General features: G+C 43.3%; 3 protein-coding genes and 2 long non-coding RNA genes across 24 annotated transcripts; 4 read left to right on the forward strand and 1 right to left on the reverse strand.

Moving 5' to 3' along the window:
- Window positions 1–11352: 11352 nt before the first annotated feature.
- On the reverse strand, window positions 11353–24382 carry LOC127312430 (uncharacterized). 2 transcript variants are annotated; one of them, XM_071822974.1, is made up of 5 exons: window positions 24151–24382; window positions 22965–23353; window positions 22376–22487; window positions 11728–11852; window positions 11353–11507 (listed from the first exon to the last, which is right to left on the reverse strand). In XM_071822974.1, exons 2-5 carry the CDS (start codon window positions 23014–23016, stop codon window positions 11353–11355), a joined length of 444 nt encoding a protein of 147 aa, XP_071679075.1. In that variant the 5' UTR covers window positions 23017–23353; window positions 24151–24382. The 2 variants fall into 2 exon arrangements, with proteins under 2 accessions (XP_071679075.1, XP_071679076.1); XM_071822975.1 differs by having other exon boundaries at window positions 11370–11507; window positions 11728–11781.
- On the forward strand, window positions 11388–14746 carry LOC127312429 (protein FAR1-RELATED SEQUENCE 5-like). The gene is made up of 2 exons (XM_051342959.2): window positions 11388–11527; window positions 12447–14746. The coding sequence occupies exon 2, from the start codon at window positions 12455–12457 to the stop codon at window positions 14522–14524; it is 2070 nt and encodes a 689-aa protein (XP_051198919.1). The 5' UTR covers window positions 11388–11527; window positions 12447–12454; the 3' UTR covers window positions 14525–14746.
- On the forward strand, window positions 18347–21713 carry LOC127315211 (uncharacterized). Its single transcript, XM_071823243.1, has 12 exons — window positions 18347–18455; window positions 18603–18680; window positions 18757–19386; window positions 19475–19624; window positions 19703–19792; window positions 19869–20018; window positions 20104–20223; window positions 20765–20962; window positions 21035–21175; window positions 21246–21376; window positions 21469–21544; window positions 21624–21713. The coding sequence occupies exons 1-12, from the start codon at window positions 18423–18425 to the stop codon at window positions 21711–21713; spliced, it is 1887 nt and encodes a 628-aa protein (XP_071679344.1). The 5' UTR covers window positions 18347–18422.
- A 10609-nt stretch (window positions 24383–34991) lies between the features above and the next one.
- Window positions 34992–39706, forward strand: LOC139833399 (uncharacterized). Of its 8 annotated transcripts, none has more exons than XR_011749080.1 (10): window positions 34992–35512; window positions 35619–35661; window positions 35887–36037; window positions 36226–36287; window positions 36575–36902; window positions 37065–37141; window positions 37324–37400; window positions 37795–37910; window positions 38013–38132; window positions 38620–39706. It is a non-coding gene; the product is annotated as an uncharacterized lncRNA (long non-coding RNA). The 8 variants fall into 8 exon arrangements; XR_011749082.1 differs by having other exon boundaries at window positions 37069–37141; XR_011749084.1 differs by having other exon boundaries at window positions 35619–35643.
- An 11-nt stretch (window positions 39707–39717) lies between these two features.
- On the forward strand, window positions 39718–50620 carry LOC127312427 (uncharacterized). Of its 12 annotated transcripts, XR_007858331.2 has the most exons (10): window positions 39959–40891; window positions 41677–41843; window positions 43305–44692; window positions 44780–44802; window positions 44940–45033; window positions 45124–45287; window positions 45381–45606; window positions 46983–47041; window positions 47684–49739; window positions 50336–50620. It is a non-coding gene; the product is annotated as an uncharacterized lncRNA (long non-coding RNA). The 12 variants fall into 12 exon arrangements; XR_007858340.2 differs by adding an exon at window positions 39718–39843 and having other exon boundaries at window positions 40686–40891; window positions 43305–45033; XR_011749088.1 differs by adding an exon at window positions 45764–45874 and having other exon boundaries at window positions 43305–45033.
- Window positions 50621–71739: the final 21119 nt, after the last annotated feature.

Here is a 71739-nt window from a genome sequence, read left to right on the forward strand (position 1 = left end):
TGAATGGTGCGACAGTCATCATTGGTGATCCCTCGATAGAGCTCCAGCAATTCCTTGGGATTGTCCTCGATCCTCCTTGCTGTACCTACAGGGACAATACCTAGTGCAGCACAAAAATTTTCCAACTTCATAGTAATAGGTTTACCATAGATCTTGAACGAAACTGTCGGATGAAAATGCTTATTGTTGAACTTGAAGCTCTCCACAAAGATTTTAGTGAGCGTGTAGTATTGCTCACTCTCATCTCCCACATAGGTGGTTAAGCCTGCCTTACCGACAAGGGTCAAGAAATCATCCAACAAACCTGCATTTCTCAAAAAGTCATAACATGGGAAGGATGAAGCATTAGGGACTCCATTGTCCTCCTCGGGTGCGAAGCTTGGTGCGATGAGATCCTCATTGCAGGATTGCCTGAATCGGGTGGATGACCTCGAGGGCCTCCCCGTGCTTGTTGTCTCCCCTTGGAACACTTCTCCAAAATTAAAGTTGTCCATCCCCCTTTTCTGAAATTTTCCAACAAACAATATAAAATCTGATTTGGTGACATATAATTGAGGGAAACTACCATAGGAACTTGCTAGAGTACTAATCATGCATCAAAACTAGTTTCTACCACTTACAACAAGCATGCAAGCTCACTAAACATGTTACCTACAGCAGCAAAATATACAAGATATACTCCACCAAACAAAATTCTACTTGGATAGTCAGAGGAGTCACATACCGAAGAGCAAATGTGCCAAATTTCAGACAGAAATCTGGGCTGAGCAAAGAGATCGAGAAATCTGGAGCTCTTGAGCAAAAACGCGAGTGAGAGGAACCTGGTGCGAGTTTTTTCGGGAGAGAGAAGAATGTGGGAGGAAGAGATGCTGAAGTGGGGCAAAGGGGGACCCACACGCCAGGGTGGCGCGCCCCCCTTGCAGGCCGCGCCGGCCTGTGGGGTGCCACCCTGGGGTGCCCCACTGGTCATCCCCAGGTGCTCCCAGGTGCCTCGTCGAAAAATAGGACCAACGGTATAATTTTTTTGAATTTTTGAAAACTTTGAAAAATGCACATTTCTGGGTATTAAGTTTATTATTACTGGCGAGGAAAATTTTTGAAATCTCTAATTAACTAAGGAACTTTGCAAAATAAAAGTGCTACAGCAACTAGAGCAAATGGAGGAAGAAAGAGATGTTGTTTACCTCCTCTATGCATATAAAAAGTATTTGTTAACAAGGTTGATCAAGTCTTGCCACCAAATAAATTTTACATAGCATAAGAAGAAATAAACCTCAAATCAATCATGTTACCTTGAATTGTATTGATATGGATCCAATCACAAGAGTTTGATATTCTTCTTTAGGCTCATATATAGGACAATCGATAGTTCCAACTTTGATAGTTCTCACATTAGAAATAGTATTAACTCCACATGCTTTCTCAATCCTCTTGGGAAAATAAACAGTATGCTCCTTGTCATCAATATTGAAAGTAACTTTTCCTTTATTGCAATCAATAACAGCCCCTGCGGTGTTAAGAAAAGGTCTCCCAAGAATAATAGACATATTATCATCTGCCGGCATTTCCAACACAACCCACTCACTTAAGATCAAGCAGTTATTAGTAACTTGAACAGGAACATCCTCACATATACCAACAGGAATAGCAGTAGATTTATCAGCCATTTGCAAAGATATATCAGTAGGTATCAACTTATCTAAGTAAAGTCTCTTATAAAGAGAAAAAGGCATAACACTAACACCGGCTCCCAAGTCACATATAGCAGTTTTAACATAATTATTCTTAATAGAACAAGGAATAGTAGGTATACCTGGGTCGCCCAACTTCTTTGGAACTTTGCCATTGAAAGAGTAATTAGCAAGCATAGTGGAAATTTCCTCATTAGGAATTTTCCTTTTGTTAGACACAATATCTTTCATATATTTTGAATAAGGAGGCAATTTAATAGCATCAGTCAAAGGGATTTGCAAGAATAAAGGTTTCATTCAATCACAAAATTTATTATAGTGTTCTTCTTCCTTTGATTTTAGTTTCTTAGCAGGAAAAGGCATTTGCTTTTGAACCCAAGGTTCTCTTTCATTACCATGTTTCTTAGCAATAAAATCTTCTTTAGTGTACTTTTTATTTTTAGCATGCTTTTCAGGTTCTTCTTCAACATCTTCTTTATCAGAAGCATCATTCTTATCATTATCTTTATCATGTTCATTACCACTTTCAGTTTCAGCATCAGAAATAGAAATACTATTAGGATCATTAACAGGTTCAGAGGATTCTACAACATTCTTATGTTTCTTTTTATTTTTCTTAGATGGAGCACTAGTTTTAGTTCGTTGAGAATCTTGTTCAACTCTTTTGGGATGCCCCTCAGGATATAGAGGATCCTGGGTAGAAACACCACCTCTAGTTGTTACTTCATAAGCATGTTTTTCTTTAGAATTATTTCCCAACAAGTCATTTTGCACTTTAGTGAGTTGATCAATTTGAGTTTGAACCATATGAAAATGTTTAACAAGCATCTTAACATCATTGGAGGTTCTCTCTACAATACCATGCAATTCACTAATAGCTCGAGAATTTTCCATTAAATGATTCTGTACTCTCATATTAAAATTTTCTTGCTTAACAATATAATTATCAAACTCATCTAAGCATTGTGCAGGAGGTTTTGAATATGGAATATCTTCCCTAGTAAAGCGTTGAAGGGAGTTTACCTCAATCATGGATGAAGGGGGAATTATATCACATATATCTTCTATGGGAGGTAGATTCTTCACATCTTCAGATTTAATACCTTTCTCCTTGAGAGACTTCTTGGCTTCCCTCATATCTTCATCATTTAATTTAATCATACCCCTCTTCTTCAATATTGGTGTCGGGGTTGGTTCAGGTGTAGACCAGTCATCATGATTCCGGCCTATTTTAGCCAATAATTCTTCAGCGTCGTCTGGAGTTCTTTTCCTGAAAACACAACCAGCACAACTATCCAGGTATGCCCTAGACTCAATGGTTAGTCAACTATAGAATATATCAAGTAAATCATGCTTTTCCAAATCATGATCAGGCCGAGCTCTAATAAGAGAGCAAAATCTCGCCCAAGCCTCAGGCAATTTCTCTCCATCTTCCTGGTCAAAATTATAAATTCTCTGCAAAGCAATATATTGAGCACTAGCAGGAAAGTATTTACGGAAGAAAACATCAAGCAATTCTTTTGGACTTTTAATAGAATCAGGTGGCAAACTATTATACCAAGTTTTAGCGTCATCCTTTAATGAGAATGGAAAGATTTTAGCAACAAAGTAAGTACGCTTCTTAACATCATCAGAAAACAAGCTACTTAGAGTAGATAACTCAATCATGTGTTCAACAGCACTTTCTTTTTCAGTACCACAAAAGGGTGTTTTCTCAACAATAGCTATATGAGATAAATCAAGAGAAAAATCATAATCTTTATCCTTAATATTTATAGGAGATGTGGCAAATTTAGGATCAGGAGACAGTTTATATCTAACAGCATGTTCTGCAAGCAACTTTTTAATTTTTCTTGCATCAGTAGTAGCATTGCATTTTTCAATAAAATCATCATCAAGCTCCACATAATCTTCATCAGGATCATCACTAGAATAATCAAGTTCAGGTGAATTAACAGGTGTAGTAGCATTAAGAGTTTCAGTATTTTCAATTTGTCTAGACCTAGCAATCGTAGCATCTAGAAAGGATCCCAATGAACCACTATCATCAAGCACAGCAGAAGCATCATCAATATTATAACAGTTTTCAGATTCAGCAGAAGTACCAGCATGTGAAGCATGTGGCGGTGAAACAAGTTTATCAATCACAGATGGTGAATCAAGAGCAGCAGAGGTGCTCAGAGTTGTACCTTTTCTTGTAGTGGATGGTAATATGGCGACCTTAGTATCGCGAGGTTTACCCATGATGGAGAATTTGCAGCGAACAATATCAATCCAAGTGAACTTCCAAATAAAGCTATGCTCCCCGGCAACGGCGCCAGAAAACAGTCTTGATAACCCACAAGTATAGGGGATCGCAGCAGTCTTCGCGGGTAGTAAAACCCAATTTATTGATTCGACACAAGGGGAGACAAAGAATACTTGAAAGCCTTAACAACGGAGTTGTCAATTCAGCTGCACCTGGAAACAGACTTGCTCGCAATAGTTTATCAGTAGTAACAGTTTTATTGCAGTAGCAGTAGTGAAATAACAGCAGCAGAGTAACAGAGACAGCAGTAGTGATTATAGTAAACAGCAGGATTAAAATACTGTAGGCACGGGGACGGATGAACGGGCATTGCATGGATGAGAGAAACTCATGTAACAATCAAAGCAGGGGCATTTGCAGATAATAATAAAACGGTATCCAAGTACTAATCAGTCAATAGGCATGTGTTCCATATATAGTCGTACGTGCTCGCAATGAGAAACTTGCACAACATCTTTTGTCCTACCAGCCGGTGGCAGCCGGGCCTCAAGGGAATCTACTGGATATTAAGGTACTCCTTTTAATAGAGTACCGGAGCAAAGCATTAACACTCCGTGAACACATGTGATCCTCACATCACTACCATCCCCTCCGGTTGTCCCGATTTCTGTCACTTCGGGGCCATTGGTTCCGGACAGCGACATGTGTATACAACTTGCAGGTAAGATCAAAAACAACGAATATCTTCATGAATCAATAACATGTTCAGATCTGAGATCATGGCACTCGGGCCCTAGTGACAAGCATTAAGCATAACAAGTTGCAAAAATATCATAAAAGTAACATCTACGGATACTAGGCACTATGCCCTAACAATCTTATGACTATTACATGACCAATCTCATCCAATCCCTACCATCCCCTTCAGCCTACAGCGGGGGAATTACTCACACATGGATGGGGGAAACATGGCTGGTCGATGGAGAGGCGTCGGTGGTGATGGTGGCGATGATCTCCTCCAATTCCCCGTCCCGGCGGAGTGCCAGAACAGAGACTTCTGGCTCCCGAGACGGAGTTTCGCGATGTGGCGGCGTTCTGGAGGGTTTCTAGCGACTTCGACTTCTCTCCGTGCGTTTTTAGGTCGAGGCCGATAAGTAGTCCGAAGGAGGGCGTCAGAGGCCGGCCGAGGGGGCCACACGCTAGGGCCGCGCGCCCCCCTCCTGGGCCGCGCCGCCCTAGGGTGTGGGGCCCTCGGGCCTCCACCTGACTTGCCCTTCTGGCTCCGTGAGTCTTCTGGAAAAATAGGACCTTTCGTATAAATTCCGAGGATTTTCCTGAAAGTTGGATTTCTGCACAAAAACGAGACACCAGAACAGTTCTGCTGAAAACAGCGTTAGTCCGCGTTAGTTGCATCCAAAATACACAAATTAGAGGCAAAACAATAGCAAAAGTGTTCGGGAAAGTAGATACGTTTTGGACGTATCATAGCTTCATGTTCTTTTCACTCATGTGTTCTGTGTCATGTGTGCATTTGTGGACCGAGTCACTGAGGTAAGCTTCTTATCCGGTGTAGATTCTTTTTATTGTTTTTTAACAGACGAAAGACATTTGCGTGCTCCGTGATAAACTATTGGGACAGTGTTAGAGCATCTCCACTGGCGCGCCGCATAGCGGCTCCGATAGCGATTTGGGTGCCAGTAGCGAAAATATGCTCACACCGACGCGCCCCAAATGGCGCTGGCGCTTTCCCGAGCCCAATAGAAGCACCGGCAACCCCGTGCCAGCCCCTTGGCCAAGGGCACGAATCGGGCGCGCCGGCGCCTCGCGAGGCGGAAAATTTTGGGCGTGGGAGCCGCCTGTCAGTGACGCCAGGGCGCCGGGGATATTTTACCGCCGCGACACCGGGTCGAAAACTCTCCCGCCACGACGCCGCGCGGAAGGTTTCCCCCCTCGCCGGTAGTCTATATTATCCCTCCTCCCCCGCCTCATTGGTGCAAAAATCCTAGAAAGTAGCACAATGTTCGATTCTTGGGACGAGGCGGCGCTAGAGGCGGCCGTAGAAGTCGTGGAGGCGGACCCGCAGCTTGCGGAGTACGAGGCGTGGGAGGAGGCGGCGCTAGCGGTGACCGTAGATGCCTATGTCGCGGACGAGCGGCAGGGCCAGGAGGCAGAGCGACGGGACCACGAGGAGGCGCGGCGGGAGACGGAGCGGCAGGGCCAGGAGGCGGAGCGGCGGCAGCGGGAGGAGGCGGAGCGGCTGGAGCGCGAGGTGGCGGAGTGGCTGGAGCGCGAGGAGGCGCGGCGGCGGGAGGCGGCGAGCCAGCGTCGGTGGGAGGCGGCGAGCCAGCGCCGGTGGGAGGCGCGCCAGCAGCAGGGGTGGGAGGAGCTTGCGCTACGGCGGTTGATGCGGGAGGAAACACAGCGTCAGGATGAAGTCTACGAGCGGCGGCGTTCGGCGGAGATGCAGCTCAGACTACAGAGGTAGGAGTTGGATCACCGTCGGCGGAGGGAGGAGCTGGAGAAGCAGCTGCGTAGGAGGCGGTGGCTGCGGATAGAGCCGCCTACTTGACGTTCGTGGCTGAAAGAGCATTGGGGGATCGTCGACAGAGGAGCAGCGAAGAGTTCAGGGGAGAGAGCTCGGAGAGAGCTGCGGCCGATTGTCCACCTCCACAGAGCCGGGTGGCCAGTAGGTAGTAGGCTAGAGATAAGCAGGTTTCGCATGTCACCCGGAGTCGAGGAGTGAATAATGTTTTACTCGAATTTGCCCGAAAATATTATTCATTCCTCGATCCTGAATGATATTAAAAACATTCTCTCCTAACACTACAAATAAAAATATTTAGTTTATGTAAAAAAACTTTCATCGGGGCCGCCGGTTTGAAGACGCCGGTGTGGGAACAGGTTCCCTAAATAGATGATTTAGTGCCGGCGTCCCCCATACGGAAGTGCCGGCGCATCTGTCGGCGACTATTTTAGGGACGCCGGTGGAGATGCTCTTACGACCAACATTCATCACTCTTAACAAAATGCTGAGGCAGTTTAAATCCAGCGGTATGAATAGTAAACGAAATTGTCTCGCACCGTTTTCTCCTCGAGTCAGTCCTCGACACGCTTTCTCTGTAGAGATAGTGCGTGCTCGTTTGAACTTTGACGACAACTTTGCATGCCACTTTGGCAGCAAAGCACCGGGGTGCGTGCGTGTCCGGACCAAAACAACTGAAAATCCATTCATCCAGCCAGTCACGAGCAGAACGTACCAGGGGCGAACTGCCAGGAGCCGCTTGGATCAGAGGAACGCATGTACCACGGCAAGAGTTCTCGCATGACCCTCGGCAAGGTTGAGCGCGTGCTTGTGTGCAACGGATCGGAGGTAGCGCATAGTCCATCATAGTGCGGAGCCAACCTACGGTGCATCCCCATAGTCATGTCCCATCTACGTGCATCAGACTGCACCACTCTTCATATGGAATACTAGTTTCCGATGCCTCCATGTTCTAATGGAGTGCACACCTACTCGATCATTCCTTTGATCACTCAATGTTTTCACTCTCGACATTCGCCACTTCCCTCAATTTGTGATCATGGTAAGAATCTTCACTCGTAACTTGTTTTGTTAGTCTATTAGAGCATCTCTAGTGGATGGTCTAAATTTGGTGGTCTAAATGTTCATATAGACGATTGTCTAAAACGATACCTTTTTAGACGTTCCCGATTTTACAGCGGCTAGTCTATCTGCAGGATGTGTATATTCTCTCTCATATATTTTAATAGTATCTTATAACTACCATTCACAACTATATTTTCATCAAATGGCATATTTCCAATTCGGTAGCAGCAAAGAGTAGAAAAAAAATTCAGTACGCGGAGCATGACCAGCAAAACAAACGGCAGCAACACAATCTAGTATAAGCACGACTGACGCAAAAGATGAGTTTGTCTTCTCCACCAGCCGTCATGCTCCATCTTCTGAGAAACCACCGTCGATCTGCTCAGCCACCTGCCGCCTCCAGTCCCTCGCCCCTCCTAGCCACCCGGCGCCGTCCCTTCTCCCCCCCCACCGTGAATCTCCCAGGAGCCCTCCTCTGCCCACCGGCCCTCAGCCATCGGCCGCCGCCGTTTCTCTCCCCAACCGGCCCTCCTCTCCGCCTTTGCCCTCTCCCGCAACTTGTAGCATGCCGGCGGCCGGAATCGACATCGGCTAGCCGGATTCGACCCGATTGGGACGAAAATTTGTCCATACCTAGCGACGACAGCCGACAGGCAGGCGCACGACATCGAGTTTCCGGGAGTTGCGTGGACAGACTCCGGATGGAGGCGGGAGAGGGCGCGGAGGCGAGCAGTTGGTCGCTTTTGCTGATAGACGATCGTGGCTCGGTCGTCCAGATGTGGACGACGGGTAGCAGGATGGGGTGGTCGTCTAAATTTAGACGCTCCTTTAGACGAGCCGCTGGGAACCATTTTTTCACTCAGCATCGTCTAAATTCGTTTGGACGATCGTATAGACGAGCCACTAGGGATGCTCTTACACAAGGAGATAGGGTATATATATGCGGTTTGTCATCAAGTTTAGTATGCATAGGTAGGCCAGCCCATCATTCAAACCATTATTAATTCACCAAATTTTTAAAGGATCTCTCTAGAGCTTGGTTGTCTCTATTTATAGGAGAAACCATTGTTTTGTTGGGTCGATGTACCACCATGGTAATTACACATTGCACCTAGCTATGGTACTACACAAACCTGGTAACAAACTGCAAATATATACTCTTCCGCCTGTGTGTAGTAGGCCGACAGAACATACACTCCAGTAAAGCAAACTTCTCGCCACAACAACAAATTTTTTTTGTGCCGGATGATGAGAATTGACGGCAAAGGTTTCTTTGCCGTGCGACGGCGCACGGCAAATGTCGCTCTTTACCGTGTGTTAAACATGTTTTATCTATAAAAAAACTTCATCTGGGTGGTCTGAGATTCGAACCTAGGATGCAAAGTCGGGAAAGCGTGCAACCTTGCCACTAGGCTAAGTGTTCATTTGTTGATAACTATACCACGCCAGTCTAGAAGAAATCCAGTTTTTACATCTTTACCGTGCGCTTACACTAGGCAAAGGCTTACTTTGCCATGCGTTTGTTAAAAACACTAGGCAAAGACTTGCTTTGCCGTGCGTTTGTTAAAAACAATAGGCAAAGGCGTGCACGGCGACGTAGATGGCCTTTGTCGTGCGCTGTGTTGATCCTTTGCCATGCAACTTTCTTTGCCGTGTGCTCTCTTCCGTCGTTGCCGTGCATCATATCTTTGCCGTGCGCTCGTGTGTGTGTTTGCCGTGGCCAAAATCTTTGCCGTGCGTTTTTCTACGTGTGCACGGCAAAGAAATCTTTGTCATGCGGAGACACACGGCAAAGATACACTGCTAGGCAACGGCAGTTTTTCCCGAAGAACGAAAACATCGAGTGATGTGAGCTATGCGGCGGTGTGAACTACTGTAGAAATGAGAGGCAGCGGGAGCTCCTATTGTCGACTCTGAGTTTTGATTCGCGGCGCCCATAGAAGGGTCCGGCCCGTCTGTTGGGAGTGGATGCATATAGAATGGCAGCTAGCCGTGCTGCTTTACTCGCATGGCTTGCAGGTCTAAGCTAACTGTCGATGCAACAACGTACGGCCGCAGCTTTTGCAGCTTGCTCTCGCAGGAATGCACGTGGCAACTCGACGGACCGTAACCAATCGAGCTGAAAATTGTCGGAGTAGTGTGTAACGACTGTTTCAAGGTGGAGGCTTGCTCCAGTACAACCCCTCCCCAAACTCAACAAAACCGAACCGGTATTATTTAGGCCCATATCCAAGCCCAAATCCAGAACTCAGTATTCCCACGTATAGGCATACAGTCGTCGCAAGACAGTCCGGCGGGCACCGCAAGACAGTCCGGCGCCGCAAGACAGTCCGGCGCGAACACCACAAGACAGTCCGGCGCCGCAAGACAGTCCAACGCAAGCACCGCAAGATAGTCCGGTTAGTCTCGTTCCCAACGCGACGAACAGTCCGGCCGAATTGCACCAGACTGTCCGGGACGGACTATCCGGCAGTTCGTCGCGCCGTCACGCCGCCGTCTAGCCTGCACGCCGCCCCAACCATACCGGTACGGACCTAAGAGACATTGCCGAGACTCGTGTCGTCCAGCTTCGCCTCACAGTGTCTCGTGGCTGCCTATCACCACCTTGTTGCTCCTCCCGCCCGGCGGCCACGACCGCCACCGTGCTGATGAATCGCCACCAATAATCCACGTACATATATAATTATATACATACGTATGCAGCATACAATTTAGTTGGATCATACGGGTTTTGTACAGGGCTACGTATACCCGTTTAGTATTAAACGAAGGGGTATCAAGCGATCTCAGCCGTCCTTGTATTTAAGTTTGCTTTGAGTTTAGGGGAGGGGTTGTACCGGAGCAAACGCCTTCAAGGTGAATGAATACATGACCGATGCTGCAATTGGATGGAGATGCCATTAGACAATGGGAGGGCGGGTGGGAGTATAAAAAACTCTAAGGTCGCCCTTAGTACTATGGTCGAGCCACGACGAGTGCAAAAATGTTTCTTGTTCTTTTTTCTCGCCTTGGTAGGCATGTTGGGGCATGGCCGTTTGTTTTTACAGCTAGCAAGAGAGTAACCGCCATGGGAAAATCTTACAAGCGGCCGCCACCAAATGATACGAGTGTGAGCACCGAATGTCATGAGCTGAAGACGAATGCAAACTGCATACGGCGACCAATAGACCAGGTCGGGAGTAACTCCACGGACCAATGTGTGGCATACCTACTTTCCCTTTGCAGAGAAGAAGATGCAAACATGGAAGAGCAGGTTCGGCCATACAAGGTGCAAGAGCGCTGGATCTCGTTGGAATTTGTGGATTTGAAAATCAGTTATACAAAATAAGTAGACGTGTACTTCGAATTTGGAAGAAATTCATGTGAAAGCCCATGAAAATTGGAAGCGGGTAAAGAGAAGAACATATCCTTAATGTGGAATCCAACACATGGTCCATAAGCATATTGGGTGTTTTCGTTTCTTGTATACCGAGAGTTTTTACGGTACCCCATACTGCAGGCTGCAGTATTTGATAAGGGTATAATAGACAATTCCATCTGTTTTAATTAGTGGGGTAAAAAAAACTTGAAACGAATCTGATGGACAAGTTCCAGGTCGTGTATCTCCTCACACGATAGCTCATTAGCGTTTCTCCTCACGCCATCTCCTCACGCCACCGGTGCCGCCATCTCCTCACGCCACCGGTGCCGCTGCCAGCCAGGTCACCCGCTCGTCGACCTTGCCGCAGCGTCGGCGCCGCCGCGTCTTGCCGCCACCACCAGCCATCGCCGCTGTGGTCAACCCTGTCCGCTGCCCGCCAGCCAGGTCACCCGCCGCAGCCTCTCCGGGTCCTGATCCGGGAAACCTCAGCGTGTCGACCTTGCCGCAGCATCGCCGCTGTGTTCAACCCAGTCCGCCGCCCGCCAGCCAGGTCACCCGCTCGTCGCGCGCTTATCGAACAGGCCGCAGCCTCTCCTGGTCCTGATCCGGGAAATCTCAGCGTAAGTAAATATAAACTCTGAGATGAAGTTAGATTATATCAACAAGCTTTGTAGTTAAGATTACAAAATTCGATAATAGTATTTATTTCTTTTCGTGTTGCATGGGTGCTGTTAGCAGATTTATAAACTGAATCTATAGGTTGATTGAGTCGCTGTGCAGATCCATCATGAATCATAGCAGTTAAGAATCGTAAACTAACCTGCATGTTGAATGCAACCATCTGAGCACCATGACTCCAGTCTCCAGGCATTTACTGGATCATAGTTAGAAGAATTAATCCTTGTACCATTGGGATAAATCCTCAGTATATTTTTCTCAGTAAACCTAAATCAGAGTAATGCAGTCAGATAAATATTTATCACAAGTTCAAGGAGCAATGCAAAATTTTAGTTGCAAGCTAAATTAGATCTTTAACTGTCCTAGGTCCAGCATCAGCTTCTGTTTTGGTAAGAATATGGACTGACAAAAAGCAGACAATAAATTGATGAAAGTAATGTTCAGACCCAGAAAAATTGTATCGGAATGGCACAAATAGGAACATAAACTATTTTCAAATATTCAACCAGGGTATGTGACATCAAATTCACTTGAGATTAGTATGGTGTGACCAACTGAAACTGTGAGAAACAATTGGTATTTTCCATAAGTAGCCGCAATGTTTTAGGAACATTTAATTCATGAAATCCTGTAAGAGTAGCAGCATGACTGGTCTAGCATTACATTTTTGTTGCCAACAGTTTATTATCGCATTAAAAACTATAAAGCATGCAGAGGCAGGGGTCTTTCTCCCCATTTCGAAAAAAAAACTATAAAGCATAACTTCAAGCACTGAATGGTACTGATTACATATTCATACTGAAACATGTGTTAGTTTTACTATCAGACTTGTAATAATATGGCTTTGATTCATAACTGCAGTTTACGTCATGGAGGGCATGGAGGACAATGAAGAGCACGATATGGTGGTTAATGAAACTTTTAGTAGCGAGGAAGAAGGTTACAAGTACTACAATGCATATGCTAAGTCCAAGGGGTTTGGTGTTAGAAAAGAAGAGCTGACTAAGAAGCCAGGCACGAACATAGCTTTCCGGCGTCTTTATGTGTGCTCCAAAGAAGGATATCGGGCAAGGAAGCACTTTGAAAAAACTAAACGAAAACGAACACCTCGGCCACTTTCGCGTTGTGGATGCGGTGCTCGGATGGAGATCGAGATGTCTATGGAAAGTGGAGAATGGTTTGTAAAAGATTTCGTGGTTGAACATAACCATCCACTCGCCATTGGTGATCAGACAACTTTCATAAGGTCTCATCGTGGGTTGAATGACGCTCAAAAGGCTGATGCCATTGAGTATGGGATTGGTGGCCTTCGAACACACGAGATTATGGAAGTAATGGAGAAGCAGCATGGTGGCCCCGAGAAGGTAGGCTTTGTACCTCGGGATCTCTATAATTTTTTTGCCAAGTACAAGAAGGAAAGGATTGAAGGTCGTGATGCTGAATTTATGCTCAATTATATGGCTGCAAGACAAGAGAAAGATCCAGAATTCTTTTACAAGCACAGCACTGATAGTGAAGGGCACCTGGAAAACATATTTTGGGCAGACGCACAGTGTCGGATGGATTACGATGCCTTTGGTGGTGTCGTGGTCTTTGATAGCACATACCGTGTGAACAAATACAATCTTCCGTTTGTCCCCTTCATTGGTGTGAACCACCATCGTAGCACGACTGTGTTTGGATTTGGTATTGTGTCAGATGAGAAAACGAAATCTTATGTGTGGTTGCTTGAAGCATTTTTGGAGTCGGCGCAGCAGAACCATCCTAGGTCAGTAATCACCGATGGTGACCATGCTATGGCAAGGGCAATCTCGAAAGTATTTCCTAATGCAGATCACAGGTTGTGTAGCTGGCACATCGAGCAAAACATGATAAGCCATCTCCGCAAAACAAAGCTCAGCGATTTTAGAAAATTTGTTTATTACTACAGGAATGTCGACGAGTTCGAGAGTCGTTGGGCAGATTTTCTGGAGGAGTATGAAATCTCAGAAAAAGATGCATGGATTAATAGGATGTACGAGCTACGGAAGAAGTGGTCTAGAGCCTATACCAAAGATAGATATTTTCTTGGGATGCAGAGTAATCAGCGTAGTGAAAGTCTAAACTCTAGGATTCATAAGAATTTGGATAGGCGAATGTCACTTGCTGATTTGTTAGAGCATACAGATCACTGTTTATGGCGTATACGCAAGAATGAGGCCGAATTGGATGCTAGAGCTTCACAGACAGTACCTTTTACAGAATTAGATGCTGAACCACTTTTGAGAAGTTCTGCAAACATTTATACTCCAGTGATGTTCAAGAAGGTGAAGCAGCAGATAGATCAATTGCCAAAATGGGGGGTAGCAAAGGTGACCAAGCAGGATGCTGTAGTAGTTTATGCTGTTGCTCTCAAAGAGAGAAGGGATGTCATTTATGATGTGAAGCTTACCATGGCCGGCCCAATGCTCCAGGGAGTTAATTGTCGCTGCCTGAAGATGGAGACAGAGGAGATCCCCTGCACACACATATTCTCTGTTCTGAAGTTCCTTGGCTTGATCAGCGTTCCTAGTTGTTGTATTTCGAGAAGATGGACAATGCTAGCCAAGCCGGCATTTGAGTCAGAGAGGAAAGCTAATATGCACGATTGGTCTGAGCGGATGGATCGTTACCACAACCTCCGCAACAGGTCTAATCTCTTTCTATTTAATGCTGCAAGCAGCCCGGAGAAATCACAGAAGGTTCTTGATTTTCTAGAGAGTCTTACGCCAGATGTCGGCGAGGACAACAGCGAAAATAAGGCGGCATCATTTGGTCCTTTGCCTGCATACTTTTCAGGGGCAGACCAAACCTTCACGGGAAAAGTGCTGGATCCAAAAAAAATTATTCCTAAAGGTGGTCCATCGAAGAACAATAAGAGGTGGAAGCCGATGCATGAGACGTGGAAAACAAATAAATGATGCTACTTCGACAAGACACGAGTATTGTTGTCATATTTGTTGATATAGTTCAGACTTACTTTTAATATTTCGTTGGATTTGGTGATATAGTTCAGACTTATTTTTAATATTTCGCTGGATTTGGTGATATAGTTCAGACTTATTTTTAATATTTCGTTGGAACAAATGTCCAGGTTTTGATAAGTGTCCAGGTTTTGATTAATTAGCTTACGGTTTTTTGAACTTGTGTGGACGACCTGAATCTCATGGTGGTCTTTCTATTCCAATGAAGTTATATTGTGGCATGCGTCATGTTATTTACAGTAATAAGTAAGCCTTGTAGCACGTGTTTGGGTATGGCAAAAGAAACATAAATAAGTACAACATATTTCCATTGAGCCTGCAAAGAATGCTTTGAGAAAAAAAAGTATGAAGCGATTAACTAAAAAGTAAAATTATTCATCGTGGCCGAGAGAGGTGTACATGGGACCGGATGGCCGAGAGAGGTGTACGTGGAACCGGATGTCCGAGAGGGGTGTACGTGGGACCGGATGTCCGAGAGAGGTGTACGTGGGATTGGATGTCCGAGAGAGGTGTACATGGGACCGAATGCCCGAGAGAGGTGGACGTGGGACCGGATGTCCGAGAGGGGTGTACGTGGGACCGGATGGCCGAGAGAGGTGTACGTGGGACCGGATGTCCGAGAGAGGTGTACATGGGACCGGATGGCCCGAGAGAGGGTGTACGTGGGACCGGATGGCCGAGAGGGGTGTACATGGGACCGGATGTCCGAGAGAGGTGTACATGGGACCGGATGGCCGAGAGAGGTGTACGTGGAACCGAATGGCGGAGAGGGGTGAACGTGGGACCGGATGTCCGAGAGAGGTGTACGTGGGATTGGATGTCCGAGAGAGGTGTACATGGGACCGAATGCTCGAGAGAGGTGTTCGTGGGACCGGATGTCCGAGAGGGGTGTACGTGGGACCGGATGGCCGAGAGAGGTGTACGTGGGATTGGATGGTCGAGAGAGGTATACGTGGGACCGGATGGCGGAGAGAGGTGCACATGGGACCGGATGGCCGAGAGAGGTGTACGTGGAACCGAATGGCGGAGAGGGGTGTACATGGGACCGAATGCCCGAGAGAGGTGTACGTGGGTCCGGATGGCCGAGAGGGGTGTACGTGGGACCGGATGGCCGAGAGGGGTGTACATGGGACCGGATGTCCGAGAGAGGTGTACATGGGACCGGATGGCCGAGAGAGGTGTACGTGGAACCGAATGGCGGAGAGGGGTGAACGTGGGACCGAATGCCCGAGAGAGGTGTACGTGGGATTGGATGTCCGAGAGAGGTGTACATGGGACCGAATGCCCGAGAGAGGTGTTCGTGGGACCGGATGTCCGAGAGGGGTGTACGTGGGACCGGATGGCCGAGAGAGGTGTACGTGGGATTGGATGGTCGAGAGAGGTATACGTGGGACCGGATGGCGGAGAGGGGTGTACGTGGGACCGGATGTCCGAGAGAGGTGTACATGGGACCGAATGCCCGAGAGAGGTGTTCGTGGGACCGGATGTCCGAGAGGGGTGTACGTGGGACCGGATGGCCGAGAGAGGTGTACGTGGGATTGGATGGTCGAGAGAGGTATACGTGGGACCGGATGGCGGAGAGGGGTGTACGTGGGACCGGATGGCCGAGAGAGGTGTACGTGGGATTGGATGGTCGAGAGAGAGGTATACGTGGGACCGGATGGCGGAGAGGGGTGTACGTGGGACCGGATGGCCGAGAGAGGTGTACGTGGGATTGGATGGTCGAGAGAGGTATACGTGGGACCGGATGGCGGAGAGAGGTGCACATGGGACCGGATGGCCGAGAGAGGTGTACGTGGAACCGAATGGCGGAGAGGGGTGTACATGGGACCGAATGCCCGAGAGAGGTGTACGTGGGTCCGGATGGCCGAGAGGGGTGTACGTGGGACCGGATGGCCGAGAGGGGTGTACATGGGACCGGATGTCCGAGAGAGGTGTACATGGGACCGGATGGCCGAGAGAGGTGTACGTGGAACCGAATGGCGGAGAGGGGTGAACGTGGGACCGAATGCCCGAGAGAGGTGTACGTGGGATTGGATGTCCGAGAGAGGTGTACATGGGACCGAATGCCCGAGAGAGGTGTTCGTGGGACCGGATGTCCGAGAGGGGTGTACGTGGGACCGGATGGCCGAGAGAGGTGTACGTGGGATTGGATGGTCGAGAGAGGTATACGTGGGACCGGATGGCGGAGAGGGGTATACGTGGGACCGGATGTCCGAGAGAGGTGTACATGGGACCGAATGCCCGAGAGAGGTGTTCGTGGGACCGGATGTCCGAGAGGGGTGTACGTGGGACCGGATGGCCGAGAGAGGTGTACGTGGGATTGGATGGTCGAGAGAGGTATACGTGGGACCGGATGGCGGAGAGGGGTGTACGTGGGACCGGATGGCCGAGAGAGGTGTACGTGGGATTGGATGGTCGAGAGAGAGGTATACGTGGGACCGGATGGCGGAGAGGGGTGTACGTGGGACCGGATGGCCGAGAGAGGTGTACGTGGGATTGGATGGTCGAGAGAGGTATACGTGGAACCGAATGGCGGAGAGGGGTGTACGTGGGACCGGATGGCCGAGAGAGGTGTACGTGGGATTGGATGGTCGAGAGAGGTATACGTGGGACCGGATGGCGGAGAGGGGTGTACGTGGGACCGGATGGCCGAGAGAGGTGTACGTGGGATTGGATGGTCGAGAGAGGTATACGTGGGACCGGATGGCGGAGAGGGGTGTACGTGGGACCGGATGGCCGAGAGAGGTGTACGTGGGATTGGATGGTCGAGAGAGGTATACGTGGGACCGGATGGCGGAGAGAGGTGTACATGGGACCAGATGGCCGAGAGAGGTGTACGTGGAACCGAATGGCGGAGAGGGGTGTACATGGGACCGAATGCCCGAGAGAGGTGTACGTGGGTCCGGATGGCCGAGAGGGGTGTACGTGGGACCGGATGGCCGAGAGAGGTGTACATGGGACCGGATGGCGGAGAGGGGTGTACGTGGGACCGGATGGCCGAGAGAGGTGTACATGGGACCGGATGTCCGAGAGAGGTGTTCGTGGGACCGAATGCCCAAGAGAGGTGTACATGGGACCGGATGTCCGAGAGAGGTGTACATGGGACCGAATGCCCGAGAGAGGTGTTCGTGGGACCGGATGTCCGAGAGGGGTGTACGTGGGACCGGATGGCCGAGAGAGGTGTACGTGGGATTGGATGGTCGAGAGAGGTATACGTGGGACCGGATGGCGGAGAGAGGTGTACATGGGACCGGATGGCGGAGAGAGGTGTACATGGGACCGGATGGCCGAGAGAGGTGTACGTGGAACCGAATGGCGGAGAGGGGTGTACATGGCACCGAATGCCCGAGAGAGGTGTACGTGGGACCGGATGGCCGAGAGGGGTGTACGTGGGACTGGATGGCCGAGAGGTGTACGTGGAACCGAATGGCGGAGAGGGGTGTACGTGGGACCGGATGTCCGAGAGAGGTGTACGATTTTCTAGTCCGTGCCGTCACATTCACAAGATTAATTATTGATAATAAAATATTATGTACCAGCGAAATAGGATTATTTATCCGTAACTAAATAGTAGTAATTTATGGCAAAGCTAACGTATGCTTTGTTTTTTCAAGTACGATATACTCGTCTTCGGTTGTAACAAACTGGTAGGTAGCTATTTACTTGGAAACAAATCCCTTGAAACAAGCCGGCGACGCGGCAACTATATATATTTTCTGCCCCATTCACGTGAGATCTGATAGGACGCTTGTCTGCTCCGCCAGTTCTACATTTCTTGTTTTCTTTCTCCAGTCATCACCCAAATCTGCTCCTGCTGCCGGCGTCGACATCAATGGATCCCCCGACTTTTCACCCACCAGCTCCGGTTAGTGCATCCATTGTACGATTGTTTTTATTGATTCGTGATGCTAAATTATAGTCAAATCTTAGTACTGCAAGTCTAGTATTTGGAGATGATTTAGTCGCCGTCTACAACAGCGTTATGATATTTGCCTTGATAATGATTTCGCAGAAGGCAAAGGCCAAGTCGAAAGTCAAGAAGCCGGCAGAAGATAAGGGCAAATCTCCGGCAAAAACGAGCAGAAACATGGTATGCACATGATATACATGCAAAATAAATTGTATAGCGTCAATTATGGCAGGACTAACTTTTCGTTGATGAACAGGGAACACAAGTGTGTTCGCTAGTGTTATTTGTAAAAATAATTGAAGGTTTAGGAGAAGCCGAGAGAAAGGCCATCGAGGCAGTTGGTCTTGGATGCCTCCTGCGCATTCCTCCCGTCAAAATCCGTCGAAACTTATGCAGATGGATCGCAGAGCGATACAAATCTGAACTAGATGCATTTGTTTTTGGTAGGGATGATATGGCTCAGTTGACCTTACAGGAGTTTGAACACTTATTTGGTCTTCCTGCACGGGTAAGAGCACCTCTGAGACCAGAAGTGATAGAGATGTTCGAGGAGATAAAGCAAAATAAAAAGCGGCGAATACCTTTCCCAGAATTGGAGCAGACAATTAGAAAAGGAATTAAAACATTAAGTGATGAGCTGCCTTTCCTTCAGGCATTTATTTTGTACACAATCGGGTGTATTCTATGCCCAACTACCCAACGTTGGGTCAGTGTAGATTATATGCCATATGTAGTTAGCAGGGAAGCAATCTTGGTGATAGACCTTGCCAGATTATCACTTAATCATCTAGTTAAGTCTGTAAAGCAGTATAATGCAGCACTTAAAGATCCAGAAAGAGGCCTTCAGGGTATTGTAAACCTCGAGGGGAATCTTCCTTTGTTGCAGGTATAATTTTTCATATGTTTTTTGAACATATTACATGCATCCAGGTGCTGCACAATCGGTGAATAACTGTGCATACATTTTTTTGCAGTTTTGGTTTTGGGAAAAATTCCGTCTGGACAGACTTGATGCTTCAATCGATTATACAGGACGTGAGGCACCGCTTCTCCAATACTGGGATGAGAAAAAGGCACGCAAGGTCTGTGCCATTTTAAATGAGCACGGTCGTGACGCTGGAGAGGTACACATGTTCTATAGTGCCCGTATTATTTATTACTGAAAATGTATATAAATAAACTATGACATCTATCTTTTTCAGTACGTTTTTGATCTAAAGGAGGCTTGGGAGCCTCCCAGGCCGTCATCACCATTACCTTCGTTTGACGACTTGCCGCCAACAGATTCAAAGGTATTTTCTTAATCCTACATTCTAGTTTTCCTTCCTATAAAACCACTTAATAATCTATAATTTCATTCGTCTACAGTTGGTGCTAAAGCTGCACGAGTCGATCCTCAACATGAGACGTGCTGTAATGCATGATAACCTACTGACTCGCATAAAGATCGAAGAGCATGGGGATTATCTTTATAGATTTGAAGAGAAGCTAGATGCCTTTTGTCAGCAACGAGCCAACGTAAGACTCAAACTTATTGAAATGCACCACAGTACTTTTCCGCTACATATACAAAGGAGTAAAATTTATGCATGGATTCATGCAGGACTACGATGACTTTGAGCGTGGACCATCGACGTATGACTATCAGTACAGAGAATACAAGCACTTCAGCCCGGACAGAACCTCCCCCATGCCTGTCCGTGACTTGAACCAAGATTTCGAGGTAAATGGCTACACTATTCGTGATAGTAAATACAAACCTTTTCTAATGAACTCCTACATCTTACCTACAGCGTACTGACACGAACAACATCAAAAATAAAAGGCCAAGTGACAACGTCCTCTCCTCACCCAAAAAGAAGATCAGGATAGGGGATGACACCTTAGTACCACAGAGAAGAGAACAAAGAAAAAAGACATCGACATGTAAGAATAGTGACTTCGTGTACTACGGAGACTCTAAGCCACCTAGAAAACCAAAAAATACTCCAAAAACTAGTAGTACAAAATCATATAGTACTACTCGAGTTGAAGATGTGCAAGGTGAGGTCATTGACTATATCAATGCATCACCGGAAAACAAAATACTTGTGCACATAGATGATTTGACACTGAATAAAGAGGAACTCAGCTGTCTAACATCTCCCGCAATTGACACATGTACGGAACGATGGTTGCACACCCCTGTAAGTGCTTAATTATGAAATATAGTCAGTTTGTATTTTTCGTCATGAATGCTAACTTGTTATTGTGGTGCCATTCAGGTCATGGATACAATCATAACATGGATGCAACACATGCGCCCCATTCCAGAAATAAGGGCAGGTCGCACTGTCTACATGGAGAGGGCATCGAGAGTGGACTTACTAGTTCGAGATGGCAGAAGTGATGCATATAATAGGGATGTACGAAACAAGAATCATGGTACTAACATGGGAAAAGTGTACATTTCCCATGACATGGTAAGTCTCATTGTTGCAGTTCTATACGTTATATTTTCAGATGCTCGATCGCTAATTATGTTTTTGCTACAGATTTGTCTACGAGTGAACTATGAGAATATACACTGGTACGTGGTCAATGTGAATCCTGAAGAGAGACTAATACAAGTTTTGGACTCCATGCGTAAACAAACAAAAAACTTCAAAAAAGCCCACCCAGAACTACAAAATATGGTAAGTCCATTGAACCGTTGCTATAAACAATTGTGCTAAGCTAATTAATATTATATTTTCATACTTACAGCTCAAAGGAATGGAAGCACATCTGGACGTAACATCTCGACACGACTGCGAAAAGAGTGATAGCTGGCCTGATTACGCCGTTAATAGTTGGCCAGTTCAAGTTGTCAAGAATGTGCCACAACAAAAAGACGGGTACATTGCATTATATTATAACCACACCTTTAAGATTTCTAGTTCCTACTTTAAATATTGATTACAATACAATCTACATGATTTTTTTGCAGGATTTCATGTGGACTCTATGCGCTCAAGAACATGGCAAACTGGATAGGACATGAGCTATCACAAAATTTTACACAGGTATGCCGTTCAGAATTATTTCAACCAAACGAAATTAAAACTGCAAGAAGTATTGAACTGTCTCCACCTAACTATGCAGGCCGACATTGACAAGTTCAGGAAAGAACTCCCAGCTCTCATAGTAGATTCTCCACTGAATGAAGAACCACGAAAACAACAAGAAAAATGAAGATTAGAAGAGATACAAGTCCGGTTGCTGTTTGCTGATGCTAAAAGGGGGCTACTGGTGTGGGTTTTCAGAAATTGCTGCTGCTGCGTCAGCATTTAAGAACATTTTGTGCTGGTTTATGTTGTTGGTTGTTCTGCCAACGTTTACTCCTAAATTTTTTAGTCTAGGCCTGGCACTGCTAGTAGGTTTTTGCCCTGTACTGTGTTCTCGAGGCGAGTTCACGTAGCGGGTTTCCTATTAGTGGTCGTGGTTGAATAAGTTTTACTACTCTAGAAACATTTCATGCTTTCAGTCAATCATATTCATGGACATTGGGCTCCACAGGCGGTTTCTGTTTAGTTCATGAGTACCAATTGAAACTATACGGAAAAGATTATCTCTCACTTAGTTCAATCAATGCAAAACTTGGTTGTGATATCAATTCAGGTCAGACTTGGAGCAAACCATGTATAAAAGAAACTTAACATGGATGTGTTCCTCTGTGTACTATAAATTGAACTGAGGATTTCTTTTTTCAGTTTCAGTGTGACGTGAGGTGTTGCTTTGCAATAAGAATTTCATACAAATGAGTAGCTTAAACTTGAGCAAAATGATATAGGTTGCCTTTTCTAAGAAATGTTAATAAATTATAGAGAACCAATTGTAGACATTATGTACCATACCTGTGGTACCATAGGCGGCTACTGGTGTGGGTTTTGAGAAAATATCCTTGAGCTTTACTTGTAAAGCTAGATTTCCAATACAGGAACAGGATCAAGAATCCCTTTGTCAACACTGTCAGCGTAAAAACGACATTAGAATCATATACAAGGATTTTACAACTAAATTATGAAATATGCCAATTAGAGAGCGTATCATTCACTTCTACAAAACAATATTATCTATATCTTTTCAGTTAAATGTGTAATTGGTACTTCTTTGTAAGCACGCATAACAGGAACCAAATCAACCAACTAACATCCTAAAAGAATGATTTTCTCAATTGATTGAATATTTCAGAAGCAGGTAAGCCAAGGATACTTGAATCGACAAGCGTATGAAAGAATACAGTTAGCAGCAGCTAATGCCGCTCTTGTTGATGATAAAAACAAGAAGATACTGAGAGATTTACAGCTCCTAAACAAAAGAAATAAGGACTTGCAGAATGGAAGGTAGTGAGGCCCAGTTCCATCACAGGCAATGCAGGCATCAAAGAGTAGCAACCGGTGACTCAAAGCCTAGACAAAAAATTCTATCTGTTGAGGTTACCACCTGTGTGTAGCCGCACCCTAATACGTGTGCCAATACCCAGGTGGCTTGTCATCGCTTGCAAATCTCTAACCTGAGCTGCCCTGCTGCTCAACCACTGAAGCTGAATCTCTAGTTGCTTCCCCAAACTCTTGCTGGGAACAACTGCTGGTAGACGGATACACCTTCGGCTTCACTTCGTAGCTGGCATCTTCGTGTTTAGTTTCCAGGTGGCGCCGCTTAATCCTCCAGGAGATGGGAATCATGTCCTCTTTTTCTTCATCAAAAGTTGAGGCACAATTTGACTTCATATGCCTAGTATGGATCGGAGGGACTGAAAAATGCTCAGAGTCTGCGGGACGCTTATTATCCTGCTGCGATTCATGGCACACCTTCTTCAGCCGCCTCAGAACCTGATTAAAGTATATTTTTTTATCAGAAACGAAGTATGCACAGTAATCATACCATCCTAGAGAAGCTCCATAGTTCTTCCTAGGTCTTCGTTCAATTACTAATTTTGTTATTCAGATATCCTGCATGATGTGAGTTACTCAGAAATCTGTGTTCACTAACCTACAATATGATTCCATCATATATCTAAGCCCTCGACATGCCTAAGCAGGGGCGAAGCTAGTAAAATTAATCGCCGGTGTCAACACTCAAGACGAGTCAGTACTATTTTTTCAGTTTTTATAGTCAGTATTACTCATAGTTCCAAACTTAAATTGAAATGATTAACATAATAAAATTTGCAAATTCATGAAAAGTAAAATCATTTTGTGTTGGCATTTTTATGCACTAGCAGGCAGGAGCTCAACAAGTCTGAAACATTTATTGACCAAACCTTTTTTCTGCTTGCACAATTATCAATCTAGAAACCAAAGCTCCAAATCTAGAAGATACATTACAGATTAAAAAACTAAGATAGATTACGTATATTAGTAATTCATACTTACTTGACTCATGCCACCCAAATCATAAAATTTTGAGACATCTAAGAAATCCTAAATTTAAGAAAAAAATATCCTAAACTGCAGGAACTGGAGCACCGCCATTTTGCCAGAGGCGCTGGTGTCAATTGACACCGGTCAAACACTGTATGTCACCGCAGCGAGCAAGCAACGCAGCAAAATGAAAACTCTGGCTAAAAAATCCGTCTTCATATCTCCTAAAATCGGTTCTCGTATCGAAGACTGAAACCACAACGTACCTTCTGCTCAGAGGAGTCCGTTGTCGTTGTTCAGAGGACCTGCAGCTTCGTCCCCGCGGTCGCGGCAACCGCCGGCGACACCGCATCTGCCTCGGCCCAGTACTTGACCGGCTGGGCCGCGGCCCTCCGAAACCTTCATGTCTGCGGATCATCTTGGCCGGAGATCGACCAGCTGCGCCACGGTGGTCGGCGTCAGCGATGGCCGGAACCCTAGTTTGTAGGGGCCATTCAAATCGACCGTATCTTTTACATTTTGTTTACTAATTCTGCTGGCCAATGAAAAATGTCTCGCATATTGGGTGATAGGGTGATAGTGATACGATGAATGTTTGCGAAACTTCTTTTTGCAGTTGCCGGTATGTGTCGGAGTCTAATCCGCCGTTGGTTCCCGGTTTGAGATTTACGCCCGGTCAAACGTGTTGTTCCGCGAACCAGCCAGGCAAATTGCAAAAACACCCCGAATGGAACTGACTCCGATGCAACTCCCTCTCTCGTTCTCCTTCTAGTTTTCCTGTTCGTTCATGTCGCTCGAGCCGCCCTCTTCCTCGGCGACCACAGCCGCCGCCGCCGATCGTGGCTGGCCGTCCCCGCGCCCCGCCCCCGCATCCTCCCGCCGCCGGTGATGGCAGACGCCACCTCTCGCCTGGTCAATTCCTTGGCATCCTCAACGTCTGGGTCTTCTCCGCCGCCCCCAGGAGCCAGGGCAGCTGCAGCACAAGGGCTGGGCATGTGGCGGAGATGAAAGATGTGTGTTGGGCGAGAAGAAGAGGATGCGACGACGAGCGAGGCGAATAAGCTGAAGCATACTGCAGTTATTATTTTAACTGATTGTTTTAGATTCTGAGGGCACCAAGATCTAACGGAGAGGTGTGTGGCCCTTCCGTTTGCTCTTTCTACCTCTTGCCTGCACCTTTTCTTGCGTGCATATTTGGCCAGTTATAATAATCTAACACGGATAATCTTTCCCTCAGAACGGTATAGATTTACACGATTTCCATGTCTTAGCATGCCCAATTTGTCTTGGCTGTTCTAGCCAGATAAATCCTCAGTTTGCACTAAAAAGACATGAGAAAAAATACATTGAGTCAAGATTGAAATTTAGGGGAACCCCCTAATTAAGAACTTGGTAATTAACTCGAACTCCATCCCATGTTACAAAATAAACCAAAGAATTATATATTCATACTACTACGTTTACACCATCACTTAATGCTGGAAATGTATATCCTAAAATAATTTATGGGACACACACCATACTAGTTTTCTTAAATCCCTTGATCATATATTTTAGCAAATATTGGTGTGAGGTAACAATGTTTTGATTGTGCCCATAACTATGCCTCACATATTCCTAGAAGGAGTAGCTCATTATTCTAACCATTATTAGTTCATCAACTTTCATAGGATTGACATGGTTTGTTCAATGCCCGACCATGTTAATTGTGTATTGTGCTCAAGAAAATTGCAAAAACCCACCACAATAGTGGCTAGGGATATGAAAAAATGGCCACAATTCGAAATGTTCACAGAAGAACCATTCGACTCTCCAGTTTTTTTTGAACAATCATCGCGTAGGTCGTTCGACGTTGTTTCTGACCAAAAACGGCAACTGTCGGGCTCACAGGCCATATCAATTGTCGGGGTTGACATATGCTAAATTGTAGCGCTGCCCTCACGTGCACCTGATCCCTCCGCCGCCTTCGTGCTACCGCGTCGTTTTCGTGATTAACCCTGAGAGGCGCCACGAGTCCCGTTATCTTTTCCATGTTCTATCTCTCCTCCTTGATAAAGGAATCGTCCAAGAGCACCTCCAATCCCCAACGCTGAGTCATCTTCTCCATCTACATCCAACCCGATGCCATCATTGATCTGGTACTCCTGGTTGTTCTTGTCCTTAAGCTCGTTCGCCTCTACTTGGTGAAATTGGATGCACATTCGGAGCTCCCGGCGCAGCGGCACGACTCAGTGAAGCTCATCGAGGCTTCCATCCCAAAGAATGGCGAGCCGAAGCTGGGGCATCGCGGGTGTAGTCCTGTCGCCATATGCATCTCTGCCAATGGCCATCCCATGGGTGCGGTGGCCAACGCGCACTGGTGCAAGTGCGCGGATAAGGATGGCTATGTGAAAACACTTGGCCTGCTCTATGTGCGGCCATTGGCCGGAATTGGAGAAAAAGTCCTCAAAGTTGTAGGAAGCATGCATGTTGGTACTTGGGCGCCGAAGGTGGAGCCTGCGCGGGGTCGGGGAGCGGCGCCGCAGGTTGTGGACGGCGGCAACCACAACTGGGAGGAGCACACGGCATCAACAACAAAGAGGGACAGGTGGCGGGCCGGAGGTAGAGGGGAAGGGGAGGTGCAGTGCGGTGCGTTAGCCTGGATTATTTGGGGGAGAGAGAACCTGAAACAATTTGGCAAATTACAAAAAAGTCCATAAATTAGAACACCTCTAGTGTAGTATCCGTGTACCATTTACCGATTTCCATGTCAGCCTAACAGCAGGGCCAACTGGTCATAAAGACTACTAGACCATGATGGCGCGCGTTGCCGCGCCCGTCGTGAGAAAATAAATTCATAACAAAAAGTTCAGAACTATTTGAGAATAATTAGATAACAGAAACATTTGGTAAGAAAAATGAGTAATTTAAATTATAATGGTCGACACAGGTGGTGGGACATATTAATAAGTCAGAACTAATGCACTCACATAACTACTTTTTTTTTTACATTTGTCTAGTAATGACATTCATCAGAAAATGCATAAAATGGTCAAGAAGAACATTAAAACAGAACATTGTATCATCTAGAGGTTTGTATCATCTTCCACTTTTGCATGAATTCAAAAGTTGCATTACTACGAAAGAATGCAAGTTATTTTAATGGATATGACTGTTAATATAAAGTACGCGTCGATATAAAGTGCAATACTGAAACTATAGATACGGTAGCAATAGGCAATGTCTTGTCACTATGCACATAACTAATATCCACCAACCACGAATTTTGTATGAAAATAAAGCAATACAATTGACTTTTTCAACGGAATCAGCTTTGTAAGATCAAAAGAAGCTTATTAATCCGGCTGAAATACCGAACCAGTAAAATCTAAGGTCACCTCTTTCTGATATCAAATTCATCCGTTTTGTCACATCAACAGGTTTCTTATCTTAACATTGTATAGCATAGACAATCTCATATGCAACTGAAATAGGGGTCAATTTACACATGTTAGTCGGCCACAGAGAAGCGGCCCAAGAATGAACCAGGAACGTGAAAACTCTTCTAGCAAACCCTTCTAACGCGGATCGCGCTGTGGAAATTGTCGAGAGCGACGTTTCGGCTTGATGAGGTGATCTGAACGGTTCAAGTACCTGATCGGACGGCTATGGATGCAAAATCGCTGTGGTGAGCTCTTGGTGGTTCCATTATACTGTTAACTAATGCAAAGAAAGTTTGTCAATTTGAAACTTTTTTTATGAAAGCAAGTGCTACCTCCGCAGATTTCAAACCTGCAACGTAAGATTGGCTGACAAGTGGAGTGCTGGTTTCATCCTTGTTAGGTTCTTTATTTCTGAAATAAAAGCATAAGCCCACAATCAGTAAAGGCATATTTATTAAAGTGGCATGCTTACATTTGAGAATGAACAATTAAACCAGATTAGAGTGACATGCTAGGCTGCTAGGTGAACTGAACCAAGTTCATTTGGCAAGATCAGACCATTTAAGTTATATGCCGGTGAAGAACAAAATAAAGCCTCAGCTAAGGTAAAGCTAACGCAACCTAATAATAATTGAAAATTTCGAACTTAATGGATAAACAGGAACTGATATCCTATTACGCTGAGATCATTACAAGTACCATGCAGAAGACAATTGTAACCATCGCTTGTACTCATCTCCTTCATAAGAAGAGTTTGAACATCATTGCAACCTCGTACCTGTTCTTTGCAAAATAAAATCCAGGCGTCATCCTTTTGTTCTTGAAATTATTTTAATGCACCTAGCAGAAAGTTCGGTAACAGAGCTATTTAGCCTGCTGGCTGCGGTAGAGAGGTTATAAAAAATCTAGTACAGACAAGGTTTTTGATATTGTCCATGTGTGCACAATTGCAGAATACGATCGGCTTGGAAGCTAAACTTGGATACTAATAATTCTCCATGGTCGGTGGTCTCAGAGAAAATTACAAAAAACCACCACGTATCGGGCAGTCGTTTCAAAAAGCACCCACTATTCGAATTCTTTTCAAAAAACCACCACTCTACGGTTAACACGTTGCAAGGTCCACTGATTCACGTCCGACCTGATGTTAATCACGAAACTGACGAAACGGGCCCACTGTCAGGTCTACGTGGCACAGCATAGACGGTGCGCGTCGGAGCGCCGTTGACGACCGTTAACGGCGCAGTGGGGCCCACCACTTGGTCGTTTTTTATGGACGGATCGCGTGGAGTTGACCAGCTCACTCTCCCCTAGCCTAGCCAGTGAGCTTTTGCTCGTCGCCATCGCCGCACTGGAGCAGCGCCGCCGCCTGGAGACTTGTTGCCGTTCCCGCGAGGCACCGACGAGGGAGACGATGCCGAGCTGGCACGACGGGTCGACGAGCTCAGAGAGGCTCCCTGTAAGTGGCCGATTTGAATTTCCAGGGTTTCTGATTTGGGGGAGAATTTGGGGATTTGTATGCATTGGTCGATTTACTTTGATTCCGTTTGCATTTTTGCTCAATAGGAGTTCAATGACATCGACTATGCTCCTGATACTACTGAGGAACCTACATTTCATGGATTGGCCGTGGGATCGGACGAACGATGCCGTGTCCACAACCTTGAGCCGGTGAGATGTGTGGCCTTTGAAGGGCCGAACACTGGTCGTCGTTTCTACCTCTGCTCCATTGAAAATGTGAGTGTTATTCTTTGCTGTTGAACCAGTGCAATATTTGTGTGTAATTATATGTGTGTAATACTCTGTAATTTAACCATAGAAATTGTCTGTATATTTAGTAATTTCATAGCAAAAATCTATGTAATTGAACCATAGCATGTGAACCATTTGTTGGCAGCATATTTGAAATTATTTATGCCTAAACCATTTTCTTTTCCAGTTGATATAAATTAAGGGCAGCATTGTATTATTATGTATGTGTAGAAATGTAGATAATTTACTATGGGGAATTAAGTGCACCATAGCATGGAGTGATATATATTTACTGCAGCATAATATACATAATTTCCCTAATTGTGCTCATTTTTATGCAGCATGTTCTGAACTGTGGCTTCCATGCATGGGTAGATAGTGAGTGGCCTGAGCCACTACAAAATGCTTTGAAGAAACTATGGGGAATGTACTACTCTAGCAATTCAGGTAGAATTGATGACAAGGTAGAGCATGCCAGATTTGTTGAGGAGCTTGCTGTAGAGAAAAACAAGATTGAGAAGAAGTATGCAAGCCTGCTAGTTGATGTGAAGAAATTTGCAGAAGAGACTGAAAAAAGAGTGGTGGAGAGAAATTACAAGTTGATAACTTCAGGAGCTGCTGATGAAATTAATGACCTAAAGAAGGAGTTTGCTGAGCTGAAGCAGTTGCAGAAAACACAGGCTGAGGTCATTAGGGCAAAGAAGGAGGAATTGGAGGCAGGAAGAGAAGCTTGGAAGACAGAAACTGATGCTTTGAAGAAAGAGAATGATGCATTGAATGAGGAGAAGAGAAAGCTGGAGTACATGCTCTATGACCTGCTGAAGCTTAGCAATGGAAACAAGGACAAGCTCAAAAGGATTAGGGAAGTGTGTGAGGAGGAGTTGATCATTTGATGTCCTACTGCAAAATTGTAATGGTTAATTGTGGTACTGGTAGTTTGTAATGGTTAATTGTGCTACTACTAAGCTATGTAAGTGAACCCAGGTGCTGTAGGTGTTGTATGTGTTCTGTACCCTTTTGTTAGGGTATAGATTTGTGAACCTGTCCATTTGTATGTCAGACTTATCTTATGTGTGAACCTGTCATTGTGAACCTGTCAATTTGTTGTGTACCCTTGTGTTATCTTATGTGTGAACCTGTCCATTTGTTGTGTACCCATGTGTTATCTATATTGGATTGTACTGGCAGTATGTCAAACTAGAGCTGGTAGTAATCTTCCAGGTTTTTTTACAAAAAGTAACCACTTTTGGGGATGTGAATGACAGAAAACCACCACTCTCATACAGATCCAGCAGCACAAGGTTCAGACAATAACAATAACTGAATATAACATGGTTCAGGCAGTAACTAGAAGATAACTGATAGAGAAGATAACTCATTCAGACAGTATAAACATAAGTTCCTGGTTCAGACACAGACAAACATACATAAGTTCCTGGTTCAGACACATACTCTGCTTGAGATCTACCAGCACAAGGGTTAGACATTACATACATAACTGATACACATACTGAGATCACAGAACACCTTTTTTGATATCTGCCATGGTAAGGTTGTCAATGTTGCTTGCTGTCAGGTATCCCTTCATCCTAGTGCTCTCTCTCCCCTCTCTTGTTGGCCTGGGGGCTTTGAATGGAGCTGCAGCAGTTGTAGCAGCAGCAGATGCTCTAGCACTTGGAGCAGCAGATGGTCTACTAGCTGCAGCAAGAGCAGATGCTCTAGGACCTGCAGCAGTTGTACTTCCTGATGCTTCAGTTGATGCTGCTTTCTTCTTAGAAGGTGGTGCTGCTGCAGATGCTCCAGCACTTGGTCATTTCCTCTTTGGTGCAGCTGGAGCAGTTGCACCTGTATTCCTCTTCCATGGTGGAGGGTTCAGAGGTGCAGAAGCTTTCTTCTTCTTAGGTGCAGCAGGAGCAGGTGCTGAAGAGGCTTGGGTAGCAGTTGCTGGTGCAGAAGGAGCAGCACTTGGTGGTGCAGCAGGAGCAGCACTTGGTGGTGCAGAAGGAGCAGCCGTTGCTGGTGCAGATGGAGCAGCACTTGGTGGTGCAGCTGGAGCAGCACTTGCTTCCTCTCTGTTCTCCTGTGAAATAAAGAAACATAAGCTACTAATAAAGGTGAACAAGGGATGAAGCATAGCAACTATACCTGATGTTTGTTTTTCCTCATTTCTAATGAAGGCTTCAGTGGGACACCACAGTTGGTGTACCTATGCCCAACTTTGCCACAGTTGCCACATGTGATGCTTGCCATTCTAGAGGTTTGTTTTGGCTCTAGCACTTCAAACTTACCCTTTCTCCTTTTTGTTTGACTTCTACCCAATGACACCTTGAAAACTGGTGGATCAATGTCAGGTGTTTCAGTTTTGGTCCAGCTATCTTCACCAGGCACAGGGTACACCACTGGATTGTATGCCTCCATGTACATTGGTTTCTTGAAGAAATCATTCACAAAGTCTTCAGGGTGTAGGAATGCCTTGTAGATGGCACTGACAGCATGACTGCATGGGATTCCACTAAGGTCCCATCTTTTTCAACCACATGTTCTTGCTGTCAAATTCACAGCATAGGTTTTGTCAGTCCCATTGGTTACTTCCCACAAACCATCAACAGATTTCTTTGATCTGTACATTCTTGACCACTTCTTGTTCTCTTCCAGAATCTCTGCATATGTTGGGCAGATCACCCATCTTGCCTTTGCTGCTCCAGTTCTCTTGTCATCATTCCTGACCATGAGCTTCTTTCTGATGCCATCAAACATTGTTCTAACTGGTTTACCTCTGAGTTTCTCATTGAGCTCACTTTCTTCATCAGATTCTGTCTCAACTTCATCCTCTTCCATGAAATCTCCATCTTGATCATCATCTGAAGACTCTTCCCTGTCCTCTGCAATTTGTTGTTGCTCATCATCTGAACAGCCTTCTGCAATTTCTTCTTCCTCATCATCTGTACAACCTGCTGCAGCTTCTCTTTGCTCATCAACATTCTGCTTGCCCTTGTCATCAATGTTGCTCTGCTGGGTGCACAGGTAAAGCATAGCTGAATCATCAGTGCACTGAACAAATTCTTCCTGGCTGGGTAAAACCACACCATCATCATCCACTGTGTAAACAATAGGGTAACCTATTTCTGACATAGGAATTTGCTCTTCTACTGCTGGTTTGTTGATGTTTACTGGCAGTGAGCTACATGTCTTAATAACAATATTTATGCACTTCTTCTCCTCATATAGCTCAATCATCTGCTCCACCTTAGTCATTCCATCCAGTTCTTCCATTCCAGCAACCCCTATGTCCTTTTCTTTCACAAAATACATGCAGTCATTGATTCCATACCCCTCTAACTCAATTATAGCTAACAAATTCAGATATGTGATGTCTGATCGGCCTAAACATAGTTCTAAATTGTCCTGTCCATCTAAATTGAACCTTACATCCCAAATTTTGTCATCCAGACTACAAATATACAGAGGAAGAACAATTAATTCTCTATTTTGCCTAGCACAAATCGGTTACACACTTTGTCTGACAGGAAGAACAAAAGCTGAGAGAAAGGAAGGACTTACTCGATGCCGCCGACGAATCCTGATGTAAAACGACTGCTGGAGGCAGGGTTCTCCTTCCAAACATTGGCCACGGTGGAGGCGGCGGCTTTCTCCGGTGAATAAAACATCAGGGTCGACGGATTTGAGCTCCCGCAGCAATCCACGTCCGCCGCGACCTGGCCTTCCAGATCGGCAACCTCGTCGTCAACGCCATCCTCTCTTCCCGCTCCGGCGCCGCCCTCACCATCAACGGCACCGTCTCTTCCAGCTCCGGCGGCGGCGGTGGCTGAGGTGAGGTCGGACGAATCCACCACCGAGAGTAGGCCCCCCAAATTGGCTAACTCGCCGTCGCCACCCTCTCTTCCAGCTCCGGCGCCGCCGACCGGTGAGGTCAGGCCGGACGAATTCGCCGCCGCCATGGCTATCGTCAGTGCGCGGGAGAGGGAGAAGTGAGGGGAACTGCCTCCAACCGTGTTGGAACGGTGGAAGTTAGGGCACCGACCGCGCCGTTAACGGACGCTAACGCGCACCGTCTATGCTGTGCCACGTAGACCTGACAGTGGGCCCGTTTCGTCAGTTTCGTCATTAACATCGGGTCGGACGTGAATCAGTGGACCTTGCAACGTGTTAACCGTAGAGTGGTGTTTTTTTGAAAAGAATTCGAATAGTGGTTGCTTTTTGAAACGACTGCCTGATATGTGGTGGTTTTTTGTAATTTTCTCGTGGTCTCAGGCTGCAGCAATCCTCCTGCCAAATAACAAATTTTACAATTTGGTACCAGATTACCAAGCAGAATAAACAATTAGTAAAGAAATAGTGCAAAGCAGCCACACCATTTCATCTTCCTCCCGAAGTGGGTGCCCTGGGACCTGGGTGGAAGAGCGACGGTGGGGAGAAGACGATTGTGGCACCATGGCAACAGACGGTGGTGCCAGGAGAGGATGCGGACCAGAGGCCGCTCCCTACTCCACACCCTCCTCCGCGTCCTTGATGGTGCCGCCGCCTCCTCCTCTTCCTCGCCCATCGTCCCCGCCCCTGCAGCCATGATCCATGCAAAGCTATAGATAGTAGGTGAGCAGGACAGAAAGTGCCGCCCAATATAATCAGGTATGGGTGGTGGCTGCTCACCTCCTATGCCATTAATTGTGCGAAGAACCAAATCGTCGGAAGTCAACAGGAAAATAACTGGACGGGCTGGAGTATCCTGTTTCTGGGCCGCCTTTGACAATCTGTCGGCCCGACAGAGGAGAGTATGTCCCGGTAGACTTGCGGAGTAGCAGCCCGGTTACGGTGTCAAACGGTAACATGCAGAAAGTTAACCACGCGAGCGGTATCTGGAGCGTCCAATTTCGTGATCGACGGCCGACGAGGTCAAAACGCTGTGAGGAGGCGTAGCTAGTTCAGTTTTACTGTTAACTAATTAGCTCGTCTAACTGATCAGTCATTGTATTTAATGAAAATCAGAGAAATGTCTAGTGATTTTTTGCGAAAACTTTAAATTGTGGTGGTTTTTTTTAGCCCTAGCCACAAATGTCACGGGTTTGTTTGGCAATTTTCTTAGAGTGCTTACTCCATCGAAGGAAGTGAAACCGTGTCTAGGAGAAACTAGACACTTTTTTGATATAGTAGAAGCGGGATTGGCGTGACAATTTTGAAATTCATCCCTGACAGGAATCGAATTCCGGTCGTTGGGGTGCGTCACTGTGACCCCAACCAGTGGACTAAATAAGGACACGTCGTCAATTGCAGATAACGTTTTGGAAGTGAGAGGGAATGTAGTAGGACATTCCCTTTTTAAAAACACAAGATCGTTAGGTATTAGGTACAAGATCTATGAAATCCAAGTTTCTTTTAGCTTTATCCTAGGCTAGCTTGTTGTCTTTTTCGCTCAAGTTTGAACTTTTGCAGGGCACTCTTGTAGCAAAGCACCAGGGTCTTTGACTCGTGCGAGCGCGTCCGAACTTGAATGTGTGAAAATCCATTTATCCAGCCAGTTACGAGCAGAACGTATTAGGGGCAACTTCCAGGAGCAACGTGGATCACGGAAATCACAGCCACGCATGTACCTCGGCAACAGTTCTCGGTAATGGATCGGAGGTAGTGCATCTAAAGGTATAAATGATGCCCCCCATAGGGGGCTTCACAGCGAATAGCGCTTCTGGTCCGTCAGATCTTCCCATCGGTGCATCTTGTCCGTTCATTCTTGCCTCTCCTCCCACTAGATAAAACCATGCAATGCCAGTGTGCTACCCGCCTGAGGCTGCTGGTGGGCCCCACCATCGTTCGGGCCCGCTTGTCGGTGACTGTGGGTGAGATTGGTTTCAGTCAGGCGTGGTTGGGCAGGACAAAAGTATCACTCCCCGTGCGAGACAAAAAGGTCAGCTCCCCCAATCCCCTCCCGATCTTCTTCCTCAATCCCCTCCCATGCTTCCAAACCCTAGCCAATCCCCACTCACGCCCAGCCTCGCCCAATCCCCGCACGCGTTCATCCTTCCCCAATCCCCTCCCCCTCCACTCCACCTCGCAGATCTCCTCGTCTAGCCACTGCTCCATGTGTTGGTCGAGCTTGCCACGCCACCGTTGCCGTGAGGGAGAACGGGCTGGAGCTCGCATTACCACCAGCAGCGGAAGGAGGAGGTGCAGGTGAGCTGCGAGGAGGAGGAGGAGGAAGGGGCGAAGCAGTGGGAGGTCCGAAGGCGGCGGCGGTCGGATGGAAGCGGAGCCTCTCATGGCTGGACGAGGCAGCGATGTGCGGGGCGAAGCAGCGGGAGCTCGGACGGTGGCGGTGGCGGTTGTTGGACGGCAGTGGGGCCTCTCATGGATGGACGAGGCAGAGACGTGCGGAGGATCTTCTCCATCCTTGACTTCCTGGCGTGGTGGGGCGGTTCAGCCTCAAGAACAAATCCATCTGCAGGTTCGTGGATCCCTCCCTGCCCTCTCTCTCTAATCCCCATAGATCCTTCTCTGTTTGCATGTTTCTCTCTCTCGAATCTCCACGTATCCTCATTTCCTTTGTGCAGGTCTCAGTTTATCTATGCCTACAAGGTGCTTGACAAAATACATGTTAGTCTGATATTGCTCTGCTGTTTAGAATTTCGTTTTCCTGAAATTTAGCCTAAGTCCGTAGTAAATCAAGTTCCTGGTATTTTTTTTTTCATTGAATCTAATTTTGGATTTTTCTCTTATTGAGTACTGTCTAGACAATCATTTAGATCTTGAAATATTTCTGTACGATTTTTATTAACAACAATCTTCAAAGGTACTCATGCTCCTTATATTTGCTTGCAGATGTAAAATACATTTGTGCTTTTCTATATGATGTACATCCAGAAAAATCCTTGGGCAAGATTTAAATCCTTGACATCTAATGGCTACATATGATTCTTTGTATTGTTGTAACTCATGGATTGGAGAAAAATCCAGATAGAAAATGCATACGGTGAGCTTCACTTTTTCACAACATGCTGCTATCTGATTGTGTGTACTGGAAAAGCAAGATTTAGCCTTGTTTTTGCTGAAATGCAAGCATCCAATTCATTTGTTGGTACAGAGGAGTATACTGCTATGTCTGTTGGTTTTTCCTCATGTAGCAACGTTTTTTTTTTGCCATGTTTTCATTTCCCCCAGTTTTCCATGATGGAGATAATTTAACTCACACACTGATCCATGAAGACCTACTGTTTATCCCTGTAAGCTTGCTTCCTTTTTTCTTTGTTTTGCATTTCAATTTGCGTTATGGAGTCTTCGGTATTGGTTATAATTTCCAGTGCCTTTAAAAGTCTTGCGATTGGTATTCTAGAGTTGTATATCATTTAGTTAAATATTTTTTATTCCGGCATGTATGGATTTCACAATGTTTCTTTGGCAAAACTGATTGGATAATTTTCTTTGGACCCCATTTTCAATCATATAACTAGATCAGTTTTCATAGATGATCTCTTTTCGTTATCAAAGCATATGCATTTTTCGGTCGCAGGAGGAGGGGCTTCACACGCGGCGCGGGAGGATCTTCACCGGTCGTAGGAGGTGGGGCTTCACACACGGCGGAGGAGGGGCTTCACACGCGGCGCGGGAGGATATTCACCGGTCGCAGGAGGAGGAGGAGGAGGATGGATGGCGGCCGCGTCTTCCTCCTGGCGAAAGTTGCGCGGCCTCGTCCAGTACATGGTGGAGCAGCTTGACAAGGAGATGGGCAGCAGCGGTTTGACCAGGGAGGAGGCGACCACTCCCGACCGCATAGCACGCAGTGACGGAGCGCTGCTCCTGCCGGCCGCTGCTGGCCGCTGCCGTCCGCCGCACATCAGGTATTCGCTAACCCCTTTTTCCAGTCTCTGCTAGCTATGTGCCTGTGTGTTATGTGTTGTGCAATTCGCTCAAGATATGCAAGGTTGGCTTGATCTGAATTCTAATGGTTGTGCGTGTGTTGTGCACCAATTTTTCTGGTGGATCATTGGCGGAGGAGCAAGGTAGAGTTGCCGCTCCTGAAGTTTTTGACGTATCCGTGAGGGACAAGTGCAGCGTGAGGGACCACTATGAACTCATGGTATGAAGTGTTTTTCTTATTCCCTTCATGTATTACATCAAAGATTAGAGTATCAGGTAGTATTTAAGCATCATTTTTAAAAAACTTGGAGCGCGGAACCAATCTGCAATTTCTAGCTTCCTCTGTGTATGAACCTAATTCAGTGCTATCTTGTGACTGTGGAGATTAACTTTTGTTTTCAGATGTTATACAAATGAAGCTAAATGAGATATGACATATTTTCCAAGGGAGATATTGGAAGGGTTTCGTCTTGCTTCAGGTAAAAGAACTGAAGGTCCCTTTGTGTCTTTCTTAGTTTGTGCAAGCACTTTCTCAAAATAAAAGTAACAGTGAAAATCCCATCTGTGTATGTAACTTTTGATTTCTGCAACCTACATCCAACTCCTATGTTCGTGTAGTGGTTTAATTGCCATGAGCATTAGATGCAGGTGTATCTTTTAGTTGATAATATAGTAATGAACTTTATCAGTAATATTCACATTGTAATATCTTATCTGTGATCAAATTTATATGATTCTTATACACAGTAAAATTTCCAAAAGCTTTTTCATGTTAATAGCATTGCTGAGGATCAAAGAAAATATGCAGCTAGCAGTTCCTTCTGCACTAAACATGAGCGAACCGTAGATCATTTAGGTGACCATTCTTTGTAGGAATGCAGCCTCCTTTCGGTACACAGACTTAGGAAATCAAAGCGATGGCAAAACACTCTACTGCAAGTGTTGACTTGAGGATATCTCATGAATGTGTTATACTCCTTGACACTCAGGTAGAGATGAAATTATTTTGCTCTCGTGTGTTCCTAATACAAGAACATTTGAGCTAAACATCTTGCTGCTAATATTTTTGAATAAAAAACAATGTCATGCAGCCGGTATACAGTCCATCCATCCTAATTGATATGATGATGCCAGATGGTTCATCAGCACTTACTGTTCTTAGTGGTGATCCATTACCAGCAGATCTGGCCGGTGAGATAATGGGAATTCAGGTAAACACTTCACTTAATTAAATTCTTACACTCGATTGTATTACTGCTAGCTTTACTTTGGTAAATCCCTGTATTTTCTGTTGTTCTGCAAGGAAATTCTGTAGCTAGGTGTTTTCTTGGCATCTGTCTGTAATAATTAGTTGGTCGAAGGGATTAATGTTTTTTGCCATGTGGGAGCTCATACTTACGGTAAGTTGTCTGGCTATTTTTTTTATATCAATACTCCTTTCATCGGAGCCTTATGATCTGGTGTTCACCTTGTAAGCAGTGCCAACTGTTAATTTTGTAGAGGAAACCCAGTTTCTTTGAGCCTGTTAAAGTAGTCTACGCATAACAACATAACCGTTTTGATATGGTTCATAATTAAGTAGGTGAATTATCATCTAATTTCAACAAAACTAAAAGCGGTACCGATGTTACACTTCATAGTATAATCTTACATATATAATATATATACCTAATTTTCTGTTTATATGAAAAATTGCAGCCGGAGCAACTCAGAGATGGTGCAGGGGAATACGTTCACCAATCTTGATATATTTGGACTGACATATTGTAGTTCCAAACCATACAGTCATCTCGGCCATTCATTAATACTTTACTGCTATGAATTACTTATGCCTTGCTGCCTTAAGTTGTGCTATGGTTCTTCCTTTAAAAGCTTGTATTTAAGTGTAACCTATCCAATTTAAGTGTATATCCACTGTGTATCTAACCCGGCTTAGTTTCTCTTTTCATTAGCTTTCTTTCATGATGAGCTGTCGAGTTTGCCAGTTCCTTGCTTCTCTGGGTAACTCAGGGTGTTATTATGGATCTGGTTATATATTTAAGTGATGCATGATCAGGAGTAATTTTCCCTACCATGATTTTAGTTGTTTTTGCATGTTCACTACAACAAGATTCTATTAATAGTAAGACGGTCGGTATGATCCACTTTCAATCTCCTTTGAATATTAGGTTTAACTCAAAAATAATGTAGGGAACTGTCTGCATGGAACAATAAACTGTACTGAAATATCCTTAGTACTCAAGTTGGTTCTTGAACTGTCAAAGAAACAATAGAAGCATTTGCGAAGGATTTTGATTTGTATCTATGCCATAATTTCCAAGTCTATTCTTGACATTGACCTAGGTTTTTTGCCAAATCTACAGCAGAAGCATTACTCTATGTGGGCAGCCTCTTCCCCTGTTTTCCTTCAGTTTCTTAGCTTTCTGAGCATCATTTGAAATATGATGGGCTTGTTTGATTTTATTTAGTTCAGTTATCTTGGCAGAGCCAAATTTATGTTGTTGTTGACAGTACTCTGATCATTTTGTATGGTCATGTCCCCTGGCCCCTTCCCATATTTACTGTATTTTCACCTTGTTTATGTCGACCTGGTGAATTTATATCAGTTTTTCTGCATTTCATAATTGACACCCTTGAAGGTGCAAGGTTGTGGCTCATAAGTCATAACTTGAATTATGGTGTTTGAATGCATGCATCTCTGATAGAAATAGAGACATCAAACATGTAACAGTTAGCCATGTTTACTGAAACATTTTATCAAATTATTTTGTTTCCCCGTTCTTTGTGGATTGGTTAGGAACGAGGAGTGCGCCTATGCCTGGTGATTAAAGCCTGCAGCAAAGATGTGGCTGGCTGGTTGTTGACTACTCCCTAGCGCAGAAGATTTCCATGGCGTAGTTAGGCCGTGGATGTGACCCTTCAGTATGCCCTTCTTTCTTGTGCTCTGATCTGTTCATTTTCTGCCGACGCTGAGCTACAACAAGAGACTAACGTTAGTGGGATATCAGGTGCTTGGTCATAAATTCATTAGGTACACATCATTTATGGTGGTGTTCGCTACAGTCTTCTATATATGATCTCTCATAGCTGCTTGAATCTTTTTTTCACAATTATCACGTCATATAGTTTCGCATATTAAATATAGCCTTACTATTTTCTGTGTACCCGATGGAGCAATGTATGTGAATGTTTATTTTTTAACTCTACTTACTGTAATTGGCTAACTAATTATACATTTTTTTTCCTATCACGCAATATATACTATTTAACTTTAGCTCGCATTGGTCAAAAGACCTAGGTGTACAAGAATGTTTATTTTTTAACTGATCCACCATGTATTTTCTACTTACTGTAATTGGCTAACTAACTATACATTTGTCACGCAATATATACTATTTAACTTCAGCTCGCATCTATCAAAAGATCTAGGTGTTTTTTGCCCTCCTTTCATTTGTTCATCTCCAGATCCGGAATTACAAATTCGTCCATGTGCTTGTGGTTACACAATGTTATGTTGTTCAGCCAATTCTAGAGTTCAGCGTGCTCCATTATTCTAAATTTTGTAGTGTGAGTATTTGGCACATGTTGGTCTAGTGCATGTTGAATGTGCTATTCTATCTGAACACATATGGCTTACAGAATCAGGTCCTGTGATGTTTCTTTCCCGGTCACTTGCTAGCCCAAGACCCAGCCAATCAAGTTAGGCTGGCATGCCATCGTGATCAAAACCTGATGTATAGTGTGGTCTGTTTTGTACATTGCAGCGTGATATAGTAGTCTCCACTCTATCTCATGAAAGGTTGTACTCTCCTATTGGTTGTGGAATATAATTTCTTCATGATCCTCTGCCGCAGCCAAGGAACTACAGGGCAAATTTCTACCATACATCGTCTTGGCCTCTTCACACCAGCCCAGTACTAAGCATTACCACAACGAGGAGTTCACAGCGCTGACTACGCTAGAAGTTCATGTTATATTCTCTTTGCTTTACTTAATTTCCTCCCTCTTCCCCTGTTTTCTATAGATTTGCGCCAGTGACGCTAGAAGTACAAGTTATATTACCTGACATGTCCTCTTTTTTCCCTTATGTTTTCTATAGATCTGAGGATTTAATTCTTGCCCCAAACTTACATATGCGGTGTAGAGTTGGAAACATATTTGGAAAACAAGATCATGTACTAATAATTTTTCATCTGCGCCCTGTGGGTGCTTTATTTTGCCATCTACTTATATGATTTATGAATTGTCCAAGGAAGTCCATCATGGATGCTCTCAAAAGTATCAAATCTAGCCTTATTAATAACTTGAACTTCTTAGGTCCGTCTGTCTATTTTACTGCCTTCTAGCTCTGTTAGATGTGCTCTCATGGATGCGTTCACACTTCTTTCTTAAACCAATGCTACCCAGGTTGTCTCCTTTTGGTTTTCTGTTATTTCTTCAAAAAATTGTGCATTTTTATATATGGACCTGTTTACCTCCCTGTTCCGAACCAAACATAGATATCGACAATGCGTAGCTAAATAAATTATCCATTGGATCTCTGTCTTGCTAACAATAGTGCATGTACATGAAAAAATCAATTAGTGTGTGCAACCTTTTTATGGCAGTGAAAATGATAAGTATATTTGATTATTATGCAACCTATTAATGGTAGAAAGCAATTAGTATTGATTACTATGCTACTTGGCTAATTTTCTAGCATTACTTCGCTATAAAAAATATTGGGTTGTTAAATTTCTCATTAATGGAGCTTAGTTTCATAAGGGACAAAGGAGACAACCTTTGTTGGTGCACGGTCTTGAAGAGGCTGGTCTCGAAGAGGTACTAACCTGCACCAGAAGATCAAGGAGTTCACTAGGCCCTAAGGTGATTTCATAGGTGATTAAAGATCAGATGCTTCACATTATCTGCAAGCTCGCGAGGTACATCTCTTCCTACTTCATCTACGATTGTTAGGTTGCATTCCCTAATCCTTGTCTGCTCATTCGTTGATTCAATTATCTCCTGTACCTTCTCTGTAAATATTGAGGCAGCTGGCTAGGGTGGCATAGCAGTGCCTTAGACTTCTTGCGGACAAGTTGGTCTTATATTTCTGAAGTTTTCGGGTAACTAAGAACCTATTGAATCAAATGAGAGTAGCTTGCATAGCTCTATGGTAATTTGATTAGCTCAGAACAACCGAAGGTTAACAAGATGCCAGGCTATTAGCTCTAGAATTCTATTGGAGACACATGAAGAACTTACCTTTGCTATATTTCTATTATGATTATGAAAGCTCACATATCTATGAATATAATATCTTAAATTTAATTTAGAGTAAATAAAAAGGTGGCAGACGAGGTCTCATCCACATGTCACTTAAAAAAAGGAGGAGTGCAATCAGTAATCTCTATCTATTCCCAACCTTTTATTATTTTCCATCAATCACCTTTTATTGTCCAAGTTATGCTGGAAGAAAATATTTTTTTTTAAAATGGATGGTGGTTATTCACATTTTGGGTTGAAGTGCTTTTGTGATGAAAAAACCTTAGTGCATATATCTTTTGGTTTGGCTGTTCTCTATACCTATAGTTTTTCTCATCTCACCTCTCTTGACACAGTTCATATCACAGTCCCAAAGGCAAGTAAATTGCTGAGTACCATTTTTAATAAGAGTACAATATATATTTTTCCTCTAATCCTTCTACACATATTGCTCTTCCAATTTCCATTCCCTAAATTACTTAATTTTGTCATAGCTGAGGCTGGATGCTCCATTTTGTTTGATGTACCATGCAAGACTTACAGGATTTCAGTGACAACCTTAACCTATACAGCTTGCCACTTACCAGGACTTCAAGTCATCATTAGATTTTGTGTGGGTACTTTGCTAAATTGATTCAGTACTTTTTGATTATTCCAGAGCATATGATTTACTTGAATTTTCAACATAAAGAAAAATATGGCCTTCTGAATAGATGAAACCCATGTATCAGTCAGATACAGAACCAAAATAAGATATAGATCAGTATAGATATGAAAAACTCTATCGTCCTTATAAGATGGTACCATTCATACATAACAAGTTACGCCGGAGGGTAGCCCACACTTGACGGGCTCTTGTGGCAAGGCCCTCCATCCATGACTCACATCGGACAATGATCCAGGTCAACTTTTTCTCCTTTTATTGGTTCATCTCGAGTTCCAAAACCAAAATAAGCTAGTAAAGATTTTTCTAGCTGCGCAATAACCTTTGTGATACAATCTATGAATTCAGCCATGTGTTCTTGGTTTATATTGTTGGGAATTATTCAGGCAGCTTTAGAGATTGGTGTGCTCCATCATTTTAATTATTTATCGTCAGTCTTGGGCCTGACAGAATTACTAAATCCAACTCATGACAGATCTGCACGGAATCAATCGCAGAGGAAAAGATCCTGAGATCGACATGAAGCAAGGACAGAACAAGGCATGAAGATCAACGAGCAGCCGCATATGATCGTGGCGGACCTATTGTTCAATATTGGCGAGAAGCCGCACCTGGTGTTCACCCAAGATGGCAATGAAATGATGGTGAGGTAGAAGGTACCCCTCTAAGACAGCCCTGAAGGGGAACATGATGTACCGGACGACATGAGATGTGCATACTGGTGCCCAATGCAATCTTTCTTTGCTGACTTATCTCTCACATGCAATAAAGATTTCAGATATGCTTATGTTATGTCCCTTCTCACTAAAGATAAAATTGTCTGACTTAAACAATGTAACCAAGAAACAAATCACTGATTCTCACATTTGGGAGATCCAAAAATGTTCGAGCTTATAAAAGAACAAAATTTGTTGCTTCCAGTAACTAATAAGTATGAGATTCAATAGTTATGGAGATTTTTTTTTATGTCAATTGCTTCCAGTATTTTAATATTGGTAGTAAATTTTTATTGCTTTACTATGAAATGAACATTGGCACAAGTTTTACGGGCTCGTGCGCCAATGCGCACATCTAAATCTAGTCTAAAGGTGTATATGATGCCCCCCATAGGGGGCCTCACAGCGCTTTGGATTTTCGGCCGTCAGATCGAGCTGACGTGGCGCGATCTCAGCCGTCGATTTCGTCCAGGGTGCGCGGCCCTCCCACGAACCCGCGTTTTATCCACGGGTCGTGTGAAAGCCCGCGCGGCCCGTTCGCTCCGCTCTCACCTGCCTCGCACGTCCTCCTCTCCCCCTCGCGCCCCTCGCATCGCCGCCGCCGCCGCCGCCAGCTCCCAATCCCGTCGCCCCCTCCTCCTCCACAATCCCCTGCAGCGCCTCCTCCTCCAATCCTCCCGCTCATCCTTCCCCAATCTTCTTCCAATGGCAGCCGGCCACCAGCCCAGGAAGCTCCTCCTCTAGGGCAGGGACGGCGAGCTCCTCTTGGGCGGGCGGCAACCGCGTGTCGTCGGACGGCGGAGATGGCTGGGGCGGGCGGTCAGAGCAGCGTCGGTCGTCCTCCTCCACAGGCTCTACTGCCGGAGGCTGCCCCGTCGGGCGAGCAACAACAGGATGCCATGAGGCGAACGATTGACGCATGTGAGAAGCCAGGACAAGATGTTGAGACGGAGGCGGGCTCACGAGCTGGTTGACCCCTGCAGACGCATCCTCGACTCCGTGGTGAGCGGCGGCTGCTGCATCTGGTTGCCGGCGCGGCTCTGGCCCCCATCCTCTACTCCGTGTTGAGCAGTGACCGATGCTTCTGGTCGCCCGGCGCTGCTCTGACCGTGTGGTTCAGCTGCTCCTCTCCCTCCTCGAGGTTGAGGTAAAAGTGGAGCCCAACTCCTCCTCTTTGATTTAATCTCTGGAACACCTCATCTCAGATTGTGCAGATCCATTTATCTATGCTTAGAAGGTGTTTGGTAAAAATCCTAGGTAAGATTAGTGTATATTTATGCTCCATCTAGCTATTTGCAATCTTGTAACTAGGGTACTGGATGTTAAGGAGAGAGATTTATACTTCTATCCCTTTTCATTAACAATAAATATGTTGTCCTTTATGTTTGACTCAGCTAGTCATGTGAAGCACAATAAATTTGAAGCAAAAAAAGTCTGCCTACAACTTATCAATGTCTTGGCCAACGAGGGCACCGAGAAGATGTCCGGGTAATTATATTTTGAAGTTTTTGTGGGCTTACTTCTCTAACATATTGATGTGCCATAATTCTTTAATTGCAATATCTTTGTGATGTGCAGTTTCGATTTGCTAGAGATTTTGCCACTTCAACTATTGTGTAAACCTTTTTGGACCTACGCGCCAAGATCTCATCTGCTACAAGGTTCACCAGGTTGGGCGTGCAACCTGGAGCCAACAGTGTGCTAGCTATTGGAGAATGTGTGGGAGGGCATGGTGGCATAAGGTTCTCTTTCGAACAAACACTCTATTTGATCGATATCAACCTCCTTTAGTTTCGATGACTCTGTATGACAGGGAAACATAATTGTCGATGCAGTGCGAGTGCTCAGTGGTGTTATCATTTGGAGGCAGATAAATTATTTGGTGGATCAGTTTGCAGCATGTACGCCTTAATTGACCAACACTGAAAGTGCCAAATGGAACACTACAGAGAAATGGAACAAGTGTTTCTTATTGACAGTCCAAATCTTATAATGAAGACGATAATTTGAAGGGAGATGGTGCAGCTCTAATTACGGATGATTTTTGCGAAGAGGAACAAGGTGATCTGTCACTCCCTGCCTAGACTTGTTCCTCTGTATGCCAATTCTTTACTGTGATTATATTCAAGTGATCTCTGCATTATACTGAACATGTATTTTTTGTAGCGTCTGTTTGGAATTCTCATGCTGCATCTGTCTAGCTTTGATTCTTTTATAGGATATACTCTAATCTGTAGCGAGATTCTTATTGATGATATTGATGGTGAATCTCCGGTTGCAAGAGAGCATATTTGCCTTGAGGGATGCCAATATATTTCCATCTGTAGATGTAAGTGATTCGTCAAAGATGTTGTATGTGAAGCAATCACAAGTGCATCAGGGGATATATATCTTAGGCCTTATATACTTTCCCTGCAAGAGAACAAAAATTCCAATAGCCTCTTTTTCAAATGATTTCTAATGGCTGGCCAATATCATAGATCTTGGTTGGGAGCTAATATCCAAATTCTTGTGTTAGTGCAATGAGGTTAATTTCCATATACCGTAGTTTGCTGAAAAATTGTTTTCATAATAAGTGGTACATTAATTTCTCATTTTCTACAGATAAGTGTGTTTGTTTGTTTTCAATTTTTTTGAGAATGAGTATCAGCTTTAAGTTGCTGTTATTTCTACCATTTGACTTGGATGTGATAGATTAGTTTCTCATTTCTAAGATCCCTCTCTTCCTCCTTGAAGAATGTCCATTTTCGATATTCATGATTCCTGTTGTGAACATATTATTTCAAGTCCTAAAGAGGATGTTTCTCCATCCTTATTGTGCGATGTGGCAAGGCAGTCTGTGAGCATGGTATTGCAATGGTCAGTGGTGGCTTGCGTCGCCGTGTACTGATTAACATTCTCCAGCGCCTATTAGCTGCTTCTCTCCAGCCCTGAGTAAAATTTTATGCTACTCAAGATGATTTTTTTATCATGGCTTTATAGATATCAAAATATCATCTAGAGAAAACAATTAATGGGCTACATATGTGTTTTCTCCTGTCCATGTTCATTTCACACCCATTGAGCTATCGAACAACATGATGAAACGTGTAGTAGGGCATGCGCAAATTTATTTGGAACCAGCTAGCACCAAATCTGAGCTAGATGTTACTAATAGGTTCCGAAGGAAGGTTTAACTGGATTATAGTCTGTTTTATAGGAAGTGGTGCTTACTATTTTTGTTTGGTTGTATTTATAATAGTGTGATCCCTTTATTCTGCTAGAAACGTGAATTTGTTGAAAACATACTCTATTAAAAATATAGTCTCCTGGGCAAGTATATAATGACATTCTTTAGTTGTTTATATGTTCTTTTTATAATCAACTTTATTTGCATGTTCATGTCCCTGCTTTCTTTTATAAATAACTTACGCATAGCTTTCCATTTTTCTCCACAGGATAAATTGTGAAGATGCTTGAGGTACACTATCGCCATCCCTTCCTAATACCTCACTAGGTACCATTTCTTTTAGCCAACTCTTCTACGTGCACTTAGGTTTTACGTTTGTCCATTGAAGCGCTCTATACTCCCATTTGGAGTGGGCATAGCTAATGAAATATAGAACGATTTTTTATATCCATATTGTGAGGTTGCTACGAATTAAATTGAGGCTCAGCTGCTAGATAGCGTGCAAATTACCAAGTGCCTGGTATCAATGTGTTCTGTTAATAAAATGGTACTGTTGTTAGAAGCTTCTACAAGATATGTGCTTCACTTTAAGGGCATTTCTCTTTGGAATAAATTTGCATATGCAAGATAAATATGTATATTTTTTAAAAAAATATTAATCATGTGCCGTATTTAGCAGTGGTTGGTCTTAAACCAGAAAAAACTGGTATCAAATTGTTTTAGTTCTGATCTTTGTCAATTTGATGGGACTTTATAGCTATCAATTATCTATATGGTTTATTTCATTTCGTGCAGTTCCTTCTTCGCCCAATTATAGTAAATACACAATATATGTAATTCAAAAGAAATAATGTTATTTAAGTTTTACTTTTGGTGATGACTTGCCCTCCTAATCATATGCTTATGATGTTTCATTTCGTACTATGATCCTAGATTTTGGATTTCTAATAAGGATATATGATTTTGCAGCGTTGTATTCAGAGTTGGGCAGGAAGTTTGCTATATGAGACTACATACAAGTTACATGTTTTGTTCTTAATTATCTTTCCTCTGTATTCATTTTTCATTGTTTGGGGATCTGGGAGCAAGTTTATCATCTGAAACTTACTTCCAGTTATAGATTCTGGTCTCATCTTACATATTTGTTAACACATTTTCAGTAAATGGGCGATGTATGGACAGGCAAGTTGCATGCTTTACATTGCGATTGAGATGATATTTTCTCTTTTATTTTTTCTAGCACTAGAAAATATAACGGTTTGGCGACTAATCATGTTCTGTAGGGCGTGCGACTGCTTGAGCTTGAAGAATCTTTCTTCCACCGGCATGGTTTTTTAACAGAGTGCTTAACTTACATTCATTCTGACTTTACATGCTTGATCTAGATGAATTTATGCCAAATGATCTACTCACTAACTCAAATTCACGGATATACATATTCCAATGCATTTTATATTCTTCCTGTGATCGCTTGCCTCATCTTGCGGATGCCTCAGTAGATGTATGTCTAGCTGGGATGAATGCTGCGAGATTTTGATGTGCCTGTGGTGATGAGCTTCTGAATGATCAGTCATTTTAATTTACAATGGAAAATTTGGTCATGTGTCGCGACTTTCCCATTTACCCGTTTTGTATTTTATTTTCTGTTTAACTTTCGTGCTTGACCTAGGAGTACTCAGAGAAAGATATTAGTGTGATGATTGATCCGGAAGCCAAGATGAACCTATAGATTGAATGACACTGTGGTCTTTCTGATTGAACATTTTTTTTGAGGTATCCTCTAATCACTGCCACACTCTTGCTGTCAACTCACTCTGCATCCATGCCTCTCACCCTAGATAGTCCAAGTAGAGGATAAGGAGCTGAGGTTACAATGTGCAAAGCTCTTCTGGTTATGACTATTTAATGGCCAATACACTTCTTTTGATGAAATGATCAATAAGAGATGAACATACGTGATGCTCTTAAGCAGCGACGAGTTGTTTGAGGAAATGCCCATAAGGGAATAAAATGTGAGTATACATGGTAATATTATTATATTTTGTACTAGCTATGTTTATTCCAATGATTCAAGAAATGAAAGAACAATTGGAATAAAAAATATTTGTTTTATTTCTTTGAAAATACTAGAATTTTAGGAAATAACTTGCCATGTATAGGTACAATCTTACATAGACTACAATCTTTGTTTTACAAAAGGATTAAAATCCCAAATACAAACTTGAAATTAATTGGTGAGGGCGATATTTTTTGTCTTCCTGTGACTGGCACCCCTTTCACCGGTTATTTAATTGTAAAAGGTAAACAATGTTATATGCATTCTTATTTTCACTTAAGTTTTCATAATTAATGAAGTGATGGGTAATACTATTTTTCATTTTATGTGATAAATCACACAGCAATCATGTTCTATCTTCCAGTGGACAATGTATATTGTACTGCTATGTTATATTTATTGGGACATTCGATTTTCATGCCATTTTTCAGAATCATGGGTTAACATGAACATAATATTTTATCATATTTCCAAGTTATAGACATAAGGCAATCCAGCTTAATTATTATTTTGTCATTGCCATGCTCTAGAGTACCCAATATTTTGAGTAAATGAATGCTTGCTGAAGAAAATAAGAACAACACATAAATGAATATTTATTGATTTTTTTAAATAAGTGAGTAAATGGATGTTTTCCTGAGGACAATTAATGAATGTTTTAGGATCTAACATGGCTGATAAGTTTGGCCTGCACTCTGCTTGAAGCAATCAGGCATGTCTTGGTCATGGTGTGGGTGATCGTGTTGTATGGTTGTACATCAGAAGAATTTGTTTATGATCCGAAGTTCTATTAAGAACTCGAGTGTTTTCTGGGTTACAGTGACGGGCTTTGGCTTGTGCCCTCTCTTAAATAATTTATGTTCAATATATATGATCCCTGCAGTTTCAGTATAAACAACTTTTGATGTGTTGTGGACAAGTCACGATATAGCTCTATGGACATGGACTAAAGATTGGCAAAGGAGTGAGGTGATTGAACTTTTATCTCAGTTTTATTTTATCGTTGGTCAAGATCTTTAAGGATGTGATTATCTTTTGTTCGCATCCAGTACTTTTTCATGGTAGATGGATTTAATTTATGGTATTCTTGCTTTTAAGGTGGTGAACTGCCTATCATCAAGGCCGTAGTTCTTAGTTACAATTTGTTGTTGCTTTTAAATGTGATTGTTGTTAGTGCTGATTTAGACAGCCGTTATTGCCAGAAAATTGGGTTATCCTTCGAGGATCTTAATCCAAATAGTATAAACCGTTTACAAAATGTCAATGTACCCACGTAGTTGCAATGTAGACATTGTTAGACTCTCCTTTTGTGCATCAACTATGAGGCAGCATCATCTTGACATGTTCTTTTTCAACTTTAGTCCGACTCTCTCTTGTTCTGCATCACTTGGTTTTCCTCATAATACCACAAAATTGAAACAAAAGATAATATTTAATGTGTAATGATTTGTTTTCTCTTTGGCAGGAGATTTACAACTTTCATATATTGTCCATGGTTGTAGGAGTGTAGCCATGTAATTACATGGTATTTGAAACTTTACTCTATTTTGCTCTTCTATTAACAGGTTGGAGTTATATGGCAGCCAGCAAGGTCATCAATATCTCTGTTACTACCATTGCCACATTCAATTTGCCAGATGTGCTTTCTTATAATGTTACCAAGCATATGCCAATTCATTTCTCTGTCCATATAGTTGTGATAATGTCAGCATAGCTGTTTGTTTCAGGCTCAACATGATATCAGCCTCTGCTTCTAGCTTTTCTTTTTCCAGGAGTCTTAGACTTCTCATGGATGTATCTTTTATGTTCTTAACATTCTATGGACTAAATAATATTTGTTATTCCTTTTATGGTCGTTTGGTACAAAGTGGAGCCCCGTGGATGCATTTTTTCTGTCATATGTGATATATTTCCCTACATTCTCTACATCGATTTGTATGCTTAACATAGTGTTTTACCATGTGCTAAAATATCATTTATGTATGCGTGATGCACATGTTTTGTTAAGATTACCTGGTTCTCTCAGCATGCTATAAAGTGCTTTACAAAAATGTTTATTAATGCAAAAGTTGAGGCTGTGCGCCTTTCCTAATTGCGTCTCATAACAAAGAGTATGAGCTTCAGCAGTTATGGAGATTTGCAACTTAATTGCTTCCAGTAAAACCTAAGAATATACAAAATGAACATTGGCATAATTTTTACGGGATCGTGCGCCAAGGCGCACATCTAAATCTAGTCTAAAGGTATAATAGATGCCCCCCATGGGGGTCTCACAATGATATGAGCACGTGGACCGTCGGATCTCTTCATCGGTGCATCCCGTCCGTTCGTTTTGGGCACTCCTCTCACTAGCTAACCCCATGCAATGGCCAATTGTTACCCGCCTCCGGCTGCATTTGGGCCCCACCTTTGCCGGCCCCGCATGTCAGCCACTACGGTTGGGATCTATGTCGGTGCGCATTGGCATCTGGCAGTTGATCTCAACCCGCAGGGGTAATTTCGGTCTTTCAGCGCCTGCCATCTAAAAAACGAGATCGACTGAGGAAAACCCTAGCCGCCTTTGCCCAATCGTTGCGCATCCTCTCTCCCAATCCCCTCACTCCTCTGCCCTTCCTCCTCCTCCCCAACTTCTGCGATACTCTCGCTCGGCCGTGGAGGAGTGCTTGAGGTGGAGGCCGCCGCTACCGTGCACGACAAGGAGGCGAGCGGGGAGGGCACCGTCAATGAGCACATCGAGGAGACGCGCATCGACGCGCGCGAGGAGGTCGGGCCAGACCGCCAACGAGCGCATGGAGGGAGGCTCCGCCAGCGTGCCTCTGTCGCTGATCTGTTGATCCCTCCTCCTCGTGGCCTCCTCCTAGAGAGGTGCTGGATGGAGGTGGACCAGCGGCGAGGTACAGCGCTGGGCTGGAGGTGGACAAGCAGCAAGTGGCGGCGCTGGTCCGGAGATGGAGGAGGAGCAAGTGGCGGTTGATCTAGATCCCCTACATCCATGTTCCTCTCTCACGTCCCATGCAAGCATGGCCCTCTCCCATGGTCCTCTTCCCTTACCCCCTTTTCACTTTATTGGCACTTGATAGGAGGATGAGAAGAAGGCATCTGTGAGCCGTGTTTTTTTTTTATCTTCAGCACTAGGTTGAGTCATCTCCCTTTTCCCCCACCAAAATCAACGTTTCTGCAAGATGATGTAAATCAACATCTTCAAAGAAGGCTCCAGTTCAAAACAATCCGAAGCAATGAACAAGGTAACCTGATGCAGCGAAACTTAGTTTACATGGTGACCATTTGTCGTACAACATTAGGATTGAGAGCTATAAATAACTACTTTATTTCATAATATGATATGGACAGTGACTAGACTCTTCTCCAACAAATTTGGATCTTTTATTTTCCACTGATATGGTGTTGATTGATGTATAATCATTTTCTTGTTTGTGCTTATTCAACTCATATGTATTTATATCTGACTTTGTGCACTGTCCTCAATCTGTTGAAGTTGCCATCGTGCAAATTCACATGAGAAAAACTTGGAGGCATGTGCATGTTATGATTCTTACAGTAGAGACATCTTCAAGAATGGTGCAGAACTATTTCACTTATCTCCGTGAAGTTGAAGTAGCCGGCAGGAAGGGGAGTCCCTAGATGTGTTTGAGAATTGAGACGGAAGAACCACACCTACTGTTGTGTGCATGTGCTTGATGATTGGATATTCATGTGTTTTGATATGGGCTGTTCTGAATTTTTAATTTAGTGTACAAAACACTCACTGAAAAGTACCGAGTGATGTTGCAAATCTGACTGATGGAACAACTGCTCCCCTACCCACCATTGTTTTTGATTGAAGAATGGGCAAATTTATCTTGTATCTGCATCCGGTGTGTTTGTCTGACTTGCACCCTCTTTGTGTAGCTGGGTTTGGGTCACTACCTTGCGTCGAGCTCAGCCACCATACTACGATGGCCTGGAGAAGGATGCACCCCCTATTCTAGATCACCATGGGAGAAGCCGACAGCTATTTGTGTGAGATGACAAGGTGCCTCTCTCTCTCTCTCTCTCTCTCTCTCTCTCTCTCTCTCTCTCTCTCTCTCTCTCTCTCTCTCTCTCTCTCTCTCTCTCTCTCTCTCTCTCTCTCTCTCTCTCTCTCTCTCTCTCTCTCTCTCTCTCTCTCTCTCTCTCTCTCTCTCTCTGGATGGTTTCTGGTGAGTTCACATTTGGTAGAAATCAACTACGCCTAGGTGAGAATTACGGACATGTTCTGAAATTTCCTTTTTGTTTCATGTTGATTTCAGCCATCCGCGTTTGCAAAGATTAAATTGGATGCTCATGTATTTCTTGGCAATCGGCTGCAGATGTCATATGCACCTTAGTTTGAGAGATTTTTGGATACCAAGGAGAAATCGAAGGTCGGGAGAAACGAAGTCCTCGATCAAATAAGATGTATGGTCTCACCATTTTCCATAAATAGCTGCATCTTACAATTTACTGTTGTGATGAGAGAATGTAACCAAAAGATATTTCAGAATTGGCATCATTGCTACTGCATATTTCTTGGTACTCAAATAATTACATTTAGATACTTTCTTGCATTTTTGGGCTTCTAGCGAAATCAGACCTGATGCTTGCTTTACATATCTAGATGCAATCTTCTGTGCAATAGTTCAGCGAAACATCAAATGATATTACTTATTTTAGCCAAATGTTATTTCAGAATGGATTTTAGCCATGCAAACAAGGCAGAGACTATTTATATGTAGTCTCATTTGCTTTCAGAATATCAGTATTGGATTATCTTTGCGGCGCATCATAATTTCGAGTTCGAGAAGAAATAGCTTTCCTCATACTCTTGGTGGCTACGGAATCAAGTGTATCTGAGAGTTGTCCTTGGACATTGACTGGGTCAGACAACAGAATTATATGGTAAGTGCTAGACACTAATATTTACTAGCTTCCTCATATTTCTTAGTATAGTGGTGCAAAACGCGTTCTCACCACTCATGATTTGCAGGTGGCTACTTTGTTCTCTTATCTATTTATCTGTAAAAATAGGTCATGCGTGGCAGTTTGTTGGATATGTAAATATGGTAAAATTATAATTAGCTGTTAAGATCAAAATAGTGTCCCCAATGCATAAGATATTTTTTTAGAGTACATACAATTTCATTTTGCTTCAGTTTGGTCTAAAACATATGATCAGTTGTTCATATCAAAATACATATGTCTTCCGAGCAATTAATCATCTTATTATGAGAACTGGTGTTTTCTAAAACGAAGTAGGCACCATATTTGTCCCTTATAAGGACCAGAAGCGTGCTTATTTTAATTTCCCTTATAGTGTATATTTAAGTTTTTGCCATATGACTCATTCTTTTTTGTTACGTTTAGGGTAAGAACTAAAGAGAAGAGTCCGTGTTGTTTTCGAGAATATCAGAACTGGTCCCCTAGATTTTGTATTATTGAGATAAAGAGAAGGATCTGAAGCCACAACCCCTTCTAACATTTAATTGTCTGTAGGAAATGGTGCACTCTCTTGGTTTAAATAGATAATTACCCTACTTCAAAAAAATAGATAATTACCCAGCTTAAAAACTTAATTGTACTGCTCCTTGGCCGTACAGATTCATTGGCACCTTTGCTTTCTGCAGTTCTAATTTCAGTATACATATTTATTTGACGGTCCTACTTTCCCGTTGTCTCAATTTATTTCTCCGTGTGGGGTTTTAAAAGGTCATGCTAGGCCTTAAAAAAGTTCATAGATTACAATGAGATTGCTGAAATGTCAGTTGATGAATACCATTTTTTTTACTTATTTTTTGATCATTGGCTTGCAATAACTCCCAAACTCACAAGAGGGATTTCTCTGATATCTATATTTCCTTCCTTTAGGCAGTGCCTTTTGAACAGAAATGTAGTGCTTAGACTGAGCTAACATATGTATGCGTCAAAGGATTCAGGTCATGCCTCTTACTGTTGTTTGTTTCATTTATGCTAGCTTCATTAACGAGAATAGGTAATGTATTATTTTCATCATCACTTTAGTCGATACTTACTATCCTATGATCCATTTAGCTTTTTTACTTCGGCTCGCTGTACATGAAGCACCACATTCAAAGTATAACTGGTATATGCTCATTAGAAGTTTTTGCGGTGTGTGTGCCATTTGTGTTGTGATGTTCTTACGTTAGTACGCTAGAAAGAAAACAATTAAATAGTTTGTTGGAGATTTCTTCCTTGTTGTTCGGGAGTGCCACCATCTTTCTGAGCTTTCTGTTGGGTGTGTGGCTACATTTTTATGCTAGATCCATAAAAGTTTTGTTTTTCATTCCTTAGTTCTGTCCTCCACTAGAGCCTTTTGTCAAGATTTATGGTCCAGTTTTCTTGCTAATCTCAACCCTACTTTTTTATCTGTTTCCACCAGGTGATGAGGTTTCTCTCAGGAGGCTTCTTAACAGTTTGGGATATGCAAATGCTTTTTTCCTTCACATCACTCCAAGCAGTGGCTACAAGCACCATGTTTTAACTTTGTAGTATTGGGCATTGATACGTCTCCGACGTATCGATAATTTCTTGTGTTCCATGCCACATTATTGATGATATCTACATGTTTTATGCATACTTTATGTCATATTTATGCATTTTCCGGCACTAACCTATTAACGAGATGCCGAAGAGCCAGTTGCTGTTTTCTGCTGTTTTTGGTTTCAGAAATCCTAGTAAAGAAATATTCTCGGAATTGGACGAAATCAACGCCCAGGGTCCTATTTTTGCACGAAGCTTCCAGAAGACCGAGGGGGAAAGGAAGTGGGGCCACGAGGCGCCGCCACAACAGGGCGGCGCGGCCCAGGTCTTGGCCGCGCGGCCCTGGTGTGTGGGGCCCTCGTGTGGCCCCCCGCGTTGCCCTTCCGCCTACTTAAAGTCTTCGTCGCGAAACCCCCAGTACCGAGAGCCACGATACGGAAAACCTTACTGAGACGCCGCCGCCGCCAATCCCATCTCGGGGGATTCAGGAGATCGCCTCCGGCACCCTGCCGGAGAGGAGAATCATCTCCCGGAGGACTCTTCACCGCCATGGTCGCCTCCGGAGTGATGAGTGAGTAGTTCACCCCTGGACTATTGGTCCATAGCAGTAGCTAGATGGTCGTCTTCTCCTTATGTGCTTCATTGTTGGATCTTGTGAGCTGCCTAACATGATCAAGATCATCTATCTGTAATGCTATATGTTGTGTTTGTCGGGATCCGATGGATAGAGAATACTATGTTATGTTGATTATCAATCTATTACCTATGTGTTGTTTATGATCTTGCATGCTCTCCGTTATTAGTAGAGGCTCTGGTCAAGTTTTTGCTCTTAACTCCAAGAGGGAGTATTTATGCTCGATAGTGGGTTCATGCCTCCATTAAATGCAGGACGATGTGAGAAAGTTCTAAGGTTGTGGATGTGCTGTTGCCACTAGGGATAAAACATTGATGCTATGTCTGAGGATGTAGTTATTGATTACATTACGCACCATACTTAATGCAATTGTCTGTTGTTTGCAACTTAATACTGGAAGGGGTTCGGATGATAACCTGAAGGTGGACTTTTTAGGCATAGATGCATGCTGGATAGCGGTCTATGTACTTTGTCGTAATGCCCAATTAAATCTCACAATACTTATCATATCATGTATGTGCATTGTCATACCCTCTCTATTTGTCAATTGCCCGACTGTAATTTGTTCACCCAACATGCTATTTATCTTATGGGAGAGACACCTCTAGTGAACTGTGGACCCCGGTCCATTCTTTTACATCGAATACAATCTACTGCAATACTTGCTTTACTGTTTTCTGCAAACAATCATCATCCACACTATACATCTAATCCTTTGTTACAGCAAGCCGGTGAGATTGACAACCTCACTGTTTCGTTGGGGCAAAGTACTTTGATTGTGTTGTGCAGGTTCCACGTTGGCGCCGGAATCCCTGGTGTTGCGCCGCACTACATCCCGCCACCAACAACCTTCAACGTGCTTCTTGGCTCCTCCTGGTTCGATAAACCTTGGTTTTTTTCTGAGGGAAAACTTGCTACTGTGTGCATCATACCTTCCTCTTGGGGTTCCCAACGAACGTGTGTGTTACACGCCATCAAGCTTTTTTTCTGGCGCCGTTGCCGGGGAGATCAGGACACGCTGCAAGGGGAGTCTCCACAATCCAATCTCTTTACTTTGTTTTTGTCTTGCTTTATTTTATTTACTACTTTGTTTGCTGCATTATATCAAAATACAAAAAAAATTACTTGCTAGTTTTACTTTATTTACCGTCTTGTTATCTATACCAAAAACACAAAAAAAATTAGTTACTTGCATTTACTTTGTTTACCTCTTGTTTATTTCATCATGTTTCCTCCTAAGTACACTCTAAAAGACATACCGGTAGGACGTGGGTCTATCATTGGAAGAGATAATATAGAAGCATTTTTCACTCATGTTAGTAAAGTTGAAGATTTTGAAGATAGATCCTTGGCAAAAGTTATTCCTACTTATGAAGGTTCTACTGCCTCTTTAGTACGCATGTTGGAAACTAGGTTTGTTAATCTTAATCCTATAATTCAACATATGTTTCTTACACTCTCTGATATGTAAAGGGGAGAAAAGAGAGATTTTGTTTTAGAAGTCCTTCTTAGAGAATTTGATGATATAGCTAAAGAAGCGAGAAAAGTTTTTATTAAGCATAAGAGGCTTGGCTTTTATCCTGATGTTGCAAGAACACTTGAAAAAATGGACATGGATAGAATAAGGTACACTAATAATGTTAATGATGGAGGGGAGATTAAAGTACCGATACCTAGTAAGCTCCTAGGAATGCATGAAGCTCTAGAAAATAACTATGGTTGGCTTGTTCCTGAAAATTTGTTTAATGAGAATAGCAAGCCTAAGAATAATGAAAAGAGAGCCTCTGAAACTTACATAGATAAGATAACATGCATTGTTGAGGCAACTCCTAACACCCCTGGTACTAGTGTTGATGCTTCATCTCTTGATAACACTTGATTTACACTTTCTGCGCCTAGCTGAAAGGCGTTAAAGAAAAGCGCTTATGGGAGACAACCCATGTTTTTACTACAGTACTTTGTTTTATATTTGAGTCTTGGAAGTTGTTTACTACTGTAGCAACCTCTCCTTATCTTAGTTTTATGCATTGTTGTGCCAAGTAAAGTCTCTATGGTAAAGTTGATGCTAGATTTGGATTGCTGCACAGAAACAGCATTGTTGTCTGTCACGAATTCGCGCAGAAGTCTCTGTAAAAAAATCAAAAAAATCTGCAAATTTACGTGCGTGATCCTCAGATATGTACGCAACTTTCATTAGTTTTGAGTTTTTCCGTTTGAGCAAGTTAAGTGCCCCTTCCAGGTTCGTCTTTACGGACTGTTCTGTTTTTGATAGATTCTACCTTTTATTTCGCATTGCCTCTTTTGCTATGTTGGATGAATTTCTTTGATCCATTAATGTCCAGTAGCTTTGTGCAATGTACAGAAGTGTTAAGAATGATTGTGTCACCTCTGAACATGTGAATTTTTGATTGTGCACTAACCCTCTAATGAGTTTGCTTGAAGTTTGGTGTGAAGGAAGTTTTCAAGGGTCAAGAGAGGAGTATGATATACTATGATCAAGAGGAGTGAAAGCTCTAAGCTTGGGGATGCCCCGGTGGTTCACCCCTGCATATTTTAAGAAGACTCAAGCGTCTAAGCTTGGGGATGCCCAAGGCATCCCCTTCTTCATCGACAACATCATCAGGTTCCTCCCCTGAAACTATATTTTTATTCAGTCACATCTTATGTGCTTTGCTTGGAGCGTCTGTTTGTTTTTGTTTTTGTTTTTGTTTGAATAAAATGGATCCTAGCATTCATTGTGTGGGAGAGAGACACGCTCCGCTGTTGCATATGGACAAATATGTCCTTAGGCTTTACTCATAGTATTCATGGCGAAGGTTGAATCTTCTTCGTTAAATTGTTATATGGTTGGAATCGGGAAATGCTACATGTAGTAATTCTAAAATGTCTTGAATAATTTGATACTTGGCAATTTTTGTGCTCATGTTTAAGATCTTGCATCATATACTTTGCACCCATTAATGAAGAAATACATAGAGCTTGCTAAAATTTGGTTTGCATATTTGGTCTCTCTAAAGTCTAGAAAATTTCTAGTATTGAGTTTTGAACAACAAGGAAGACGGTGTAGAGTCTTATAATGTTTACAATATGTCTTTTATGTGAGTTTTGCTGCACCGGTTCATCCTTGTGTTTGTTTCAAATAACCTTGCTAGCCTAAACCTTGTATCGAGAGGGAATACTTCTCATGCATCCAAAATCCTTGAGCCAACCACTATGCCATTTGTGTCCACCATACCTACCTACTACATGGTATTTCTCCGCCATTCCAAAGTAAATTGCTTGAGTGCTACCTTTAAATTTCCATCATTCGCCTTTGCAATATATAGCTCATGGGACAAATATCTTAAAAGCTATTGTGGTATTGAATATGTACTTATGCACTTTATCTCTTATTAAGTTGCTTGTTGTGCGAAAACCATGTTTCCTGGGGACGCCATCAACTCTTTGTTGAATATCATGTGAGTTGCTATGCATGTTCGTCTTGTCTGAAGTAAGGGCGGTTTTCACAATCAAATGGTTTGAGTATGCATAATGTTAGAGAAGAACATTGGCCGCTAACTAAAGCCATGAATCATGGTGGAAGTTTCAGTTTGGACATAAAACCTCAATCTCTTATAAGAATATTAACTGTTGAATGCTTAAGCATTAACAGAGGAGTCCATTATCTGTTGTCTATGTTGTCCCGGTATGGGTGTCTAAGTTGAAGAATGATCAAAAGCGAGAAATCCAATGCGAACTTTCTCCTTAGACCCTTGTACAGGCGGCATAGAGGTACCCCTTTGTGACACTTGGTTGAAACATATGTTATGCAATGATAATCCGTGTTAACCCAAGCTAATTAGGACAAGGTGCGGGCACTATTAGTACACTATGCATGAGGCTTGCAACTTGTAAGATATAATTTACATGATACATATGCTTTATTACTACCGTTGACAAAATTGTTTCATGTTTTCAAAATAAAAGTTCTAGCACAAATATAGCAATCGATGCTTTCCTCTTTGAAGGACCTTTCTTTTACTTTTATATTGAGTCAGTTCACCTATCTCTCTCCACCTCAAGAAGCAAACACTTGTGTGAACTGTGCATTGATTCCTACATACTTGCATATTGCACTTGTTATATTACTTTGCATTGACAACTATCCATGAGATATACATGTTATAAGTTGAAAGCAACCGCTGAAACTTAATCTTCCTTTGTGTTGCTTCAATACCTTTACTTTGATTTATTGCTTTATGAGTTAACTCTTATGCAAGACTTATTGATGCTTGTCTTGAAGTACTATTCATGAAAAGTCTTTGCTTTATGATTCATTTGTTTACTCATGTCATTACCATTGTTTTGATCGCTGCATTCATTACATATGCTTACAATAGTATGATCATGGTTATGATGGCATGTCACTCCAGAAATTATCTTTGTTATCGTTTACCTGCTCGGGACGAGCAGGAACTAAGCTTGGGGATGCTGATACGTCTCCGACGTATCGATAATTTCTTATGTTCCATGCCACATTATTGATGATATCTACATGTTTTATGCATACTTTATGTCATATTTATGCATTTTCCGGCACTAACCTATTAACGAGATGCCGAAGAGCCAGTTGTTGTTTCTGCTGTTTTTGGTTTCAGAAATCCTAGTAAAGAAATATTCTCGGAATTGGACGAAATCAACGCCCAGGGTCCTATTTTTGCACGAAGCTTCCAGAAGACCGAGGGGGAAAGGAAGTGGGGCCACGAGGCGCCGCCACAACAGGGCGGCGCGGCCCAGGTCTTGGCCGCGTGGCCCTGGTGTGTGGGGCCCTCGTGTGGCCCCCCGCGTTGCCCTTCCGCCTACTTAAAGCCTTCGTCGTGAAACCCCCAGTACCGAGAGCCACGATACGGAAAACCTTACTGAGACGCCGCCGCCGCCAATCCCATCTCGGGGGATTCAGGAGATCGCCTCCGGCACCCTGCCGGAGAGGGGAATCATCTCCCGGAGGACTCTTCACCGCCATGGTCGCCTCCGGAGTGATGAGTGAGTAGTTCACCCTTGGACTATGGGTCCATAGCAGTAGCTAGATGGTCGTCTTCTCCTTATGTGCTTCATTGTTGGATCTTGTGAGCTGCCTAACATGATCAAGATCATCTATCTGTAATGCTATATGTTGTGTTTGTCGGGATCCGATGGATAGAGAATACTATGTTATGTTGATTATCAATCTATTACCTATGTGTTGTTTATGATCTTGCATGCTCTCCGTTATTAGTAGAGGCTCTGGCCAAGTTTTTGCTCTTAACTCCAAGAGGGAGTATTTATGCTCGATAGTGGGTTCATGCCTCCATTAAATGAGGACGATGTGACAGAAAGTTCTAAGGTTGTGGATGTGCTGTTGCCACTAGGGATAAAACATTGATGCTATGTCCGAGGATGTAGTTATTGATTACATTACGCACCATACTTAATGCAATTGTCTGTTGTTTGCAACTTAATACTGGAAGGGGTTCGGATGATAACCTGAAGGTGGACTTTTTAGGCATAGATGCATGCTGGATAGCGGTCTATGTACTTTGTCGTAATGCCCAATTAAATCTCACAATACTTATCGTATCATGTATGTGCATTGTCATGCCCTCTCTATTTGTCAATTGCCCGACTGTAATTTGTTCACCCAACATGCTATTTATCTTATGGGAGAGACACCTCTAGTGAACTGTGGACCCCGGTCCATTCTTTTACATCGAATACAATCTACTGCAATACTTGCTTTACTGTTTTCTGCAAACAATCATCATCCACACTATACATCTAATCCTTTGTTACAGCAAGCCGGTGAGATTGACAACCTCACTGTTTCGTTGGGGCAAAGTACTTTGATTGTGTTGTGCAGGTTCCACGTTGGCGCCGGAATCCCTGGTGTTGCGTCGCACTACATCCCGCCACCAACAACCTTCAACGTGCTTCTTGGCTCCTCCTGGTTCGATAAACCTTGGTTTCTTTCTGAGGGAAAACTTGCTACTGTGTGCATCATACCTTCCTCTTGGGGTTCCCAACGAACGTGTGTGTTACACGCCATCAGGCATGCCATGAAAATGGGCAAAAGATATATTAGATTTCATGGTATAATAGGCATGGAAGATGCTATTCTGCTGCATTAGTGCAATGAATAAATTTCCATTGATACGATTAATTTGATGGTCAAGCTTGCAAATAGAAAATAGTAGTATGAGCTGACGGAGTTTGAAGCAAAGATGGTAAACATGTAGTCATATTTAATTCAGGGTCATTAAGCTAAAGCTTATAAACATTAATATGGTAGGATGGCATGCCGCTACATTAGCATGATTTAGTGTTCCAACCGTGGTGAATATATGACTGAATTTAACCATGATTTAGATTGTTGGCATAATATATCAGTTGGCGCAAAGATGATCATACCATGCTTTTCTATATTGTTTCCATTGCACTCATAGGCAGAACCAATTTCTGTCCAATACAGGATTGGCAGCGTAGAACATAGCCAGGAGGCTAGGACTATCACATCGGAGCATACTCAGGTGAAGTGATGCACTTTTTATCTACCATGATCACACATTGATTCGGTTTGTTTATGAATGTTGTTTCACCATTGACCTTTACAGTCAGATGTTTCCATTTCTCAATCAAGACTCGAGAGTTCTACAATATAAATACTAATTATTGCTTAAAATATTTGTAGATTGTTTCTGTGATGTTAGAAAGATACAAAACAATAACAAAGAGGCTTATTAGTATTGACATCCACCATTCACAAAAACTGGACATTAAAATCTTAAATAGCTCAAACTTAAGCATCAACGTGTAGGGATTCGTTGCATAGAAAACAAAAAATTTCCTACCGCGAGAACGCAATCCAAGCCAAGATACAATCTAGAAGACAGGAGCAACGAGGGGATGAACGAGACTCACCCTTGAAGATTTCCAAAGCCTACAAGATGAGGCTCTTGTTGCTGCGGTAGACGATCACTTGCCGCTTTCAAAAGCGCGTAGAAGATCTTGACGGTGCCACAATCGGGCAGCACCTCCGTACTCGGTCACACGTTCGGTGTTGATGAAGACGACGTCCTTCTCCCCGTTCCAGCGGGCAGCGGAAGTAGTAGCTCCTCCTTGAATCCGGCAGCACGACGGCGTGGTGGCGGTGGCGATGGAGATCTCCGGCGGAGCTTCCCTAAGCGTTGCGGGAGAGGTGGAGGAGGTGGGGCGGCTAGGGTTTGGGAGAGGGGGTGGCCGACCACTTAGGGGGTGCGGCCAAGCTATGGCTTGAGGTGGCCGGGCCCCTCCCCTTGGCCCTCATTATATAGGTGGAACACCCAAGAGTTGGTCTACAAGTTTTCGAATAAGACCCCAAACCAAAACCTTCCATATGACATGAAACCTACCCAAGGTGGGATTCCCACCTTTCCTTGGGGGGGGGGGGGGGGGGTGGCCGGCTGATGCGTGCAATTAACACACGTCCGTTGGGAACCCCAAGAGGAAGGTGTGATGCAGACAGTAGCAAGTTTTCCCTCAGAAAGAAACCAAGGTTTATCAAACCAGGAGGAGCCAAGAAGCACGTTGAAGGTTGATGGCGGCGGGATGTAGTGCGGCGCAACACCAGGGATTCCGGCGCCAACGTGGAACCTGCACAACACAACCAAAGTACTTTGCCCCAACGAAACAGTGAGGTTGTCAATCTCACCGGCTTGCTGTAACAAAGGATTAACCGTATTGTGTGGAAGATGATTGTTTGCAGAAAACAGTAAAGAACAAGTATTGCAGTAGATTGTATGCGATGTAAAGAATAGGACCGGGGTCCACAGTTCACTAGAGGTGTCTCTCCCATAAGATAAATAGCATGTTGGGTGAACAAATTACAGTCGGGCAATTGACAAATAGAGAGGGCATGACAATGCACGTACATGATATGATAAATATAGTGAGATTTAATTGGGCATTACGACAAAGTACATAGACCGCTATCCAGCATGCATCTATGCCTAAAAAGTCCACCTTCAGGTTATCATCCGAACCCCTTCCAGTATTAAGTTGCAAACAACAGACAATTGCATTAAGTATGGTGCGTAATGTAATCAATAACTACATCCTTGGACATAGCATCAATGTTTTATCCCTAGTGGCAACAGCACATCCACAACCTTAGAACTTTCTGTCACTGTCCCAGATTTAATGGAGGCATGAACCCACTATCGAGCATAAATACTCCCTCTTGGAGTTAAGAGCAAAAACTTGGCCAGAGCCTCTACTAATAATGGAGAGCATGCAAGATCATAAACAACACATAGGTAATAGATTGATAATCACCATAACATAGTATTCTTTATCCATCGGATCCCGACAAACACAACATATAGAATTACAGATAGATGATCTTGATCATGTTAGGCAGCTCACAAGATCCAACAATGAAGCACATAAGGAGAAGACGACCATCTAGCTACTGCTATGGACCCATAGTCCAGGGGTGAACTACTCACTCATCACTCCGGAGGCGACCATGGCGGTGAAGAGTCCTCCGGGAGATGATTCCCCTCTCCGGCAGGGTGCCGGAGGCGATCTCCTGAATCCCCCGAGATGGGATTGGCGGCGGTGGCGTCTCTGGAAGGTTTTCCGTATCGTGGCTCTCGGTACTGGGAGTTTCGCGACGGAGGCTTTAATTAGGCGGAAGGGCAACGCAGGGGGCCACACGAGGGCCCCACACGCTAGGGCCGCGCGGCCAAGGCCTGGGCCGCGCCGCCCTAGTGTGGCGGCGCCTCGTGGCCCCACTTCCTTTCCCCCTCGGTCTTCTGGAAGCTTCGTGCAAAAATAGGACCCTGGGCGTTGATTTCGTCCAATTCCGAGAATATTTCCTTACTAGGATTTCTGAAACCAAAAACAGCAGAAAACAGCAACTGGCTCTTCGGCATCTTGTTAATAGGTTAGTGCCGGAAAATGCATAAATACGACATATAATGTGTATAAAACATGTAGATATCATCAATAATGTAGCATGGAACATAAGAAATTATCGATACGTCGGAGACGTATCAGCATCCCCAAGCTTAGTTCCTGCTCGTCCCGAGCAGGTAAACGATAACAAAGATAATTTCTGGAGTGACATGCCATCATAACCTTGATCATACTATTGTAAGCATATGTAATGAATGCAGCGATCAAAAACAATGGTAATGACATGAGTAAACAAATGAATCATAAAGCAAAGACTTTTCATGAATAGTACTTCAAGACAAGCATCAATAAGTCTTGCATAAGAGTTAACTCTTAAAGCAATAAATCAAAGTAAAGGTATTGAAGCAACACAAAGGAAGATTAAGTTTCAGCGGTTGCTTTCAACTTATAACATGTATATCTCATGGATATTGTCAATGTAAAGTAATATAACAAGTGCAATATGCAAGTATGTAGGAATCAATGCACAGTTCACACAAGTGTTTGCTTCTTGAGGTGGAGAGAGATAGGTGAACTGACTCAACATAAAAGTAAAAGAAAGGTCCTTCAAAGAGGAAAGCATCGATTGCTATATTTGTGCTAGAGCTTTGGTTTTGAAAACATGAAACAATTTTGTCAACGGTAGTAATAAAGCATATGTATCATGTAAATTATATCTTACAAGTTGCAAGCCTCATGCATAGTGTACTAATAGTGCTCGCACCTTGTCCTAATTAGCTTGGGTTAACACTGATCATCATTGCATAACATATGTTTCAACCAAGTGTCACAAAGGGGTACCTCTATGCCGCCTGTACAAGGGTCTAAGGAGAAAGTTCGCATTGGATTTCTCGCTTTTGATCATTCTTCAACTTAGACACCCATACCGGGACAACATAGACAACAGATAATGGACTCCTCTTTTAATGCTTAAACATTCAACAACAGTTAATATTCTCATAAGAGATTGAGGTTTTATGTCCAAACTGAAACTTCCACCATGATTCATGGCTTTAGTTAGCGGCCCAATGTTCTTCTCTAAAAGTATGCATACTCAAACCATTTGGTTGTGAAAACCGCCCTTACTTCAGACAAGACGAACATGCATAGCAACTCACATGATATTCAACAAAGAGTTGATGGCGTCCCCAGGAACATGGTTATCGCACAACAAACAACTTAATAAGAGATAAAGTGCATAAGTACATATTCAATACCACAATAGTTTTTAAGGCTATTTTGTCCCATGAGCTATATATTGCGAAGGCGAATGATGGAAATTTAAAGGTAGCACTCAAGCAATTTACTTTGGAATGGCGGAGAAATACCATGTAGTAGGTAGGTATGGTGGACACAAATGGCATAGTGGCTGGCTCAAGGATTTTGGATGCATGAGAAGTATTCCCTCTCGATACAAGGTTTAGGCTAGCAAGGTTTATTTGAAACAAACACAAGGATGAACCGGTGCAGCAAAACTCACATAAAAGACATATTGTAAACATTATAAGACTCTACACCGTCTTCCTTGTTGTTCAAAACTCAATACTAGAAATTATCTAGACTTTAGAGAGACCAAATATGCAAACCAAATTTTAGCAAGATCTATGTATTTCTTCATTAATGGGTGCAAAGTATATGATGCAAGAGCTTAAACATGAGCACAACAATTGCCAAGTATCAAATTATTCAAGACATTTTAGAATGACTAAATGTAGCATTTCCCGATTCCAACCATATAACAATTTAACGAAGAAGATTCAACCTTCGCCATGAATACTATGAGTAAAGCCTAAGGACATATTTGTCCATATGCAACAGCGGAGCGTGTCTCTTTCCCACACAATGAATGCTAGGATCCATTTTATTCAAACAAAAACAAAAACAAAAACAAACAGACACTCCAAGCAAAGTACATAAGATGTGACTGAATAAAAATATAGTTTCAGGGGAGGAACCTGATGATGTTGTCGATGAAGAAGGGGATGCCTTGGGCATCCCCAAGCTTAGACGCTTGAGTCTTCTTAAAATATGCAGGGGTGAACCACCGGGGCATCCCCAAGCTTAGAGCTTTCACTCCTCTTGATCATAGTATATCATACTCCTCTCTTGACCCTTGAAAACTTCCTTCACACCAAACTTCAAGCAAACTCATTAGAGGGTTAGTGCACAATCAAAAATTCACATGTTCAGAGGTGACACAATCATTCTTAACACTTCTGGACATTGCACAAAGCTACTGAACATTAATGGAACAAAGAAATTCATTCAACATAGCAAAAGAGGCAATGCGAAATAAAAGGCAGAATCTGTCAAAAACAGAACAGTCCGTAAAGACGAACCTGGAAGGGGCACTTAACTTGCTCAAACGGAAAAACTCAAAACTAATGAAAGTTGCGTACATATCTGAGGATCACGCACGTAAATTTTCATATTTTTTTGATTTTTTTACAGAGACTTCTGCGCGAATTCGTGACAGACAGCAATGCTGTTTCTGTGCAGCAATCCAAATCTAGCATCAACTTTACCATAGAGACTTTACTTGGCACAAAAACATGATAAGGAGAGGTTGCTACAGTAGTAAACAACTTCCAAGACTCAAATATAAAACAAAGTACTGTAGTAAAAACATGGGTTGTCTCCCATAAGCGCTTTTCTTTAACGCCTTTCAGCTAGGCGCAGAAAGTGTATATCAAGTATTATCAAGAAATGAAGCATCGACATCATAATTTATTCTAATAATAGAATCATAAGGTAACTTCATTCTTTTTCTAGGGAAGTGTTCCATACCTTTCTTGAGAGGAAATTGATATTTAATATTACCTTCCTTCATATCAATAGTAGCACAAACGGTTCGAAGAAAAGGTCTTCCCAATATAATGGGGCAAGATGCATTGCATTCAATATCCAAGACAACGAAATCAACGGGGACAAGGTTATTGTTAACCATAATGCGAACATTATCAACTCTCCCCAAAGGTTTCTTTTTAGCATTATCAGTGAGATTAACATCCAAATAACAATTTTTCAATGGTGGCAAGTCAAGCATATCATAGACTTTCTTAGGCATAACAGAAATACTTGCACCAAGATCACATAAAGCATTACAATCAAAATCATTGACCCTCATCTTAATGATGGGCTCCCAACCATCTTCTAACTTCCTAGGAATAGAAGTTTCAAGTTTTAGTTTCTCTTCTCTAGCTTTGATGAGAGCATTTGTAATATGCTTTGTAAAGGCCAAATTTATAGCACTAGCGTTGAGACTCTTAGCAAGTTTTTGTAAGAATTTTATAACTTCGGAGATGTGGCAATCATCAAAATCCAAACCATTACGATCTACAGCAATGGGATCATCTCCCCCAATGTTGGAAAAAATTTCAGCAGTTTTATCACAAGCAGTTTCAGCAGTTTTAGCAATTTCAGGCAGTTTTGTACGCTTTGCACTAGGAGTAGAAACATTGCCAACACCAATTATTTTACCATTGATAGTAGGAGGTGTAGCAACATGTGAATCATTATCATTACTAGTGGTGGTCATAGTCCAAACTTTAGCTATATTATTCTCTTTAGCTAGTTTTTCATTTTCTTCTCTATCCCACCTAGCACGCAATTTAGCCATTAATCTTATATTCTCTTTAATTCTAACTTGGATGGCATTTGCTGTAGTAGTAATCTTATTATCAATATCCTTATTAGGCATAACTTTCGATTTTAAAAGATCAACATCAGAGGCAAGACTATCAACCTTAGAAGCAAGAATATCAATTTTATTGAGCTTTTCCTCAACAGATTTGTTAAAAGCAGTTTGTGTACTAATAAATTCTTTAAGCATAGCTTCAAGTCCAGGGGGTGTGTTCTTATTATTGTTGTAAGAATTCTCATAAGAATTACCATAACCGTTACCATTATTATAAGGATATGGCCTATAGTTATTACTAGAATTGTTCCGATAAGCATTGTTGTTGAAATTATTATTTTTAATGAAGTTTACATCAACATGTTTTTCTTGAGCAACCAATGAAGCTAACGGAACATTATTAGGATCAACATGAGTCCTATCATTCACAAGCATAGACATAATAGCATCAATCTTATCACTAAAGGAAGAGGTTTCTTCGACAGAATTTACCTTCTTACCTTGTGGAGCTCTTTCCGTGTGCCATTCAGAGTAATTAATCATCATATTATCAAGAAGCTTTGTTGCTTCACCAAGAGTGATGGACATAAAGGTACCTCCAGCAGCTGAATCCAATAGGTTCCGTGAAGAAAATTTCAGTCCTGCATAAAAGGTTTGGATGATCATCCAAGTAGTCAGTCCATGGGTTGGGCAATTTTTTACCAAAGATTTCATTCTTTCCCATGCTTGAGCAACATGTTCATTATCTAATTGTTTAAAATTCATTATGCTACTCCTCAAAGATATAATTTTAGCGGGAGGATAATATCTACCAATAAAAGCATCCTTACATTTAGTCCATGAATCAATACTATTTCTAGGCAGAGATAGCAACCAATCTTTAGCTCTGATGACCCACAAGTATAGGGGGTGTATCGTAGTATTTTCGATAAGTAAGAATGTCGATCCCAACGAGGAGCAGAAGGTGTTGACAAGCAGTTTCGATGAAGGATTCACTGTAAATGCTCACAGACAAGTATTCAGGGGGTTTTGATGTAACAGTTGAATAAAGTACGAGTAAGTAAAGTGCGAGAGTAACAATTGCAGCGAGTGGCCCAATCCTTTTTAGCACAAAGGACAAGCCGGTTTGTTTACTTATAATGACCAAACGTTCTCGAGGACACACGGGATTTTAGTCTAGTGCTTTCGCTACATACGGCTAAATAATCTTCATTGTTATGATAAGTGTTGTGTGGGTGAACCTATGCTAATGTACCGCCCTTCCTAGGACTAATACATACTTGTGATTATACCCCTTGCAAGCATCCGCAACTACAAGAAAGTAATTAAGATAAATCTAACCACAGCCTTAAACTCTGAGATCCTGCGATCCCTCCTGCATCGATGTACCAACGGGGGTTTAGGTTTCTGTCACTCCGGCAACCCCGCAATTGGCAAACGAGTACAAGATGCATTCCCCTAGGCCCATAAATGGTGAAGTGTCATGTAGTCGACGTTCACATGACACCACTAGAAGAATAACACCACAACTTAAATATCATACCATTGAATATTACTCAACCATAATTCACTACTAACATTTAGACTTCACCCATGTCCTCAAGAACTAAACGAACTACTCACGAGACATCATATGGAACATGATCAGAGGTGATATGATGATGAATAACAATCTGAACATAAACTTGGTTCAATGGTTTCACTCAATAGCATCAACAACAAGTAGAGATCGATACCGGGAGAGTTTCCCCTATCAAACAATCAAGATCAAACCCAAATTGCTACGGCGGTGACGGTGTCCAGCGGTGAAGACGGCGGTGATGATGGTGGAGATGATGATGATGGTGATGGAGATGATGTCCAGCTCGATGACGGTGACGATGGCGTCGATTTCCCCCTCCGGGAGGGAATTTCCCCGGCGGATTCCTGCCCCACCGGAGAGCTCTTTTCTCTCTGGTGTTCTCCGCCCCGCAGAGGCGGCTGTAACTCTTCGCGAGGTACCCTCTGTGGCTTAGGTTTTCGGGACGAAGGATTTCGCGAAGAAAAGGAGGCGAAAGGGGCTGTGGGGCCCCCACACCACATGGTGGCGCGGCCAGGCCATGGGCCGCGCCGCCCTATGGTGTGGGCCCACCCTGGGTCCAGCTGGCTCCTCCTTCTGGCTTCCTTCGTCATCTTGAAAAATAGGATTTTTGGTATAATTTCCTTCCACAGTTGATCTTCCGAAATATTGCGTTATGACGGTGCTTTTTCCCGGCGAGAATCCTGGCTCCGGTGCTTGATCCTCCAATAATGATGAAACATGCAAAATAGATGAAATAACATAAGTATTGTGTCCCAATATGAAATATATCAATGAATAACAGCAAATTATGATATAAAATAGTGATGCAAATTGGACGTATCAACTCCCCCCAAGCTTAGACTTCGCTTGTCCCCAAGCGAAACTGAGCTCGGTAAACAGGACCACATGTTTATGGAGTGAAGAGTCGATAAATAAAATACGGACAAGAAGCATCATATTCATTCGCACAAGACATTATAGTAGACAACTTCCTCATATAACTCAACTTGAAACAAGTATAAGGTAATCACAAATAAAGGTGCATAAGAAATCATAATTGGTGATGGCAAACTTCGTTCTTGGTCAGAGAACAATTAACAGATTATACTTATCTCATTGAGCAGCGCTCTCATGTTAAAGTTTATAAGGCACAACTTGCATACTCAATCATAATGGTCTCTTCATGATCATTGATAACTTGCAAAGCTATATTCATTCAGATAAAACTTGTACTAAACAAGGAAGAATAAAAGACATGATGAAGCAAATCACAATATAATGGTTTGATCACAACTACTCAAATGCTTGCTTGAGATGGAGGGAAATAGGTTTACTGACTCAACATACAGTAAAAGACAGGCCCTTCGCAGAGGGAAGCAGGGATTAAATCATGTGCTAGAGCTTTTTCAGTTTTGCAATCATATAAAGAGAATAAAAGTAACATTTTGAGAGGTGTTTGTTGTTGTCAACGACTGGTAGCGGGTACTCTAACCCCCTTGCCAGACAACCTTCAAAGAGCGGCTCCCATATTATTTTCATTTTATGTGGCACTCCTTCCAACCTTTCTTTCACAAACCATGGCTAACCGAATCCCCGGGTGCCTGCCAACAATCTCATACCATGAAGGAGTGCCTTTTTATTTTAGTTTTATTATGATGATGACACTCCCCCC

Source organism: Lolium perenne, chromosome 7, assembly GCF_019359855.2.
Source record: "Lolium perenne isolate Kyuss_39 chromosome 7, Kyuss_2.0, whole genome shotgun sequence".
In the NCBI taxonomy this organism is placed as follows: Eukaryota; Viridiplantae; Streptophyta; class Magnoliopsida; order Poales; family Poaceae; genus Lolium; species Lolium perenne.

Coding starts and splice junctions, on each gene's coding strand:
- LOC127312429 (XM_051342959.2), top strand. CDS start 12,455: ATGGAGGGCATGGAGGACAATGAAGAGCACGATATGGTGGTTAATGAA.
- LOC127315211 (XM_071823243.1), top strand. CDS start 18,423: ATGGATCCCCCGACTTTTCACCCACCAGCTCCG. Junction 18,681..18,756: donor CAAAAACGAGCAGAAACATG/GTATGCACATGA, acceptor GTTGATGAACAG/GGAACACAAGTGTGTTCGCT. Junction 19,793..19,868: donor TGCCGCCAACAGATTCAAAG/GTATTTTCTTAA, acceptor ATTCGTCTACAG/TTGGTGCTAAAGCTGCACGA.
- LOC127312430 (XM_071822974.1), bottom strand. CDS start 23,016: ATGACAAGCCACCTGGGTATTGGCACACGTATTAGGGTGCGGCTACAC. Junction 22,488..22,964: donor TAGGGTGCGGCTACACACAG/GTGGTAACCTCA, acceptor TTACGCTGACAG/TGTTGACAAAGGGATTCTTG. Junction 11,508..11,727: donor TGGTTGCATTCAACATGCAG/GTTAGTTTACGA, acceptor TTCCCGGATCAG/GACCAGGAGAGGCTGCGGCC.